We start from the raw sequence: 60,948 nt of genomic DNA, 5'->3' as shown, positions 1-60,948 counted from the left end.
GTTTGTGTTGCAGAAAGTATAGAACGTGTTGAATGACATTTCAATAACAGCTGTCTTCCTGGTTCTTTTCAAAGTACAGCTATATTCTTTATTGATTTGTATAGCTATAGCTGTGGTATAGTTATTCATGAGGCCTGCAGATCATGCCTGTAGCATGTTGATAACAATTACTAATCATGCATTAACTCTTCACAAGTCATTTACATCTACCATTTATGCATGAAAAAACACTACATCTAAGAACTTTGAAGCTGACAGGCTAATCCTTTTCACCACTGACTTGTATCTCAAATTTTAAAGGGCAGTATAATCCACAAAGGAAATGATGCTGGCACTAAATGTGTTTAGCCAATTAATTACACAGTCATCCAGTTTTATTGAAACAGAGGGGTTAAATGTGAGCATACGGGTTAAATGTGGATGCGTACAAATAAGCATCTTTCGATTTAATTATTTCCAAATAACTTTCCAAAAGATTATCTTACAGGTAGAAAATGAGCCTGAGTATTTTTAAAGAAAGGTTTAGTTGGTCTTTTAACACTATTACATGATTGCGTACAAAATTATTTTAAGGTACCGTGCTGACTGTGGGTGTTATAAGGTGCAAGAAGAGTTTAAAGTTACTTCAATGTCACTAGTAAAATACTCCCACACAAGGAGAGATGTTTCAGATGAGAGAACACTTTTTTTGACAGTTAAGATATTTCTCAGGCTGATTAAGCTGTCCATAGGAATATGCAGAACTTCACATAGCAATATCATTAATACTGGGTCCTAGGCTTACTTGCACAACAACAGAAACTATGAATTTAATCACTTTGGAGACTGTTCTTTAGGTTGAAACCTCTATAAGAATTTTCACCCACCGATATCAGCAGTGCAAATCTTATTGGCTTTGGTGACCTGGGATTAAACTTTAATCTCTTTGGCAATGACATTAGAGAACTGTAGAATCAACTACTATTCACATACACCTCCCTCTTTGGTCTTTCCATACAATATATGGAGATCTGTATTCTAATATGGATACCCCTGCTTTCTATATTAATCAATCCTTTCAAGGATTACAGGACATGTACTCTGTTCTGTTGGTTTTTTTCTCAGCTTTGGGGTCATTGCTACAATACTTTCATTTTAGCAATAAGAGAGTGGCAGGAAAAAAGCTTGAAGTCATACACACAGCTTGGCAGTGCTTTGCACGTGGAGATCTGTCAGAAAAGGCATAGCTATATAGGAAATGCAAATAATAAAACGTGTAAGCCTGCAAGGAACATATGTTTGGGGCAACTTGTATGATCCCAATTTTCTGTATATCCATGACAGCAATAAGACATGTGGCTGCTTCCTGTGAAGTACAGGCTTTATTAATATGATTATGTCTATTATGATCAATATATGACATTGCTGTTTTGACAAGTTATTTTGTATCAGATACATAAAGCCTTATATAGCCCAGGCTTATTACACTTACCAGTTTGAAGGGGCACATGTTCCTAATCATTTTCTCATTTAATTTTAATAAATGAGACACTTCATTGTACATGCAGCTCTCTCAAAAGTCTTCATTCTCAAGCCTCCACCAAGGCATAACAGTCTGAATTTGCCAGCATTCAGATCGACCCTGTAAGGATCATCTGTCACACTCAGTATCCGTAAAGGAGAGAGAGATGAGGGAATTGGAACATTAGGGTGGACAGACTATAATTTTCTTCATCTCTTTGTTATTTTGTTCGCTGCTGGGGTTTGCTACTTTAAATTTCTGTATTTCAAAATGGAATGAAAATCACTAGTCTTTTCAAAAGGAAGGAAATCGGGTACCTTCAACAGTTCTGGTCATTGGTACCAGAAGGGAGAAACCTTTTATACCATATACCTGTTTTGTCCCCATTTCCTGCAATGACCTGAGGATACATACCTCTTTACAATAGTAGAAAAGGAAGGAAGAACGAAGAGCTTTCAGGATCCTTTAGAAACTGGTCTTTCTTAGGAGCCCTGTAAACCTCTACAGCTTCTGGATGATCACTAAAGCCATCAAGATGGGACAGGTGATTGAAATCAAACCAACCTGTAACTACAAAGGTTGCAGAACATAAAATCCTTTTTAAAATTATGTTTTCTAATTGTGTGAATTAAATCAACTCAATTTATAAGAAAACCTAGTTTGGTGAGCATTGAAACTAATGAAACCTGATTTCCAATCCATGTGGGTCTTGTGGCTGCCTGGCTTTTTAGCTGAATTAATCTGAAAGCTAAGGCATGGGTTCTTCTGTTAATAGAAATTTAAAAATACATATTCACTTTCCTGAAGAAAAGCTTGGTAAAGGCTTTAATAAAATTTTGTCAGCTATTCAACATTGGAAGTTCTGTTTTTCAGTCATAATTCCTCCTCCAGTAAAGCAGATACTGTATGAATTAAATATGTTTGTGTTTAAAGAATTTATAATAGCTGTCTCCCAGGTGGGTTTTCTGATGTCTAGTAATCACTTATGCCATTCTGCTTGCTTTCTCACTTTTTTTCCTTCTGCAGGAACATTAGCCCAATCTGTCTTCCCAGACAGCTGTCTTTACAAAACACACAGGACTTAATATCTCTGAGCTCTCTGCTTTTTTTGGTTTGTTTTTGTTGTTGTTTTTTTAAAGTGGTATCAATCAGTTGAAAAAAACCAAAAGTTTGCAACAAGCTGTTTGAAACATGCACACATACAGAGTGTTATTACACAAAACTCATTACCTTAAGAAAGTAGACTAAAAAGAGCAATAAAACCAAAGAAATTCTATCCTATACAGGTACAAAGTATCTTTTGTGTGACTGAAAAGCAGAGGGGGACTGCTGGACCTTCAGATCTCCACGTTCCACTACTGCAAACTAAAGAAAGGACCGATGCCCCTGGGCTGATCACTAGGAAAAGTTTTGTTGTATTTTGCATATGGTTTACACAACTATTTCCTAGTGATCAGGATAATGTCTAAGATCAGGAATTCCTGGGAATTATTCCTGAATCAGAGAAATGAACATGGTTAGATGTTCTCAGCAGTGGAGACAGCAGCAGCTACAAGCAGAGGAAAGACAGCCAAGTGCACCCCTGCACTCTGAAATACAATGAATGCTGAGACAGAAGTGGGTCTGCCCTTGTACATTCATTTACTAGTAAAACTTCCATTTTATTCACTTGTTTCTCTTCAGTAGGATCTCTGAAATACAAAACATCACCAAAACCAATCAGCAGAACGCAGCCCATTACTCGTGATCAACCGGCTTGCTGGTACAAGGCTTGTAGAGGAGGCTTTTTTTCCCCAGTCCTTCCCATTTGGGCATTGCTAGGTCAGCTGGTGCTGCAGTAGGACATCTGAATGGCGCGCGGGCTGTCCTTCAATGTCCTGCACGCATGACAGCAAGTGCCGAGTGAGGGGGTGGCGTGAGCAGCGAGATTATTCTGTCCCTGCCAGCCTGCCAAGAAGGTGCTGCCAGGTAAGAGAGCAGCTGTCTGTGACCTTGGCCAGCTTTTACATGGTGAGAGGCAGGAGGAGAGGCCTTCTCCCACAGACCCTTCATTGCCAGCGCTTGCTAGAGAGCTGACACCTATTCCATTTCAGTGCATGAAAAAAAATCAAGGCTTATTGAAATATTTCTTGTAGAGTTTGATATAATTTGTGAGGTGTAAGACACCTAAAGATACACCTAGAGATACTAAAGATATCTTACCAAAGCAGTTCCCTTTTCTTGACTTTGTCACATATATCTCGCTTTTATTAGTCATAGAAAGATATTAGCTGTATGATCTTATTGAATGTGAACCTGAGGGGTGGATGGAATTCATTTCTATTTTATGCATTGTCCTGTTGAGTTACCGCAAATATTCATCACAACCATAGCCGCATCAGGAGGCGCTTGCAAATGCCAGTGGATTTGAGAGAGCCCAAAGGAGGCGATTAGGTGCTTTGCGTACGAGAGGAGGCAACAAGCAGCCGGGCTCAGCGGCTGCGGGAAGCAGCGTGCAGAAAGCGGAGCCTGCTGCGGCTGCAGTAGCTCAAGCTGCTGGTGCCGACAGTCATTTGTTCCTTTTGTTCGTTTATGCCAGTCCTTCTAGAACAACTACAGCATCCTGGTTTCTATTCCTGACAGAAAGTTCAGAATGGTTTTGGAAAAATAAGCTTACCTTCTTGCAGACAGTGTTATGGGAAGCCTCTGGGCTTTGCTTTCTGTTTCAGGAAACAAATTCACTTTGTTAAGTTCCTGTGTTTGAGCTGGAAAACCCTGTCCTGAGAGACCTGTCGCCTTAAACTGACCCCCGGTAGTAGATTTTTGCATCCACATGCATGTATGCGTACGCGTGTGCGTGCGGACACACACACGCGCGCGCACACACACGTGTGTGTGTTTATCTATGGCAGCAGCAAATTCTGAAGGGCGTGGGGCTATGTTCAGAGCATGTCCATAAGTCGGTTAGGAGAGGAACGTTGCTCAGAAGGTGGAGCTGAGGGTACCCGACATTTGGGCGCTACAGAATCAACACACCGCTTGCTGCCTGCCATGGCGCGTGGGCCAGGTCGCCTGCTCGCTCGCTTCTCGTTCACCAAAGCAGAGGCGACCTCCTTCACTTTTGACCTGCCATTTTATAGCCCGAACCCCAACAGCGCTTCACCATGAAGCCCGATGAGGGTTACGGGACGGCGCAGAAAGCGTCCACCCGTGTCGTACACTTTATCTGACCCCCATCGCCGGCGGCGGGAGGGCCGGGGCGGGGAGGGGGGGGCCGGGGTGGGGGTCCCCCACCCCGGCCCCCCCCTCCCCGCCCCGGCCCTCCCGCCGCCGGCGTCGCCGTTCTCCCAGTGCCCATGTGCGGTCGGGCGGGCGGGACATGCTCACTGGGCGAGGACCGCGCCGAGGCTACCGCACATGCTCACTGGCCGCGGAAAAAGAGCACCGTGGGAGGTAAGGAGTCGCTCCGGCCGCCGGAGGAGCCGCGCTTTCGTTCCGTAGAGGGCCGTGAGATGGCTCGCCGCCGTTTGCCCGGTCGCCACAGGCTTTAATCGCGGTGTGTGTGGGGGCGTGTGGTGGGGAGGGTGGGTGCAAGGGTCCGGCCCGGGAGCTCCGTTCCTGCCGGGCGGCAGCCACCGAGGCCCCGTCAGCACCCAGGCCAGCGGCGGTGGCGGCGGGGCCCGGCCGCGGCGGTGGGGCCGGGGCGGGAGGCGGCGGCGGGGCTCGGGGGGGCTCGGGGGGGGCGGGAAGCGGGCCGTGTGGGGGAGCCCCGCTCGTTTTCTCCTCACGCTCTCCCCGCCGTACGCCGGCAGCGCTCGGCAGCACGGAGGCCGCTCCCTCCCCGGTGCTGTGGCCGGTGGGAGGCCTCCGACCGGGCCGGGGAGGCGAGGAGGCCGGGCGAGGGGTAGGGGACGGCGGGGGCAGCTCGGCGACCGTCACCGGCGCGGACGGGGGTGTGTGTGTGGGGGTGTCTGCGGTTCCCGGGGGGGGCTGAAGCATCTCGGTGGCTCCCGGAGGTGGAGGGAGGGAGAGAGAGGCAGCCACTGCTCCTTGAGAGGAATTAAAAAACAAAATATGAAGGAAAGTGGAGAATGCAGCTGGTGCTGAGGCATCTGCGAGGTTCCCGCTGGCCCAGGGACGCGCCTGGGAATTATCTGTGGGATGGGAAACAAATGGAAAATGCCTGGGGTGTCGCGCGGCTGCGACTGGGGGCAGGTGGGGCCGAATCTGGCCGAACACAAACTCAGCTCCTGGCCTTTGGGGTACGCACTTTTGCATGTGAGAAGTTAGAATATTAAACTGAACACGATGAATATTATTGTGGGTTGCGTTTAGTCATCTTTGCAAGGCCCTTTCAGTGCTGGCTCCGCAGCGAGAACGCTTCCTGCAAAATAGTCGTTTGTGTTTAAATTCTGTGCATAAAATTAAATTTGCAAGCCTTTCTCATAACTAGCATTATGAGATAGCATGATTGCTATTTTATCTGTGCAAGGTCATAGAGGGCTTGCAGTTCCCTGCCTCGTTAGATGACTGGTTGGTCACATTTAACCGAATTTAATGCAGTTGATACATGACCTTTTTTGGTGAGGAATTCTGTTCCAAGTTTCTGTGGATTTTGAGTTAGACAGCCTTTGAAGGACATCGTGTTTACTTCTTAAACACACTGGAGCAAACTTGCACTTAAATCTGTTCCTCACTGCCAATCTCTTAACTTTGGGAAGCTCCCTGACTCTCAGAAAATTGCCTAAGTTGCTTGCATATAAGAGGTACAGCTCAACAGACTCTCTCTCCCAAGGCAACTAAGCTGAAACTTTTGAAAACAAAACCCAAACCCATTTTTTTACTTTTTGTAGGTATGTGTTCCCATTTGCCATATCTAGCCCTTTTAACATTAACTTCTTTCTTTTCTTTTGGCACAGACCAAAGGTTTCTCTGAAGCTTAATCTTCAAGATGAAGTTCTTACTAGCAGTTTTCTTTTTCGTCTCGTTCTCCTTATGGGTTGAAGAAGTCTATTCCAAAGAGAAGTCTTCAAAGAAAGGAAAGGGGAAGAAGAAGCAATATCTATGTCCCTCGTATGTTCCTTGTTTCTTTTATGCTTTTGTATAATGGCGGTCCTGCCCTATTTTTAACAGTGGAAATTATGTGACAATTGAAGTAGAAGGTGATGCTTTCTGCTGAAAGAATGGGTTTTGGGGTGGGAATGGGAAGAAGAGGGTTTGACCAGCATCATAGCTAAGTTCTGTCATTAAGTGTGTTTCTTCTGCAGCAGGTCCTCTGTTTTAATGAAAGGAAAAATCTAAGCCATAGTAAATCGTTTCCTTCTTTGTGGGGGTTTCCAACCCAGTGTCTTGCTATTAATGGGACATGTAATGTAGTCCCATAGTGCTATGCTGTCTAGCGTCGTGTTGCAGGTGTACTGAGAAAAACAAGGAGGATGCAAAACTGTTGTACTGAAATTCAGTTTCTGGTTAGCTTAGTTCTGTAAGAGAAGGCTTGTCCTACACATATTCTTATTGCATGTTGAATAGAACTAAAGTCTTCAGCATGTTCTGTCAAAGATTTACAGTACTATAACATTTATGGAGGTGGATTGATTGTTGCTACAAAGCATGCCCTTATGGAATAATGTCTCTGTAAAGATACAAAAATTAAAATCTGTGATTGCCCAGTTGAATACAGAGAATGTATTCTGGATACCTATGATTACTTGATGTTAAAAATACTCCCTCTTTATAATGCCTGTCGCATTTTAGGTTGTGATCCATAGGTCATTGCAGAAGTTTTATTTGTGAGCACCTTTTTTGTCATTTTCTTGGCTAGTCTTGCTCATCTCTTTAGTGTTATGGTGTAAATATCTGAGGAGAAGATTGATGGAATATAGTAAGTTGCCAATAAGTGTAGAAAAGCGCTGTGTCTGAAATGATCAAATTGTTTAGACAAATTTAAACACATTTATTCTTTGGCCGTAAAAGAAGATGACTGGAAGATGAGACTGGCCATTCAACATTAATAGACTTTTTCCATGCTAAAAAAAAAAAAAAAAAAAAAAAAAAAAAAAAAGGAATAACAAGACAGAAGCAATGTTTGAATAATACTTTTTAAAGTTTGAACTCTATTTAAATATTGACAGTGATGTTTATTTGTAACCCAAACTTTTTAGAAAGTTTATACGTATGGTGAGTGCTTTCATTCTTTTTTTATATCAAGCCTAAAAAATGAGATGTATCCTTGGATTTGAATACTGTAAGAGGCAAGTCTCAAATGTGATCATGACTCATCTGAAATGACTCCTACCTATTCTGTCCCATTTGAATAGTTATGTTGAGCTCTGAATGGAACTTTTGGTCTGAGCTACCATGAAGTTTTGTAGCAAGGGGAGAAGTGTCATAGTTCCCAGGACAGGCGTCAGCAGGGAAGTCCTGCGAAAGTGACTTACACAGCTGGGAACTGAATCCAGATTTTCCATCGTCTCACTGAAGCAGACAGCATTTCCCCGTTCTTGACTTGGTCTTAATTAGAATTCAAAACGTTGATCTAATTTTATCTTGATAAGTGGGTGGATTTTTTCTTTGTTTTTCTCTTAAGCACAGTATTTCTTGGTACCCTGTTCTTTTTGATATCAGTTGACGTTACAACCATTAATTATGATGTCATTTGCCACCAATATACTTGAAAAGCATTGAATAAATGCTATAATTTTTGAAGTGATACTTTTACATTCCAGCCAGTTGAAGCTTTCTGCAAAAATACTAGCGGAATCCAGTCTTTGTCTGATGTATCACATGTGCAGTGTTTCTAGGTAGAATTAGTTGTTGTAGCGTAAGCCCTGTTGGATTTTCTGAATAATGAACAAGTTGTCTATATCTTACTTGGCTGAGGTTCAGAGCTTGAGAGACAACCACTTGTAATAGCAGGGCTGCAGGACTGCTGTTTTTGTGGCTGGCACCTAGAAGACCTCTCACGTGAATGAGCAATGAAAGTCAGTTCTGTCTTGCAGAGAAATTATCTAATGCTCTTTTAACTCAGGCTACTGATGGTAAACCTTCATTCATCAGCATTTTTTTCATAATCATTCACAAAACCTCTTGACTTGGTGACGCTCTGCATTATAAAAAAGGCTGAGTACTCTTAATAATCTTTTTCCTGTGGAAAAAAAGTAAGGAATCTTCCCTCAGAAGCAAACCAAAACACAATGCAGTGGAGTGGGAATTAACTGACACCATAAGGGTTGACCAAAAAGAGTCTTGAAGTGGTTGAATGAAAAATTTACTAGTAAAGCACAAAAGAAATATTTTAGAAGAATGCCTTGTACCTTTTCTAAAGAAAAAAAGCAGGATTTTGCATCATGTATAAAATTGAATGGTACAAATTCCTAATGAAAACATACACTTATAAGTTAAAATCTTAATTTACCTTTAATTTACATCGGTTACTGGTCCAATAAAATTAAAACTTGATTATAATGAATTATTGCTTTTTGTTTCCTTACAACATGTGAAAGCTAAATTTTACCTCCTCAGGAGAACAAAACCCCATACTAGTAATTATATAAGGAACAGTCTTCTCTTTACAAGCTTTATAATGAAATTCAAAGGTATGCAAATAATTTTCCAGGAAAGATTTATACTGAATCTGATGTTACTGCCTGAGTTCCTTACTTTGATGTTAAGAAATGGATGGTTATAAGACTGGTTTGGGACTTTAGCATGAATTTGTTTGTATGAAAATGGAGCATACTTGAACTTTTCCTTTTATGGCTCTCCAGAATACAAGCCTTTTGCCAAATGTGCCCCTCTGGCATGAAGTTAACTACTATTAGAACAAGCTGGAAACAAACTGATTAGAAACCCAATAAAAAGTTCATTATTGTCTCATAAGCAGATACTTGCTTCCTTCAATTAGGAAAGCGATTTTGTATCTTAGAACAAAACCTCTTACTTGTGATTATTCATAATGCTGTACTTCTCAGTGCATTGTTTGATAGTGGCTTGATTGGCCATCTGATTTTCATTTATTTCTGAAACTGTTTTTCCCAGCTTTTTTATCAAGGGTTTTCATGAAGCTGATGCTTAATCATTTGGTTCTTATTTGATGTAATGTTTGCTTAGAACAGATGTAAGATTTTACATCTTACATTTAGATCATTTTTCTTCTTACCTCAGACTTTCCAAATGAAACACAGAGTAATTATACTTGTTTCTGATTCCTGATTGTTTGCTGATTAACAAAGAAATTGATATATTAGGGCTAAAATCCTATAACATGTAGTTTTGCAGCATAAATCTGAGAAGCTGGCTTCCACAGATGCATAGTGCAATAAAATATAAAGCTTTAGTGTAACAAAAGTCTTGCCTTTTGTCTCCATGGAAAATATATTAAAAAAAAAAGGAAACAGGAACAGGTCCACCTCTTCAAGAAAAAAAATTAAAAAAATTTGTGGATCACAGTCTTCTGTTAATAAAGCTTATTTTGAAATTCACTATACTGAATACAGATGATTTCAGTATAGCTACAGATGGATTTAGTCACTTGATCTCTTTCTTGATCATAGACTACCCATCAGCTGTATTACCTCTGTTACTTCTTACTAACTTCATAATACCTCATAACACCTGTTTCTGGTAAATATGCTGGACACTTTGCTGTGACTTTTTTTCTAAGAGTACTGCTGAAAAATATTTTTCCTTTTGTTAAGTCATGATAAGTACTTCAGGTTTTTTATGAAGTTTGAGCTTCTGCTGTTATCCCCACAATACTTAGTAGCCCAGAAGGTCTCTGCTCAAAGCTACTTGCAAGATCTCTAGACAAATGAAATTGTAAGGGAAGGGAAGTTTAGTTATGGCAGTGTTAGAGAAGGCATAGAGTGTCAAATAGCAGCTAACAAAATCAGTTACAACTGTGCTCCTAATCACACCTATCCCTGTTAATTACAGTTTTAGTATGACTCAGCTGTTCACTTGCACGATGTTCGTTTCTGAAGATCCCACAGCGTCTCTAATACTGTGGCAATGCTAAGAGTATAACATCACTAAATCTCATTCTTTTATCTGGATAGCAAGACTGTGCTTTTAAAATAGCATCCCTCCTCACCTTTATGTGTTTTTCCACATGGAGATTTATGTCCATGTAGATGATTAAGTAAATTCTCTATGATACCTATAGAGACTTTTTTACCCATAAAGCAGGAGTAGAAATCATATTTTGGCTTGTATTCAATAAAGCATATCAGCTACTTCAAAAACTGTGAAATGGCCCTCTAAGCCCTCCAGAAAACATGGCTTGTGCCATCTGCCAGGGCAGAAGCTTAGAAAGGTCACAGATGCCAAGGTTCAATAAACAGCTTCTTTTAAAAAATAACAGCAAAAGACAGTGGAATTGGGGAAAAAAAGCCTTTGATGTGTTTACAACATAGAGTTGTATGAAAGTCTGTCCTAAAATTTCTCTTGGTTAACTGTCAGCTTCTGACATGCTCTTCCCACAAAGGCTAAAGAAGTTCAAAGTGTGTCTTGTATCTTGGATCCTCTCCACCTTCCCACAGACCTTTTTTAAATTATATCAAGCATGTGGGTATACATGGTCTTTCTATCAGTAATATGTGATCATCCCCTGAACGTCAATGGTGGGCAAGTGGAGTCATCTTTGTCTTCATTCCCATCTTGTAGAAGACACTGTTGATATGTTTGTGAACATTCTCATTTGTAGGTATGATGGGAGGGTTGATACAGTTTGTGGGAGAAGAAGAAATGAAGTTGAAAGACAAACCTGAATTTGATTCTGGAGGCAGTTACATCTCACAGTCATTCTGAAGATAAGTACATTGCAGAGCCTGGGTCTGGTTCCTATAAAAATTCTTTTCCCCCATAGTAACAGCAGTTGGTCAATGGTTTAATTATTCTGTAGCATGTAACTATCATGGAAAGCTGTGATCCTGGACAGATAGGGCCACATTCCAGGAGGTTTGGGAATTTGTATTCACAGTCGATAAATGCGCTGGGGAGTAAAAGATAAAGCTATATAAGCAAAACCCAAGTTATTTTGTAAAACAGTAATTAAGCATGGTAGGCTGGTTGTTGTTCAGTAATCCTCTCAGCGAGCAGTGTTTACTCCATTCTGAACACTATAGTGATTGAGATGCTACAATTGTGTGGTAAAGTTACAGACTTTGTATTTCATATACAACCTCAAGACTGAGAAAATACTTGGATCTGCTGGTTAAATTACACCTCCTAAACCTAAGTACAAGGAAAACCATAGGCCTAAATTCTGTTCTCAGGTCCACTAAATGGATCTTATATTGGGTGTATCTCCACTTACACTTTCTACTTATATATACCACCATACAAGGTGGTTGGCTTTTACTAAGATCCATGCATTGTCTCAGTACTTACCTCATTTGGAAGAAAGACTGGGACAAGGAACTGATGTGGAAAAATTATTTTTAAAAAGTCTGTGGTTCTGCTTAGACATCTGGATGCTCATCGTGTTTCATATCTGCATGCAGTATCAGGATACAGCAAGACGCCCATTATGCACAAAGGTCGCTTAGGTGGTAACTTCAGCAGGATGCAGACGTGCCTAGGATAGGAGCAAACTAGCTAATTTTAAGAAAAGGAAGCATTGCTGTGAGCTTGCTGTGAGCAGTACTAGTCAGGCTGGATGAAGTACCATACTAACCTGGTTCTACTGGTTTGGGGACTATCATCTCTGTGGCAGGCAGATGAATCAGCTTGCTTTTCTCAAGTTTAGGGAATAACAAGGCACTTCAGATTACCATATAAACACCCGTTAAGGTGTCCAACCCTGGCAATCCTGAGTGTGAAACCAAAGCTGGACTTAGAGGTTTAGACAAGGACTGAACTAGTGACACTAACTGAGTTATTCACACCATGCAATGTCAGGAAGGTTGCTTACATGCCCACATTAGGAGACTGTGTTATTTGGTCTATCTACAATAGGAGATGAAAGATGAGTTATTTCACCTCTGCAATTCAGGGTTCACAATTCGAGGTGCCCAGTCTGGGTTTCTGTTTCAACTTCTGCTATGAAGGAACCTTTCTCTTTGTTCACCACAGTGGATTACCTCCAAATTTAGGTACTGAGGTTACATATCTAATTTTAGGTGTTCAGCTGTCAGCTGCATTTGTGAGGACACATAAACAGTTATTCAGAGTTCCATAGTTTTAATGTAATTTGAGTGATACTACTTTGCTTTGGAGGCATTGTAATTATCCTCCCTAGTAATGGAGATGTCACCCGGTACGGTTTGAAAACGTAGCTATTAGGCATACTAGAGATCACAGACGTCACTCAGAAGAATTAGATAGTATCTCTTTGATTTGTATTAACCTGGTTTTGTGCTTTGAGTTATTGCACTGCAAAAATCAAATGCCTGCAAATCAGAACACTGATTGTTTATATCAGAGAAATAGCACTTAACGATATATGGTGAGATGACAGGTACTGTGTTTCCCAAAACTTATTTTTATCATTCTCAGATATACATTGCCATGTTTTATGACTAAAATGTCAGTTTCCATCACATAGATTAGATAAACTGTGCTAGAATCTATTGTTTCAGCGTCATATAGGAAATTTTGCTGGAGATAACAGAACAGTGTGAGTTGGAGTATGTATTTTTATCTGTCAGACAGTAATCTAAAACTATGCAGGCAAAGCTTGATGCTAGATTATCCAAGCTATGTGCTCTAAGCAAACACCAACAATAGAATAAGCATGCTACCTGACAGTCTGGACTGCAGCGTGTTATGAAATGGTGTGTGAATACATCCCTGTGACATGCCTTTTTTTTTTTTTCCTGATTGTCATGCCATAAGTAAAAAGTATATTCATGTTTTCATCTAAAATTAGAGATTCTTCAGCATAATGGGATCTTGATCTTAAGACTAGGGATCAGAGCAGTAGGTGAATGAATACAACAGCGAAGGTTCTCCTTCCCACTTGTGCAGAATATCATTTATATTCTTTTCCCCAGTCATCCTTCTGTAGCACTGTGTGTGATAAGGACTTGTAACTTCAGTGAGCTCTGAGACTAAATGTCATGACAACCCATAGACATATAATGTCTTCTGACACATTTGCTTAACACAAATGTAACGAAGCTATATAAATTTCAAACCAAGTGTAATATATGCTTCCTTTTGCCATGCATATCTGCTTATCTAAACTTGTGGATTTTGATTAGTGAATTATGAAAATAATTATCCATTGCCATCAGCTGAAAATGTTAATCATGTTCTTCAAAGCAGTGATAAAATGTGTAGACCTGCAGTGGAAGAGGAGATGGACACCTTACTGTATGTCCTGTGAAATACAGTATTTAAAGTCATTCTTTTATTTGTCAGTAATACTAGAATTAACCTCCCAAACACCAGAGAGAGGTTAGTCGTATCACACACAGTATCGCGCTGAAAGACTAACTGTATTTGTTTTCTTTCTGGCTTTTGAGGACACTCTTTGTAGAAGTGAGAACACTTTTGAGAATACTGTTTGTTTTTTCTTTCTTCGCAGAAAAAGAGAAATCATTCTTTGGCTTTGTTTTTTGTTTCTTTTTTTTTTTTCCAAAATTTTTGGGGGGGCAAAATTCTTGTTAAGGCAAGAATTATTACTATTACTTGCTTTTAAATTCCCTTTATAGCAAATGTGAGACTTCTGTTGCCTTACCCTTTGGTATTTACCATATCTTGCTTAGAACTCATCAATTACCGTGAAGAATGCTACTGCATTTCCACTTAATGCTTTCCAGCAGCTCCGCATATATTCAACGCAAGTTGAAATAAATGTATTAAAATTACAACACAGACTGCAACTGGTGGAAATCTAAGGGAAATCTTAGGCTAGTTATCAGCTTTTCAGAAATGTGAAAATTGTAGGTTGAATAAGAAAAATTGGTAAGTAACTTCTCAACTGGTGTGAGTGTTGTTATAAGGGAGTCAGACAGCATTCAGCAAATTGAAGTACAGCTTCTTTTAGGAAGGGAGATCTCAGCTCAAATTCTTTTTCTCTTATGTAGTCTATGGATTTGCCTATTGTTAATTCATTCCAGAACAGCCAATTAAGCAGGGGTGGCTTTAGGTAAATATCTTTGTGGCATGAATAGTCCCAACCTGTTCTCCAAGCATTGAACCCATCCCATTCACAGTTTTGTTAAGTCATTCTGCTCATCTGTCACTTTGAAAGTGGCATAACCTCTTAACTCACCAAAAGCTACACATATTGATTTGCAGGTGAAATTTAGGGATTTTGATCAGCAAGGCTCTCTGAAGGAAATCCAGTCCTTGTGACGGCGTTTAGTCGCATGAGTGCTATTCAACGATGGCAGTTCAATGACAGCATGCTGTAAAAGACCACAGTGAAAAATATAACTGGCACTCAGCAGAGCTTTTTTCCAGTAGCTATTCTAACCAATTCATTCAAAGTCACCTTTAAAAAATACCAATTACTGACTCTCTGTGCTGCTTCTACCAACTCAGAACAGCCAATGCTGTTGTATTTCACTTGGTTCTTATATAAATGAGGATAAATGTGTGTGCATTACACTTGTATGAGTTAAAACACTACCCAAAAACTTGCGGAAGATGTGATCATGATGTTCTTTACTGGAAAGCAGTACTGCTGCCCGTTCTTCCCATCACTGTCTTCCCAGTGCAGTAAATCTCCTTTGCCTAATTCATGGATCACCTTTGAATGAACAGCATGAGCAGATATCTGTATTAACATATTTCTGCAGTACAACTCAGATCTCACAAAACTACCACCTTATTCCTTGTACTTGAAGAGACAAATAAACCTGTCATCTCTATTTGGCTTTCTTTTGCTGTTTGATGCTCACTCATTTAATTTCTTAGACTTTTTTCCTCTTTTCCTCTTTGCATTTTAGAAGCATCTGTATTTAATTTATGTGTCCATGTTATCCCGTGTGGTTCTGATTACCATCATCACTATTTAATGAACTTCTTTGTATAATCCACAGCAGAAATTAAAAAAAAAAAAAGGATTTACTTTTGTTCATTAGTTGCTTGGTTTTGTCTTGATATTTCATTAATACTGGCCATATATGATTTAGAAAGAAATCCTATTGCCTGTGTTAAGGAGACCGTCCTTTTATATAGTTTCTGTAGGCATCCGATGTAGATATTTTAGATGTTCAGATGTGTGACTTGCAAGGAAGCAATGCCATGAACCTTTTTGTATCAGATATAATAGTGTACAGAGTGTTTGCCTGCCTTTTTAATAGTTAAATGAACATTCTTTTCTGTCTTGTTCCTGCTACAAAATGGAAAATAATCTTAACATTTAACTTTATGTTTTCCTATTGTCCAATTAGTGGTAACTGCAAGAAAAGCATACAAAGCTGGTTTATGATTTTTCTGTAGCAACCTGTTCATTGGTAAAGGTCATTGCTGAAAACTGAACACAAATTTCAAAATTACAGAAATAGAATAGAATAGAATAGAATAGAATATTTCACTTGGAAGGGATCTACAATGATCATCTAGTCCAACTGCCGGACCAATTCAGGAAATAAATTAGTTCTTTTGCATAATGATCCAAATCGAAGTCAAATATAAAAAGCTATAAACACAACCCCAGGAGAATTGTTTGAAGGTGAATTTATCAATTATTCAAAGGGGTTAGAATACCTATTGCTATTTAATCACTCTAATATTAAATTAGCAGAGGTTTATTGTCCACGGAATAAGGACATACTAGTGGAATTTCACATACATTACTAAAAGTAAAAAATTTCTTGTGTTATTAGTGGACCATTTATCTCTGGATAAGTTCTGACAGAAAAAGTAGTTCACCTGTGTGGTTGTTAAATACCACAGAGGATTTAGTGCATTTGCAAGAGATGGTTGGGGAATTATGTACTGCAGCCACTGTACAATTTTTTCTCGTCCTGTATGTTATAGTTTAAACTATACTCATGGATACACACTTTTTGGTAGCTGTATCTCTGGGTAGCCTTCAGAATTCATACTAATCCTGCTAATGACTGGTGGGTAGTCCGAAATTTCAAGGAGGGCTGGGTGGTTATTTACCATTGTAGCTGACTTTAGATATACTTTTCTCCTTCATGTATAACGTCAAGCAAATATGAGCAAATAGTTGAACAGATGTGCAGCTTTAGGTTTCAGAAATAATCTTGAATACAATAGGGAAAACAGAAAACTGATTATTTTGTTTCTGAAGGATAAAATGCTCAAAGGGTATCAAGGAGACTAGAGAATAGAATGCAGTTATGTTTTCATAAATGGTTGACATGTTTTTAATAATAGGTAACTCCTTCATAGTTCTATTTATAAATATTTTAGCTGTTAAATGTTAACTGAGGATATTAAATCTCATTGTGAAGGCATAAGTGCTACCAAGGCAGCAGATCTTGTTCATTTGCTCCTGTTTCCCTTATGGTTTGAGTTAAATCAGTTGATTTTAAAGGTGGGTTATTCATAAAAGCTCTGCAAGGGCTAGGATTTGGTCTCATCTCTGGTCTTCAATCAAATAGTGATATCATGCAATGGTGACAGTTATTAATTAATTAATTTATTTCCCAGTCGTCAATAAGGAAGATGCTACTATAATTGGACATCTTAAAATCAGGAGGTCTGATACATTCATACAACTCTTTTTTTTAAACTGGCCAAAAGCCTTTTGGAGAGTTAATATTTTCTTCAGTAAATGTTTGGATAATGCAGAAGTCCCAGAGGACATGAAGGAAACTGAAGGATGAGAAGAAAACTAGCAGTGAACCAAGGTGTTATAAAGAATAACCCATAGGTCTGTCAGGCTGACATTGATATAGGAAAGAATAATGAAAAAAAGAAATTAAGCAAGGTAAAGGAGGCAATGACAGCTGATACTGATTATGGAAAACATTCGAGAAATAAACTGGATAATTTTTTAAAATATTTTCATACATTTGTTTGCTAGAGGTAAGTGTTGATGCATATGACTTATGCCTCTGTAGGGTGTTTGTCTTATTTTTATATGGCATTTTGGTTACTAAATTATAATGACAGAAAGTCAGCAGAGTAGTTGTCATAAAAAGGATGGAAAAGTGATTACAAGACAGGATTCAAAATCGGAAAACACCGCTGAACAGGTTCTACAGACAGCATACAAGTTCATTTACATGACATTATCAGCCTGCTAGGTGCTGAAAGTACATGGCGTGGGGACTTATGCACCCTTATTTCTTTTTATTACACTCAGTTTCATCTTACTCTTGTAGCTACATTTACGTGTCCCAGGTTCTTTTTAATTTTAGCGATGGTTTTAACTCACAGCACAATAACAGCAAGGTAAATGGAGATGTTTAAATTCCCCCTGCAAAATCAGAGGAGAGTCCAAGGCCTCGTTTTCCATAAAAATGCTTTTATTAGCACTTGACAAGGAGATTATGCAATGGCTCCAGCTCTCGGTGGAATAGCTGGCGCTGGCATGCGAGAGCAGGAGACTGCCAAAAGCCTCTGCATGGTTTGGCACCGATGAAGTGGCTGTCAGTTTACTTATGTTCCTAATCTGACAGTCACTAAAAATAGTCCAGGTGGCTGCTTTCTACTGATGAAGAAATCATGTCCTTCTGGATATTTATGTTAGGAGGGAAGGGAACAATTAGTGAATTGCAGTTTATTTACTTCCAAGTTTAACAGTTAAAGCTATATAGGAGAGCTTTCATGTTTGTTATAGTTTCTTGAAAAATACTGAACCATCACAAGGAAAAGAAGGCTATCCAGTGTGGAAGGTGAAATACCAAACCTGTTTTGCTCGTGAAATGGCATTTATGGCATGACTTTAAAATGACTTAAGTTTAAGCACACAGTTATTTCTGTCTTAATAGTAACTAATGCACTATTTTTTTTTACAGCCAACAATCAGCTGAAGACCTTGCAAGAGTACCTGTTAATTCTACCAGCAATATCTTGAATAGGCTATTGCTCAGTTATGATCCCAGGATAAGGCCTAATTTCAAAGGTTGGTCAGATATTTCAGCCTTTTTTTTAATCTTTAGAATTTAACGTTTGCTCTTTTCACACCTAGAAAATTTATATAGGGATAATATTCACAACCTACATTTCTGTATTGTATTTTTTTTAAAATGGAAATTTCCCTAGATAGTGTGAAACTGCAGAAGGTACTTAACCTTTTGAGCTGAAAGGTAATATGTTAGGATTTCATGATCATAATAGTATGTGATGCTTTATTATCATTATTATTATTATTACTACTATTAATTTATAAAAGGTTTTTTTAAAAACAGAATTAGATTTTATAGAATAAGTTTTTAAAATGTCTTTTTATCCCTACATTTTAGTTAGACTTTAGTGGTATCTCCACTTTACAGTATTTTAAAACATCAAAATTCTCTATAGACATCCTTTAAGATGACTTTATAAAATTAGGATCAGCAATATCACTATTTGGAAACCATACAGTTATTAAATCCTTTAAAGATATCTTAGTAATACAGCTTACACACTTTGGGGTTTCAAATAGGTAATGAATTTAAACACTTTCTCTAAATTTAAAACATCTCCCTGGTAGTCAGATGTAGGAATCTTCCAGGTAGGCAAATGTGATTTCCTTACATATGCAGAAAAGGTTGGAATACATATTCTCTGCAAAACCTCTAACAACTCATACAGCTCTAAGTTACACTTCTCAGGAATTAGATTATCTCCCTGCTGGAAAAAGACATAGACAATTTTATTGCATTACAGACACTGCAGTTTACATACATCAGTTCTTTCATTTTAAAACTTACATTTAATTAAATGTACATTAAGAGATATTTTAACTTGCATATCAATAGTTTGAGAAATTTGGAAATCTATAATCTTTATTGTGCTTTTGAAGAGATCATTTTCAGATGTTCTGTTTCGCTGAGTTTTAGAAATGTATTAAACTCAGTTCTCAGCAATTTTCCTGTTTCTTTCTGATTTTCTGTAGAATCATATTTATATGTTTTCAGCACTGAGCCTTGTCACAAAGAATAAATGTCCAGCCTCTGTTCTACCTGTTCTTCAGCATGATCAGCTTGTAATCACAAAGCATGTTGCAGATTGCTTTATATTTTTGATAACCCTGCTGGCAGTCTGGTAGGAATGAAGACGGAAGGAAAAGGGAGGACATGTAACGTTAACTCACAGGAAGGTGGAAGAAAAAGAACATTTTCTGACAAGTGGTTTGCCCATGTTGAAATGTTCCTCACACATGAGTGACTTTCTTGGATGGCACTTCCTATTCAAAACTGGAAGAGATGGTACACTCTTGGCTACTAGTGTTGTGGTGGGTGCTGTGTCACACACATCAGGCATTAAACAAAGTATTATGCTTATTGCATAACCAAAAGCATCACACTTAACTGGTCTGATTTAAAAAAACCCAACAAAACACAAACTGATATAACTGAAAAAAAGTGAAATTTATCTTAGTGATTTTCTGGTCAACCAAGAGAATGATTTTGAATTTATGTAAAATATACACCAAAATATTTTATGCAGATGAGCAAACTATAAGATGAGTCATATATTACTTTGTACTGTATTTACTTTGTGAAAATAGTCTTCATATATTCTTACATTTCTTTTGTTGCTGAAAATAGGAAGAAACCACTAAATTAAGTACTCGTAACAGTGAGATCAGATACATGCATCTAATGTACATACAGACACTCAACATATAGGTGCTAAATAAAACTAGTGGACCATAATTAGTTGTCACAACCATCAGGCCACTTCTCCTTGCTTCGTGATAACTCTCTGTTAACACCAGATTAAATGACTGCCAGTCAGTTCCCGCAGGGTGACAGAGGGCGAATGTAGCAGCTGTTACCCCATCCCTCTTCAACTACAGGAATCCTGGCTGTGGAAAAGAGGAAAAAATACAGGCCATCTTGATAACTTCACAGCTGCTGGCTTCTAGAAGTTTTTCTTGGCAAGTTAGTAACCACTGTAAAATAGAGCAGCTTTCCAACTCTCTTGCACCAAGGCGAGATAGCTATGAAAGCTGCATGCAGCAATTTTTATCTGCCTGTATTCATACTTTACAGTTATGTACTTGACTTGCACAAAGAAGTATCCTCTTACAATATAAGTAAACGTCTCATCATAAATCATAAACAGGTAAATTGGGATGATAGATCATCATCATGACCTTGGCAGTTAAAAGTGTCTGCTGCTAGAAATGTGAATTACCTCTATCCATTAAACCATGTGTGAAAGTAACTGGACTGTGCATTCTGTGATAACAGAAAATCATGGAATTCAAAAATTATTCAAATTTGTCATCTGTGAAATGCTTTAAGCTTAGCACTTTGGACTAAGGATTTTTTTTTTTTCTGTTTTCTTATCACTAGGTTGAAAAGAGTTTTTTCTATTGGCTTTCAATGGAAGTAGATAAAACCACAGCTTTTGAAAACTGTTGTATACTAACTTGAAAAGATAGAGTTGTATGACCCTATAAAAAAAATTTTCACATTGTGATACCATTATAAAGGAGCTTTAAATGAAAGATAATGTACCTTTACCGGTTTGTGCAGTTCACTAGAAATCTTTTTTTTTTTTTTTTAAAGGAATTCCAGTCGATGTTGCAGTCAACATCTTCATTAACAGCTTTGGGTCAATTCAAGAGACAACTATGGTAAGACTGAAAGGAAATTAATATAGCACACACGGAGATTTTATTTTTAAATTAAATTTCAGGCTGAGCATTATGAACTACAAAGTAGAAATTATTGTTATGATTGTGGACACTGAGAACTGAGTTAATGAGGTTAGTGATAGACTGACTGCGCTTTATGCCATAAACCTATTGATCTATTTCACTCTATATTTGTCCACAGATTGTTAGAGCTTTTAGAATCTGATGTATATGAAAGCAAATCCATGGTTTCTAAGATGCAAGAATTACACTTGTTTCCATAATTTATTAAATTCAGGGGAAGAACATATTTGGTCGCATGAATTAAGTAATCTTCCTGAGAGTTAATATATAGGTTGCTTGGTGTATTACTAAAGAAAATACTAGGACTTTATATGAGGGAAAAAGAAAATACATGCATAAGGCTGAAGCATACAGGTTCTCTGTTTTGTGTAGACCTGAGGATAGGAGTAAATTGTGGAGGAATAGAAGGAGAAGGACTAAAGGAGTAAACCATCAATGACCATACTCTTACTCCTGTTTATTTAATGTGTGAGAGAGATAAACTGAGGAGTGAGGTTTTTAAAAATGTGTTTCCAGTTCAGTCAGAAAATGTCAACATGTCAATAACAGCACCAAATAATCCTCATTACAATTTTGACTTTTTTTGTTTCTTTAGGAAATAAAATCTATTTCAAAATAAGAAGTCATTTCAGCAAAGCCTTTCCAATATTTTGGCACTTGATGATTTTTTTTCTCAATAGCATTTCCAATAAATACTATCAAAAATATTGCCAAAAAAATGACATGGAATTGTTGAAGATGTTCTGACCCGATCAGGGTTTTTCTTTTGTGTAAAAAAGAGGGGAGTACACCATGTCTCACCAGTATGTGGGAAGCCACAGCCGGGGCATGCACTCAGAGTGGGAGTTCTGACACGCTCCCTGAGCATCCCATTTAGAAATAACTTTGGTGATCTGCTGCATCCAAAGCATTTAGGCAGTTTGCAAAATCAGGCTGCTTTTTTCAGTGCTTTGACTAAAGCAGCATTCCTATTCTTAATGCCACAGAAGCAATAAACCATAATACAGCTAATAAATAATAAAACACCTTTTGTTGGTGGTGAAAGTAAGTACCCACTTAAAATTCAGAACCAGCTTACATGATACCCTAATGACATTTCAGTAGGACTGCGGAGCTGCTCAAAGTTAAACATATGTGATGGCTGAAACAGCTTTTGAACAGCTTGGCCAGAAATTTCTGTGTTATTAAGTAGGAGTGAATAAAGATTTAGATTTGATTGCAAATGATAGTTGGTGAACTAATGGCATTAGTGGGAAGTGATATTAAAACAAAGAATGTAGGTATGCCGAAGATTCGCTGAGATTTATTTCCGAAAACAGAAGGGGGACTGAAGTTTAAAGAGGGGCAGGGAGGAAGAGCAGGAAAGTAGGAGTAAGATAACTGTCTAAGATGGCAGGTATGTTAGGCCAGATGGCCCTTTCAAGTTTCTGAAGTTTATTGCATGCTCTTAAAAGTGACTTTTACAGAGCCTTTTTTACAATTCACTCAGATCCAAATAGTAACAAAACATGAATGTAAGGAGTGTGGTTCCCCCCCCAGATTAAATATGCTCTCTGCAGCAATGGATGTATGCCTGTCCGTGAATTCCTGATATGGTCACTCACAAATTTACTAGGATGTTCTGTAAGATAAGTCATGGTCTCCTCCATATTTCAGAACTTCAGACACCATCCTTGCTTTAATTTATGCTTTTATTTAGATTTCTACATCGAGCCAATCACCATGATAGCTAAGCATGTTTATGTGAAGCGTGGATTACTTCTTGGTTGCCTTAATGTATCACAGGAAGCGCTGACAAAAGAAATGGTCAATCTGTTCTTCCACATAGCAGTTGGGAAACTATTCCTGCTGCAGCGGGTGTTGGGTCCTATGGACATTCAGGAACTACTGCCCTCTTGGGGATAGGCTGGTACTTGTCTTCAGATGGTCTGGGTAATGCATAAGATAGTAGAAGTCCCTTAAAGTAGGAAAAAACTGTTACGTCCAGAATCACAGCAAAAGTGTTTCCTGGAGCTGAGGCACTAAGTCTGTGAAGGACCAAAGGGGCCTCTTGCATTCAGAAAGGAGAGATATTTGCAGGCAGTGACAGAACTGCTGAAAAAGGTTGGTCAGTGCTGGAGAAGAGAGTGGCTGTCTGCATCTCTACTGTCTCAGGTGTTTGTGTGAATTACAAGACATATTGATTTTTTGGCTGTTTCTAAAGTTACCAGAAGCTACTAAACTGGTTGGAGTGATATCATTACTGGTACCAAAATCTGTGAAATAATATATTTCTAAGTATTTCAGTTGATGAAGTATCATGATGATTCTTGGCTCTGGTGCCACTTCTGGCTGTAATGGCTGAATTCATAGGTTTTTGCAAAACCTACATGGAGGTAAAGCATCCTGTTTTAGCCATGCTAAAGGGACGATTCCTTCTTTTGGGTGATGGAACGATGGGGAAAAATAACCATGGGTGCCAGGTGATTGGCAGTGAGGTGGTGGTAGAGGGCCCAACAAACAAATGTGTAGAGTGCCAATGAGAAAAGGCCATTTGGCATGCTGATCTCCTTTTGTTCAGAAGGATGTTAAAAGAGATGCAGAAGGAAATATCTTCAACAAGATGTCCTGTATCCCACTCTTAGACCCTTCTCTGAAATAGCCAACTCTGGGCTTAATGTCTGGAACTTCTAACTAGTCAACAGGATCCCACAGTGTCCCTCATCTTGACATCATGGTGGCTGGTTCTGATGGTTCCTCATGTATTTCAGGAATCCCACAAAATTATTTTCAATTATTTTTGCTTTCTGTCCTTCTGGTCCCATGACGATTGCATTCTTAGCTCTGCAGTTGGCTCATCCTCAACAGGAAAGAGTAGAGATTACCTCCCACTGAGGTAGAGTCTACTTAGTTTTAAAAGAGAAGGGATTTTCTTTATAGAAAAGCATTGACAGATTTAAAGTAATATTGGTTTGAAGTAAGATAGGACCCATATTGTGGATCCTATGCCCAGAAGCCTGTATTGCTTTAATCAAGTCCTTGTGAAGAAACTGAAGGGCAAATGTTTGCTCTGTGTCTAGAAAGGGTAGTGTTCATATTGTGTTGCTGAATACTCAAGAGAATTATGACTTTTTCTCACACGTATCAAACAAGTTACCTGGAAAAACTAAACAAAAAATTAGTTAACTACAGAGAGAATAAGAATTTGTACAGGTAAAATGGAGAAGAGCTTATACCAGGGTGGGTACCTTCCAGTAAGCTCCCTTTGTTTTGAATCTTGTCACTTGTTTCCTTCTAGCCCATTAGACTCCTTGTCTACGATCCTCATGCTAACTCCGCTTCTGATTTTGCAGATGTTTTTTTAGACTGCAGATTTGCGGGATAATGTGGTGATTATGTCACATTTAGAAACTGTTCTAGACGGATGACCAGTCAAGGATTCCTAGGGAAAGATGCTTTCTGGTATAAATACCTATAGGGCTATAATATTTTAGCTGTGCTGATAATCTGTCTACAGAATCTGTATTCAAGGTTTGTACTTGCAGCGTAACCTTTCTTCACTGACTCAAATGGCAAAACACCACTTCCTCCTTCTTCACTTAGAAACCTTGCAGAAATGTCTTTTTAGTATTTATGTATATAAAGGAAAATTCGGTTTCCTTGTTTTAATCTGAAAGATGCCATTTTCTACTTTATTAAAAGACAGTGCTATTATGCTTCTTTTCTTTGTATGAGTGCAGTTCATGTAGAAAAAACCTTTCATGATCTTCTGTGTGCTCCAGTTTGCAGAGAGTGATGTATTGGCTATGCCTGGTTTCTGGCCTGAGGAGTTTTTCTGGCCACATGCCCACTGTTTCGTAGGTTTCATTTGAAATATTTCCTAGAATGCCTTCCCTTCTAACCTCCCTGAGAACAACTTGCCTTCTGTTGGAGTTTCATGGGAAAACAAAGCCCTGTAGAATCCTTCTGTGATTCTTTTTACCTGCCAGGTTCCTCCTAGCTCTAATGCTGATAAATATCTCTTTCACCCCCTGCCCCTAGTTTCAAGCTTTTTAATTGCTGTTATGGGTTTGTGTGGTGGGGTTTGGGTAGCAGGGGAGGTGCTGCAGGGCCGGATCCTGTGAGAAGCTGGTAGAAGCTTCCCCGGCTCCCAGTGAGACCCACCTCTGGCCAGGCCGAGCCCATCAGTGACGGTGGTAGCGCCTCTGGGAGAACAGATTTAGGAAGGGGAACCTGCAGTGAGTGGGGGGATTGGAACGTGAGAGGAACCCCTCTGCAGACACCGAGGTCAGTGAGGAAGGAGGGGAGGAGGAGCGCCGGAGGAGGGGGTGCTCCTGCAGCCCTGGTGAGACGGCAGGCTGTGTCCCCCCCTGCAGCCCATGGAGGGGAGCAGGGGAGCAGGTGCCCACCTGCAGCCCGGGGAGAGAGGAGCCCATGCTGGAGCAGGGGGATGCCCCCCGAGATGGCCGGGACTCCATGGGAAAGGCCACACTGGAGCAGTCTGTGCCTGAAGATCCGTGGCCAGCGGAAAGAACCCATGCCAGGGAATTTGGTGAAGGACTGAAGCCAGTGGGAGGGACCCCAGACTGGAGCAGGGGAAGAGTGAGGAGTCCTCCCCCTGAGGAGGAAGGAGCAGCAGAGACAAGGTGTGATGAACTGACCCCAACCCCCATTCCCCGTCCCCCTGCACCGCTGGGGAGGAGGAGGTAGAGAGAAACGGGAGTGGGGTTGAGCCAGGAAGGAGGGACAGGTGGGATGAAGGTGTTTTAAGATTTGGTTTTACTTCCCATTATCCTTGTTTTGATGGGATTGGTAGTAAATTAAATTGGTTTTGTTTTTTCTACAAGTTGAGTCTGGTTTTTGCCTGTGACCGTAAGTGGTGAGTGATCCCTCCCTGTCCTTGTCTTGACTATCGAGCTTTTCTTTATATTTTCTCCTCATCCTACCCAGGCTGGAGTGGGAGGAGTGAGCGAGCAGCTTTGTGGTGCTTTGTTACCAGCTGGGCTTAAACCACGACAATTGCTATTTGACTCTCCTTTATTATAAAATGCTGATCATTCTGCAATATTTAAAGAATGTTTGTAAAATGTATAGGAGGAAGACCATGTGCTTCATGCAGACCACTTCTTCAACCCCTGTTGAACCTAACTGTAGTGCACATACTGAATCTTAAAATTCATTGCCAAAATTTGAGAGGACTGGTTGCAGACTTCTTTCAAAATAGATTTTTACCAGATCATAATCTATACTGCTACCAGATGCCGTAATAGTTCATATTCTTCTAAGAAGAGCCCTTCTGCACATCATTGTCTGGCTAACCACAGTTTTGTATCCTGACATCTCTGTGTTTCCTTCTATGTTTTCTGTATTGCCTCAAGTATGTGGTGGCCTTCCTCTCCAAGTACTCCCTGTCATAAGTTTCTAGTCATTTAGGTAGGTCTGAACCTACCTATTTTAGGTTAATGGGAATTTTCTTCCATTGACTTAAATGGGAACAGAATCAAGTTCTTAAAATGTCACAACATCCTGTTGTTTGGTATATTTAAGTTCATTTGTAATAGAGCAAGGAAGGAAATAAAATAGCATCCACCTGATCTTACTGCCAATTCTTATTTTGCCAGTGCATTCTGCTTTTCAGTGATATAAACATCTCCTTCTGAATGGTTAAGCTGAAGGCAAGTGGTAGACACTGCTTATCATTTGCCTATGGCTTTGAGAAGGCATCTTATTTTGTTAAAACTAGGGTAGTACACTTGTTTATGGGGAAATTAATTTTGGTGTAATGAATAGTGTAATGCTTGTGAGCATGAACAGTATGCAGTATTTATCTCATATGGTTTAAAGTAATTGTTTTCACTGAGATAAGAAGTGCATATGGAATGGGAACTTCAGCAAGAAGCAAGTAAAGTAAATTTTCAATTATATACGTATAATTGAAAAAATGCTTTCTGAGATAATGACCTGAATTCCCTCCTGTTCTGAAGCTTCTCTATGAGAGCCTTCCAGTACAAAGTCACTTCATGTTAACTATTATTTTATACTTCTTCTTTACTTTGACAAGATAATATAGGTCTTTGTATAAATCAGAGTCAGACTACATATTTTTTCAAAAACAAACTGCCAGCCAGTAACATCTCTCAGAACTATGCATATTAATAAATATCGCCTCAGTTCTTTCTACTTAGTTTTGATGCTTTGTTTTTCCTTACAACGCAGTAAAGGAAAATATTACACAGTATAGCATAATAAAGAAATACCTGGGCTAATCTGACTGGTGGACTGGATGTGGGAAAGTGGGCACCGTATTCCAATTAATGGGATAAATCAACAGGGTAAATTATTCTGCATGAGGTCTTAGCCAAGTGAACTACTTCTTGTTGGAGTTAGCATGACTTTCTCAACATGGCATTTGCTTTGGGCTGTAACTGTATACATTGCAGTACAACAGAAGACAACTCACATTGTATCAACAGAAAAATGTGTTAGAAAGAGGGCACTAATGTGTAAAATAAACAACTTTATAAAATCGGATTGTTATGCAGAATACATTGACAAACGAAAAATATGGTGAGAACTCACTGATTTCTAGGATTTTGCTGTAATTGTAAAGCACTAGCAGTGTTTTCACTGCTTTAAAAGACGCAGCCTTTATCTCAGGATGCTTGGTACCTAATAGACAATTATGAAGAAACAAAACACACCATAGAAGACAACTAGGATGACTGGAGATAGAAGTTATCTTACATATAGAATTTTGGTTTATTTGTGTTGGTTTTTTTTTTTACTTTATTTCGACAATACCTTTGTTCTTTTTCTGTATGTGATCTGCCTAGTTTACATATACATAAAAAAGAGGCACTGACTTAAATGGAAATGTAAAAAGCAAAAAGACTTAGAGGTAAGACTGAAAAATCATAACTGACATACCGGGTCAGATTTTTCCTTTGGATGCACACAGCTTTCACTAAGGACGGAACACATGCGGGTATCGTTTTGCCCTGAGACACATGCTACTCCAATTCCCAAAGGCAAAATTAGGTTCTCAGTGAGCATGGCTCTACTACTGTCCATCCTTAAGCAAGAGTCCTGCTGAATCCAGAAGGAAGTTTCTTCTGTGTAAAGCCTTGATTTTGTCTCTTTGAGACCTGTTCTGTTTCTGCTTTCATACAGGCTAACTCAGTACTTGTGTCGCAAGCTGGCATCAGTTTTCCTGTTACCAAAATAATCCCAAATAACTGTTACAGGGTCTGAGGCTGTATTCTGGGTGTGTAGTGTAAAATCTATTATCTACCTGGACTGTTTTTGGCTTTTATAGTGTAATATTTTGCCATCAGTGTGCCACTTAACGAAATGGAGAATAAGCTGGAATTTACACTCACAGGATATCCTGACAGAAGTGATAACCGAGCCTGCTGCCTGCAGCAATTTAGGGTAGTTGAGCTATGGCCTCCCTCTGCCCTGCTGCATGCTTTTCTCTGCACCTAGGAAACAGGGGGCTACTATCAAGGGGATGCGAAAATGATTAGGGGGGGGGACAATTTGGTCCTTTTTTTAAAGAAAGTTACTATATTCAGAACATGAGTGAGACACCATCTACATATTTGTAGTAAAGTCTATTACCCTTAACACTTATTAATGTCATTTGAATAGTGATGACCATCTTTCTGATAGAAAAATCAGGGCATAAATTGTTGTTCTCTTCAGAGTCTGATAGAATTGTTTTCTTTCTCCGTGGGTTTTTGGCTAGAGTTTTGGCTAGTCTAATATTTATGTATTCTTCCCATCAGGATTATAGAGTCAACATCTTTCTAAGACAGAAGTGGAATGACCCCAGACTCAAACTGCCCAATGATTGGAGAGGTTCAGATACGCTGACAGTGGACCCAACTATGTTTAAATGTCTTTGGAAGCCAGACTTATTCTTTGCAAATGAAAAAAATGCTAACTTCCATGATGTCACACAAGAAAATATCCTTCTTTTTATATTTCGGGATGGGGATGTCCTAGTCAGCATGAGGTATTTTATAGATATATTACTACTCTTTTTTCAAATGACTTGATATGAGATATAATATGCTGTGTTAGACTTAGTAATGTAATACAGTTTATGACTAATATTTACATTTATATGATAGTTTGTAAACAATACTACAATAAATTAAATGTGTGTAAAGAAACCAGATGAAGATGCTTTAAAACTTGTCAGTTGATAGCAGAGCAGGTACGAGAAATTTGAAGTGTATGTACATTTTTATGTCATGTTAAGCTAACACATTAAGTAAACTAGTGTTATTGGAAGCAAAATTTAAACCCTTTTGATAATTGCTTAGATTCCTGGAAGCACAATGAAATGGATAAGATATCTGAAGTAAAGCCTTCAGCAAAACAATATAATTTGCACACCACTTGAATTTCTATGTCAGCTAAAGAAAATGATGATTACTTACTAATGATATAGGGAAAGGCAGAAATTACAAAATTTGTGAATATAAATTTTTTGTAAAAGTACTGGGACATAATCCTGAATAAGTTCTGTGCCTTACTGGATGTAGTTTTTTTCAGAAGACCCCAAAATATTGTTTAATTCCATTGGAATTAATGCATACATTTTAATGGTTTGACTTGGTTTATCGAAGGTATACACCATGCCATAAAAATAATCATCCACTGAAAATAGCAAATTAGTTGATTAAAAAGGATGTCACAGTGAATTATAGATCTGGAGAGTTAATAGACACAATGATTTGTAGAGATTAGGCTCAGTTTCCTAACAGTGAGTGAATTTTCTTCTGGTGTGAATTGCAACATATTGCCCTGATAGAGGAAAAACTGATTACCTGAATATACTGCAACTTTACCTTTAAGAGGGAATCACTTCTGAAGTTATGGTCACATGAGCTATTTCGTCCTGGACTAGAATTGGCTAGAAAAAAGAAAGAAGGTGGGAGAGTCTGGGTTCTTTTTTGCCCCTTCCAAATAAGGATGAGAAAACTCAGTCTCAAGACTTTTGCAGATACTGATCAGAAAAGAAAATATGTTGGGCAGTCAAAGCATTTGGCTTTGATTTGCTCACTCTGAAGGTCCTGGTTCTGATTTCAGTTGTTCCTGTAGCAGGTTTTGAAGTCTGTAGAAATTAATATTTCAAAATAGAAAATCACTTTCAGCTATAAAAGAAACTTCTCATTTGAAACAGCAAATGTTAAATGAAACATTGATACTTTTTTCAAATATTTTTTGAGGTTGCAGCTATTCATAAATGAGCTTATTTCAGGCAATAGGTTAGGTTAGTGAATAGTGAATATTGAGTTAATACTAATAGAAGGGTTTCTGATGGAAAAATTCTCCTCTGAAACTTCCAAATAACATAACCAAATTCAGTAAAGTTTGAAATTGATGTTGTCCTCTAAAAATATTCTGTGGATTTTAGTAATACACTATCTTCATAAATTATATGTATGCAGGTAAGATTAATTTTTTGAGGCACTGAGGTTTGGTGACATGCTACTAAGATTTTAATTTTAAAAAATATATAATTGCTATGCCTTGTATTTTTAGTTTACAGAGATATTACACATATAAACGGATCTCCAGTTATCAAAATATGTGAATGATAAAATGCATGTGAGAGAAAGCTGTTGCCTCCATAAACAGCTAAGAATTAGGAAACTGAATGTAGGAGTAAACAGCTGGTGCTTGCATGAGGGGAAGTGAGCAGTAGAGTCCCACAGAAAAATCTCTTCTGGGTCCTGTGCTGTTCAACATAAATCATCTTGAAAACTGAATTGGCAGGCACTTTTGATGATGCCAAAATATTCAGGATAGTAAAGGTAAGAGAAAACAGTGAGAATTACAAATTAATCTAATCACTAGGCAACAAGGTATGAGATGAAATTCAGTGTAAATAACTGAAAATCATGCATGTGGGAAATAATTATTTTAACTTTATATAAAAACTGATTGGTTTTGAGGTGGTTATTACCAGCTAGGAAAACAACCCTTGGGTCATAATGGCTAGTTCTCTGAAAATGTCAGCTAATGGCTCTGTGCTGGTTGAGAAGGTGAATTGAATTCTAGGAAGTATTAGGGATTAAAGAGAATGTCATGCCACTGTATAAATTCATGCTATACTTGCATCTTGAATACAAGCTGCAGTTCTGGTCTTCCCACTGCAAGAAGGCAGGCAAGTATGGTCAAAGGCATAGAACTGCATCCTTGTGAATAACAGCTAAGCAAAGCAGAACTTTTCACACTAGAAAAAACAAGACAATTGAGGTGGTAGCATAGAGGTCTCTAAATCATGAATAGCACAGAGAGAATGGATGGACATTGATTTTCCACCTTCTTTTCCAGTAAAAGAACTATGAGACAGGCTCCAGATAGATAAAAGGAGATGATCAGAGTGTGTGCAGCTTAGCTATGGCATTCCTTGCTGCAGGATGCTGTGTATGATTAAAGTTGACACGGATTCCAGAAAGCAACTGAAAGCAGAGCAGCTTCTTGGAGGCAAAAAAAATCTGTTGGGGTCCCTGTCCTGGGTTCAGCTGGGATAGAGTTAATTTTTACAGGAACCTGGGAGGTGGGGGCATAGCCGGGGCAGCTGACCTGAACTAGCCAAGGAGCTATTCCATACCATGTGACATCCTGCCCAGTATAGAAATGGGGAGCGGGCCGGGGGGTGGTCTCTGTTTTCGGTGGGGGAAGTGGCGGAGCGTCGGGTCCCGGGTGGTGAGCAGTTGCACTGTGCATCACTCTTTTTGTATACTTTTTTTCATTAGTGCCGTTGTTGTTGTTATAATCTCTTTTGTGTTTGTCCCAGTAAACTGCCTTTATCTCAACCCTCGAGGTTCCAGTTTCTTTTCCTTTTCTCTCCTCCGTCTCCTCCCCATCCCACCGGAGGGGGGCGGAGGAGTGAGCGAGCGGCTGCCTGGTCCTTTGTTACCGGCCGGGCTGAAACCACGACAGTCCCTTAAATACTGAAGCATCACTTCTGGTTTAGGAAGTCCTTGAGGTGCAACTTTTGGGAGACTGCTGGATATCTGGTGAAATATCATTTCCTGATTGCTTTAGTGTCATAGTCTTCTTCAGGAGTCTGCCGTTGGCCACTGCTGGAGGCAGGACTCTGTTCTGTATGGAACTTTGGTTTAGTTATTTTTATGACTTATATGTATTTTGTCATGTAATAGTAGTTCTCTAATTTGTGAACTACTGTGTGTTTAAAACTCTCTATAAAAATTTATTATTGGACTACCAGAGATAGCTCAATTTCAAACTGCTATTTATTATAAGTTTAATTAATTTTTTTCTGCTATTTTAGAAGCTGAAAACGAACACCTGTGATTTTTTTTCTTATTGCCATCTACTACTTACATGGCAGCTCAAACTGTTTTTAAATTCAATTTCTTTATTTTCAGATTGTCTATTACTCTGTCATGCCCTTTGGACTTGACCTTGTTTCCTATGGATACACAGCGCTGCAAGATGCAATTGGAAAGCTGTATGTAAATCAGTCTGTGCATAAAAACAGTTGCCTTCTAGGCATGCCTGAGAATCAAACAAAAAATGATCAACTGTATTGCTCATGTCAACATTATTAATGAATCTTGAAATTAATATTCACTGGTTCCTACCAATGTACTTCTCCCTATCAAAAATGTTTCTTATGGTTATGACACCATGCAGTCTATTTTTAGCTTTTGCTATCAAACATAATGACAACTGATGAGTTTTATAAAAACATTTACAATAAAGTTAATAAAATGGAAACACATATCATTTGGAAAAAAGAATCCATGGTTTTCCAGTTAGTTTTAACTTCCACAACCTGTGTTGCTTTGTAGGTTGTTGGGGTCCAATTTATCCCCTTGCACTGATGCATGGTATCATTTGAAACTCGTTTGATACAGTACCAAAGGAAAAGTATTTGATGCCAATACATTGAGAGCATTTAGTATGAAACCTTTTGAAAGTGGTTTCAGGATGTGTTGTGGATGTAGTCAGGCATCTTTCCCTTACCAATCCTTCCCTGGTCTCTAGGTGATTTGATTTTATGAAGGCACAGGCAGGTCTCACCTCTGAAGGGCTTCATGCCATGCTGGAAGTTGCAGCCAAAATGTTTCTGAAACCCATCTTCTTTCCTGCACTCCAAGTGCAAGGGTGCCTACTCAATTACAGCCTTTTCCCAACACTCTGATCCCTGGTGATCCCACTTTCATGGTAATTTTGTTTTTCTGAGTAAGGACAAGTGTGGACCAGAGAGAAGGAAGGTGGCTTGCTCCAGCCAGCTCCTGGACAAAAACTTTGTTCAGTTGGTACTCCACCAGGTCTGGTGGGGAAGGTGCTGTCAGGGAAGGGAAGACAAAAGTGTAGAAAGAGCAAGGTTAATCAAAGCTGAGCAGGGCATCCCAGTGGGGACAACAGTAATAATAATATTAATAATGTTATCAGAGCTTTACAATTTTGTCATTGATTGCCAACATTTACCCTTCGAACTGTAGTAGTTTTGCCCATCACTAATATGTACGTACATGAGCTAAAGTAAACTCTTATAGTAAACCCAAATCAGTTTGGGGTTAAACTGGAATTAGACGGTAATACTAATGGAAGTTTGCTCAAGCTTTCTCAGTCTGGGTTGCTTTACAAGCATTGCAAGGCATAGTTATTCAAGGAAGAGCTACTCATAAAAAAATTATCAGTAACTTTATTTAAACAACCTTATTGTCTCTCTCCATGCTAAATTGTCATATTCAAATTCAGGAGGAATTTGCTTCTTTGGAAAGGCAGTGTGCACTAAACTTTCTTCTTTCTACCTTTTAATTCAGTTGGCAAAAGTAAGAATGGTACCCATGACTTTCTGTCTGTCCCTCCAGTTCCAGCAATGGGCTTGCTTTCCCTGTTAGCCATTGGCAGTTTTATTCTACTTAAGTTATTTTCAACTCAATATTTTATTTCTAGTTGCTAGATTTCCAAAACAAAAAAGGCCACCAGTTTTTACTAAGCTGTTCTTGTGTCTGCAGTTATGATACCCAGTTCCCTATAGACAAAAATTTCACTGTGCAGTAATTGTTATCATAAAGGATCTTGGCAGTTTTGTGATTTGCTGTGTGTTGTAAGGGACTGAGATTGATTTTATGAATGAAGCATTAAAACATCTATTTTTTTTTTATATTATCTTCCATCATGGAGCTTTGAGACATTGTGATTTTTATAAAGTTGTGAATCTTACAGAAGTTAGCTTATAAACAATTTACCTTTTTTAGTCACAGCTGTTTTTCAAAGGTAAAAAAAATAATCTGTCTAATGCCTCCAGAAAAAAGAATAGTTCTTTAAACAATTTTCAGAGGCTTTGAATTGCAAAACGCTGCATTCCAACTCCCATCCTTTTTGTTTCCCCATCTCTGTTCCCATTTAACACACATTATCTCTGTTTGAATTAAGTTAATCCTTAATAAACAGAAGGTAGCAGAAAAATGGCATGTAAAATCATAATTATGGTTATGCATATTTAATCAATATTGCTTTATGCTTGAATATTGTGAGCTTACCTTTCACTGCCTCTCACTTGGTGGTGTTGTATGTATCATGATTTAGACACTCACATGTATGCTGAAGCCTGTCCATACTCAGGAGATCATGAAGGCACTGAACTGATTTCAGTAGGACTACACATCTAAATTCCCGGTCAAGTATTTCCCGAATGGCAATGCTTTCATGAATCAGGGTCTTTAATCTGAACAACTAAGCAGAAAGGTTGTTTTACGCAAAACCCAAGATTCATCACAGTAATTGAGTTGTTAAATTCTTTTGAAGTTACTAGGACTTGTGAGGGCTGTTAAAGCTCAGTATATTTTTTGTGCTTTTGCTGAAGTAGAGTATGAATGAATACGGAGACTTCAAAGCTGTGGAGAACAGAGCTTTGCTTGCTTTGTTTAAACAGTAAGCACTGTAACAAACACCTCTTAATCAGTGCAATATTGCTGATAATGTAATGTTCCACCCACCAAGTCCTAATTTAGGCCTACATAAAAATTAAGTTGTGGATTATTTAATTTTTGTATTTAATTCTTTGAACAGGATATAGAAAGAAAAAGAGTGAAAGAAATACAATACATGTATGCTAGATTTTCTTGCAGAGCTTACTCTGATTGAGATGGTTCTTTAAATGATTATTATTATTTTGTTCTTGTAGTTGGTTACACAACTGATGACTTACGGTTTATCTGGCAGTCTGGAGATCCTGTACAGCTAGAGAAAATTGCTCTGCCTCAGTTTGATATTAAAAAGGAGGATATCGAATATGGTAACTGTACCAAGTACTATAAAGGCACAGGTAGGTAATATAAGTAATTTCCTTGGTAAAAAACTTAAAGCTTCCTTCAATTACTGTTTATAGTTAATGGTTAATATTCCTGTTCATGCCTTGCATTTCATGGGATAAAATAGATTACTTTTAACTAACAAGTAGTTCATATAATAGTAACTATCATATGTGATTACTGCAAACTAATTCAAATGTAGAAACATCTAGGTTGAAGATGAGATTAAATGTTTGTCTTGGTTTTGCTTACATGTCTTGTGATCTTACTATCACCATTTTGTTTCTATAGTCCTAATACCCATTTATGCTTGTAAGTGTCTAACTTTTCGGAAAGGATTTTCACATAGAATTATGCCAGTTGCAGCAAAGTAGGATGATTTTGGTTTTCCGGTCCGACTTTTGTTCCAGAATTGGATAGTATTAGAGTGTAACTTCACATGCTTCACCTGCAGGTTCTTCCTTTCTCTAAGTGTTTTGGAAAGTCTGTCATTATAGAAAGCTGCTTACAATCCTCGGCCCTGTATTTATTTCATCCTATGATTATTTTCTGAGTTTGGGCACAAATTTATCCAATGATTTTTGTACTCTGGCTTCTAATGATTTATCTTTTCTACCTTGATTGATTCCTGCTTATAATTATATCCAAAGTACTCACATACTGTGGCAACCACAAGACTTTCTAGAAGAAGAGAAGTCAGCAGGGTGTATTTTAAGTGAGTGCTCTTACATCATATGAATACACCTCCCTTTAAAACTCAGTGAGGATGGCTGTGGTGCTGCAGCTTCTGAGGATCCCCTGCAAGTTTCTCACTGACTATTCAGCTGAAGTTGAGGGTCTGTTACTTGCAGTTACTTCTGAGCTAGATCCCAAGTCTGAAGAGATCTCAAGTAACCTTAGGAGATCTCAGAGTTAAAGAATTTAACTTGAAAAAGATAATGAAAATTGAAATGGGGTTTGTTTTTTAACTGCAAAATGAGGGAGTTCTTAGCCTAACTGCATAACTCAGCATCCCAGGTAATTTAACATTTGTAATAATATTAAATTAGCTCTCCTCAGGAAAATTCTGCATTTGTGAAAGCACAACTAACAATTGGCAGTGATTGCATTCAAATCTAAGTCAGGATATGGTCGAAGCTTACTTAGCAGTGAGAAAAATATTTTATTCTTTATTAAACAATGAATTTACTGGAAAAAAATAGGCTATAAAGTAGAGAAATGTTAAAGGATTGGATCTTGCAATTCCAAAATAAAAATTATACAAATGGAAAAGTTGGAATACTTACATTCTCTCTGAGGGAAAAAGGAAATACTTACTCAAGATTGCTATCTTGTTATTGAAGTTATCATGATCATTTTGAGTTTTGCCCTAAATCTAAAAATAAATATCTAAAAACTCTTTTGATATTTTAGGTATTTTTAGGAACCTTAAAGAAAAAAATCTAAGAATTGTACACTTTACCATTAAACAGGAAAGAAAATCAGTAGTGTTCCCTCAAGTTTCAGCACCTTGTGACTACAAGTTGAAATGACACTGTGCAAAATGCTCAGTAAAATGGTCACATTGTGTGTATGTGTGTATGTGATTTGAACATTGAAGAAAGAATGTGAGAGAACCATCAGAGGAGGTAGAGTGACAACATGAAGTTTTTTGAAGTTTTCCTAATTCTTTTATTGTGAATCCTTTTTGTTTAAAAATTAAGAACATCCATGCTAATCTCATAATCAAGACTGGAATTAATACTTCATTAATGTGAATGGAATATTTTAGTACTCTGAAGTATTTTTAAAGGGTGTTTTCAGTAATCAGTATTTGTTTGATTTACTTTAAATTCTTATATTGAAGGTATTTTAAAAAGCAGATTTTGCACACATAGTTAAAATTAATTCAGTTAAGGATTTTACAGGTAATCAAGAGGCAGTGTTGCATGTAGAAGATATTTTTCAAAATTATGGCCTATGTAGGAGATTCTTGCCAATTGCAAAGAACTTAATCTTTACTGCCAATTTACGTCAACTGAAGTTTTATCATACCTACCTAAGTAGAAACAAGGTCAACAAATTTGAGGTGACTTTTTTGTGACAATAAATTGAATATTTAAATTTGCAAATTGCATATTCTTTGTTTATCAATATGTATGACAGATCCAAATAGATCCTTGTGAGCTGAATGGTGAGGACAATAGATACTATTCTCTGCCTGATGAAAGATGATTCAAAGGCATACAGAATGCATTTCTGGCATAAAGCAAACAAATAATGATTTTGAAGGTCATCCTTCATTTGAAAATAAAACCTAGAAGTATCTGGAAACTCTTCAGAAATTATAGAGGGGAAATTTGTCAGACAACAGATCATTGAAGAGGATAGAATGAACTATAAAATACTGTATAGTGTCTTATACACAAGGAAATTTTTCCTTAATGTTTTATTGTTATGTTGTTTTGGTTATTGTATGCCCAAACAGCACTTTTAAGATCACTTATCATTCTATGGCACTTAACTGATAAAATATAGAAGATAAATAGATATATTTTTGACAGATTCTATCTTCTAAATCAGCTTTCCACCAACTTGATTGATAGATATAGACTGATCTGTATTTTGGAATTGTTGTAATATAACATAGAAGTGCCTTTTTGTTGTGATAGAATAGTTTATGAAGTTGTTTTTACAATCCTATTGTGTTAATATTAACATAAAAATGGCGGTTCTACTAATTGAGTGAAAATATGAACAGAATTTGTGTTCTGGTTATCGGACTTCCTGATCCATCTGTTATCTCCAGCAAAACCTCTAGTATCTGCAGCTTTATTTTTTATTGAATTCATCTTAACAGATATCTTCTGAAATGTTTGTGTGCTTTAGATCCTCTTTTAAAAGATTTGAGGCAGTATTCCTTGTTTTTAAAATTTACAGTATTTTTAGAGTCTTTTTTAAAAAGTCTCTACCAATTTTAGAAGTCACCTGTACCAGCTTTCAGTACTGGGGGAATCTCTGCTTAGTCACATTCAGATCACCTCTTTTCATTCTAAACTTTCTACGCTAATATTTCTTTATTCCATCTTTTGCACAAATTAATGCCAAGTAGGATTTTCAGATGAGCTTAAGCTAGTATGACTGCTAGACCCCATTATTTTTATCTGGACTGCATCTTGAAGCCAGCATCAAGATGGGATTCACTTTAACTGCCTGTTACTGATGTGCTGTGAAAAGGTGGAGGGTGCCTTACAGAGCACAGAGAGTACCACATGCCTGACCACACTTGGCGGTTATATAGATCTGTGTTTTGAACATTATTTTTTTCAAATTGAACTCTTTGCAATTATAAAGAAAATCAAATCCTTGAAGTTTTGCTCTTAAGTTAAATAGAAAAAAAGCCTGGAAGATAAGGATCGGAAGAGGTTGACCTGCAAAGCACATTAAACATTAATGCATTTATTTCTTTAAAGGTTATTACACTTGTGTAGAAGTAATCTTCACTTTAAGAAGACAAGTTGGATTTTACATGATGGGTGTTTATGCTCCTACACTGCTAATTGTTGTTCTGTCCTGGCTGTCATTTTGGATCAATCCTGATGCAAGTGCTGCAAGAGTCCCACTGGGTAACCTGCGTTTACGCATACCGTCACAATCCACTTTAACACCATTGAGTCATTCTCAGTTGCTTTGACAACATGACACTGGACACTGAAAGCAACTTCACTTCCATTATCTGCTCATCATTTTCACAGAAACCTTCTCATTCCTAAGTACTGTAAAATCCACCTCCACATTAAGACTTTGCTTGATAATGGTTCCAGCGTTTGTGTGATAAGCACACTGTCTCTGCTTCTCTCAACCCAGACAAATCTGATCTTATCCATGTTCGGGTGATGCTGCAGACACTGTGGCAATATGCCGTTTATAGGAAATTGAACATTTGAATAATCCGTAAGAAATCAGGATGATGGGTAAGGCTCTACATAGCTACCTCTTGGAAGAGTTTTTCTGAATTAATAGAAACAGAATGATGACTGGAAGAGAATTAGCATCCTTGTTACCTGATTGGCTTTATTTCATTAGGGGCTCAGTTCATGCAAGTACTTCAGGCTCGTGCATTCATGCTGCTCAGCACAGCGCAGTATGTGGGCCCTTCATGTATTATGAAATAGTAAGACATGGAGTTAATCCAAACAATATTATCTTGACTAATTGGATTGTACGTGGGACTCTAACTCTGGGGTGGCCAAACCTGCTGACCCCAAGAGCTCAGTGATTCTCCTATTTGGATTCCCTTCCCCATGCCATGACCTCTCCTGCCCCATGCTCTGGCCCTGCCGTGCTCCCCTTTTCCCTGGCACTCCCACCTCCCCAAGTCCATACTCTCCAAATCTTTTCCATGTCCCAGGAGGTTCAGTGCACCTGTTTCCAAGACCCCAGGGGTGCAGTTGCAGAATCCCTCCAGCCACCTACCTTCCTCAGAAGCCTCTCACCCTCACTTGGACCTCCACACCCCCACAGGACATGACTCCTGTGCAGCTTCACGTGCATGAATGTGTGTCGATAAGCACGGGAGACCCTTGGAGTCAGGACCTGCCACATCACCTTACCAGTCTGTGTCTGTGATCTGCAGAGTCTTGCAGCAGTGGGTAGCTGAAATCCCTGTTAAGAGCTAGCTGGAGCAGGAACGGTGCTGAGTTTTGTTAGGTGGAAAAGCATCCATGTACCCCCTGGCCTGAGCCCCATTACTCCCATCTCAGGTCATCTACTATGCCTCTTCCTCCTCCAGTGATACAACAAGGAAAATAAACTAAGAGCCGCAAAACCCCCACAATTTAAGAAGGATGTGAAGGTCCTTGAATACGTAGAGGGGGCAACAAAGCTAGTGAAAGGGCTGGAGGGAATGTCCTGTGAGGAGCGGCTGAGGGCTTTGGGCTTGTCTAGTTTGGAGAAAAGGAGGCTGAGGGGCGACCTCATTGCTCTCTACAGCTCTCTGAGGAGGGGATGTGGAGAGGAAGGTGCTGATCTCTTCCCCCTGGTATCCAGTGACAGGACACGTGGGAATGGTTCACAGCTGTGCCAGGGGAGGTTTAGACTGGACATTAGGAAGCATTTCTTCACTGAGAGGTGGTCAGACACTGGAACAGGGTTCCTCGAGAGGTGGTCGATGCCCCAAGTCTGTCAGTGTTCAAGAGGCATTTCCAAATGCCCTTAACAGCATGCTGTAACTTTTGGGCAGCCCCAAATTGGTCAGGCAGTTGCACTGGATGGTCGTTGTAGGTCCTTTCCAACTGAAATAGTCTATTCTATTGTAAAATCTGGATAGCCATGACTGGAGTGCTACTTCTGGCTTGTGAACCACAGTTGACTACCTTGCTCTGATTAAATGTAACAAACCCACTATTTCATTATATTTATTGTATCTTTTTTTCTAGGGGTCTATTTCAGAATACAAATCAGGTGGGGTTTTTTTTTACCTTTAAAAATATTAATAGTTACTTGGGGAGGAATCACAATCTGTATTAGTTTGATAGCAAGTAACAAATATAATTTCTTACCTTGAAAAGTAGCAAGGATTCTTTCCATAATGGGAAACATAAGACATTTTAAGAAAAGAAGTGTGGTGAAAAAGTAGCTTGCATTAAAATAAAAAGATAGACGCAAGAACTGGAAATATTTTTCATACAGTGAGCTCTGTTGTGATCAAAACCTGACCTGTATTTCCACTTTTATCATCCTGCACTTCAAATAGCCAACCAGGTGGGCTTATTAATTATATATTAGATTTATAAGAGGCATAGTGCTGATTTATGTAACATGGATGTCTTTGTGACTAAACATGCATGCTTATTTACTGTTTGTTTCATTTATTGTAAGTGTTTATTGGCTCCTTTTATGTATTAGCATTTCGGAAATAGTGCATTTTCAAAGGTACTAACCATTGGCCTGGCTATGTGACTTTTCCTGAATCCCCAGAGAAGCAAAAAAACTTAAATCTGACAATCCTTTAGTCATGAGTCAGTATTTAGTAATGCACATTGTTAACACTGTCACTGGGGTAAGAGTTATGTGTCTCCAGTTTGAAGGAGGGCAACAAACTAGCTCTTCTAGCTACATCCTTGAAGATAGTTGACCTTGAAATCTAACAAGATGAACATTTGTATGTAAAGTGAATAATATCTAATCCCACGAAAGTGTTACCAATGGCCTCTACACTCTCAATGGCTAGATACAGATCTCATCAGATGAGAAGCTACTACAGATTTACTTAATATCTTAATGCAGTCATCCCTACAGTTAAGTATAGTGGGCCACTGCTCCCCATGGCAAGGCATCTCGGAAGTTTCCCGGTGATTTAGGCATACAAGACACTTTGCAAGCCAGTAAGCAGAATATGTTTTTGTAGACTGATTAATGTTCTGGGAAGAGGATGTTTGAAGAAAAAGCCTGTGTCCATGTAGGAACTGAATAAGTTGCAAGCCCTATTTATACCTGTCTCATTTCACCCAACTAGATCATCTGGTGGTAGGGAAGTCCACAAAGGACTGGTGTCTGGACAGCTGTGGCTATGCGACACAAAGGGCGATACCACTGAATGCTTCTGTCTAATTAGATGCTTGTATTTCACCTTTTAATGAGCCTGATGGGACTGTCTTCAGTTCTTCACAGGTGGAAAGCATGCCAGCATCCATTTGAAAAATTCCTTTCTTTCCTTCACTGCCATGCGATCCCCAAAGGGAGTAAGATCTTCCCTGGAGCTGTAGGGATCTGAAGGGATAGCGGACTTCTGTGTCCCCGCAGTGGCCTGATGGCATGGAGCATTAGTCTAGAGTGCAGACGGGGGGGTACAACAGGGTAACTAAAAGCTTGGAATAGTGATCAGAGGTATATTCCCGACATACAAAGGACAGCTAGGTCTGCAGCCAGGCATGCCCCTCCCCCCACCGTCACTCCTGTCCTCAGATCTGTCTTCGTTCTAGTTATTGCATTTTATAAAATCATAACAAATGTAGGGTCTCGAAGGAAAGACATAAAGATACACGTTAAAACTGTAGTATGAAGAAGGATTGGCAAGATTATGTCTTTTAGTTTATGAAGTTTGATGAGAGAAGAGAATGTATTAGAGATACCAAATTATAAGGAAAGCAAGACAGAATATTACCTTTTTCAATAACATTAGTGAGATGAAGCCAGATATTTTTGAAGCAGTAATATAAACCAGAAAATGCTATTTTATACAGCACATAATTAATCTGTGGAATTCACTGCCAGGAGATAGCACTGAGGCCACTAAGTTTGATGGATTCAAAAACGGGAGATTTATTTATCTGGCGGCATGTGCTGGCTGAAGTGCTTTGCTGGACTGACACTTTCAGATATTATCCACATGTAACCTTAGGTAGAATTTTTAAAATAGTAGCTCGGTACAATCATGCTTTAGTCTGGGAGCTGACTAACCTTACTGAGAAGCTAAAGTTTGCCATCAAGAAGGATGCCACACTAGGGACAAAAATGCAGAGGTATTTCCTAGAAAGGCCAACTTTCCCTTTACTTTGCAAGGGTGGAAGAAGGAGCTCTGTCCCTTCTCTTTAGTGCTCCCTGAGAAGAAAAGGGGGATTTTTTTGTTTCTAAAAAAAAAAAAAAAGTAATCTTGCAGTTTAATTGTTCATTCTCTTCACTCATGTTTGAGCCTTGAGCTTTGGATTGTGTTGGGTAGGTATCTAGTGCAGCTGTTGCCAGAGGTGCAACTTACAACTCTGGTGCTACGGTCTCCAAGGCCATACCAACTCTGATCTGGCAGCAAATGGTTGCTTAATAGAGTATTTCTGTTCTTCCATCTCATTTTAGTGTTACCTTGGAAACCTAGAAGTTTCTCAAACTCTGAGAATGAACTTTTCATCCTAGGAATCCAGACAAATGGAAATTAACGGCAGGTCACCATGACCTCAATTGTTCCGCTAAAATCTTTTCAGCCAGTAGAATTTTTAAGTTATTTTTGTAAAATTAAATCCAAAATTTTAAGATCTAGTATTTTAAGCTCTACAAAGTGGTTGTACAAATGTTTTCAGCAGCAGGCATGGAAGCAATACTTGCATATTAAGATAGTAAACATTTGTAAAGTTAGTAAGAAAAAAAATTACAATATTCAAGACGCTGAGCCATATCATTGGCTGATTTGGTTATTCAGTGTAAGGGTAGAGGCTGCCATTCAGAAGTTGAGCACAGACATGTGTGGTACTTGATACAGTATACTGTTAGAGAACAAACAGCAAGCTGGGCATAGGCAGAGGTGTCCTGTATATGTTAAGAGGCAGTACAGACTTATTAGTACTTGTTATTGCAGTTCCTTATGATCCATAATTAGTGTTCATCCCCAGACAGCTGGTGTTGGTCAGTGAAAATAATTTTTTTTAAAGGGGACTATTCTATGCTCACTTTCTGTCCTTATGGGAATGTTTGTACTTGAATGCTTCCGATACAGTAGATGGAAAATAGGCCAGAGTGGACACTGAGGATTCAGCCATGTCATTCTGATCTGAGATAGCACATCTGGCCATTCTGTGTCATCCCAACGGACAAAAAAATCCAGCTTTGCAATGATACATTGATATTACACATTTTAAATAAAAAGTCATAAAATTTTGTATTTTAAAATCGTATGACTGCAATCATTTCTTTATACTTTCTTTTCAGTGTTTTAGCAGCTAGTAAATTGCCCATTTGAGATTAATACCAAATAAAGTATCATATCAATCTTATTAAAATCCAAATGGGAACAGTAGCAAAAGAATGATGTGTTATTTATGATCAACTAGAATTGAATACTTTCATAGGCCTATACAGATACTTCCAGTTTTATTAAGATTTTCACATCCTCAGTTACTTAAAATGGATCTGAAGAAAATGATCTGTCTATGAATTACAAAATTTTTCATGTTTTGGATAGCACACGCGACCAATATAAGAAATGTAACATTTTCTTTAGACACCAATTACATTTCATGAAGCCACCCACTCTAAAGATTTTTATCATTAGCGTTCACAAAACCAAAATGCAACATTCTGAACTGGGAGGTTGAACTAAGTTTTGTGCACATGACAGCCATTTCTAAAGTTAGCTTTTTCTAAATGTCCGTGCTACTATTTCCATTTCATAGGAGCCTGTGGGAAATCTTTCTTTGAGATCAGGCTTATATTTTGTCTCTTACGATGTGAGCCTTGTGTTGATGGTGACATTTGGAAGCCTTGTTAGGAGAAATACTTGTTGAAACCCAGTTTGACGTTGAGTGTGACCTTTCAGCAGTCTTTGCAGATGCGGGTGTTTTTCATGATAAGGCCTTCCTGAAACGCACTTTATCTAGAAAGCTTCCTCTAGATCCTGGAAGCTCGGATAGGGAATGTTTGTAGACCCTCAATCGCCTCAATGTTTTCATCTTCACAGTGAATTGGGAACACAGACTTTTTAATGTGCTGATACAGCTTTGTTCTTCAGCAAAATCTTTTAAGTATCATATATTTCTCTTCCATCTTCCCAGACTTAGATGCACATTGTAAGACATGTCTTTGGAAAGCCCAATTCCCAACTGTGTGATGTGTGATGGGGTAGGAAAACCACAGCAACAAATTTAGCCTCACTTACTTGTTTCTCTGTTTATAAAATGAAGGTAGTCATTATTAATAATTCATCATTAACTTCAATGTCTGCCTAAGTATTCAGTTTAACTTGTTCATTGACTGAAGGCATGTGCACTTTGTATACCTGCTGCACCGATCACATTGTGAAGTCCCATTCACTGTTACAAAACATCATTCAGTATTGTCTGTTTCAGAGGAAGAGCACAGCCAGTGTCAATAAGGGTAAGTTTTCTTTAATCAATATATTGTTTTTCTTTTTGTAGGTATTTTCTCAGTGCTCAGCTTGGCATCTGAATGTACCACTCTTGCTGCTGAGCTTCCCAAAGTGTCTTATGTGAAGGCCTTAGATGTCTGGCTGATTGTTTGCCTTCTCTTTGGGTTTGCATCCCTGGTGGAGTACGCTGTGGTTCAGGTAATGCTAAACAATCCAAAGAGAATTGAAGCCGAAAAAGCAAAGATTGCCAAGGCAGAGCAAGTGGAAGGAAAGGGTGGAAATGCTGCCAAGAAGAACACTGTGAATGGCACAGGGACTCCTGTCCACATCAGCACTTTACAGGTAGGAGCTGCGAAGCTGTGTATGCAAAATCAGCATTATCCTCTATTAGCACAATTCCAGGAATATACTGTCGTAATAGTTTTGGATAATGCTTAACCTTAGAAGTGGCCAAGGCATTAAAAACATGCTGGTAATTAATAGCTATGAGTCTGACCAATTGGTCCCTAGTGATTTGGGGTCAGATGTACTAAATGAAAAATTTGCTTTTAATATCCTAGCGCCATGGTTGCTGCTGAGCTTCAGGTAAATAAAGTAGCAAGCAGCTTTACAGTTGCTATTTTTCTCATAATAAATAGCAGCTGTCAAACTGTAACTATTCAGAGGAAAGTAGTCTTAATCAGTATTTGCTGAGAGCATACTCAAATAACACCCGTCTCATTGCTTACCCCAGGATGGCCACAGCTGCGCCGCATTGCATGTCAAGCATTTCTGAAGCCAGGGATCCAGAAGTCTTGGCATTTGTAAACAAAAGACAGGTCTGTTTGTCTGTCAAACAGTTCCTGCATTTCTTGTGTTGCCAGATAGAGTTTATGGGTAAATTGGTCAGATCTCATTATGCGGGTAAAGATGACATGTACATCTTCACTGAGGCCAAAGTTTTCCATCATGTTGCTAATTTCCTGGTGTTGTAAAACTCCCCATTTGTGCTCCAAGAGTTATCAGACATCCCAGGCCAACTGCCCTCAGTCCTGAGGGATATTTAATTGACATTTATTCTACAGAAGAAAATATGTTATGCTACAATATGTGGAATATGAATTTGGCTTATAGTTTTCAATGACTCAGCAATTTTTATGTATTAAAAAAAGCTATTAGGCCAGATCCAAGTGATAATTTTGGTAATGTACAATATGATTTTAATGTTTCTTTAAGGAGGAAGTAGTTTATGCCAGAATGGCGGAAACCCTGTCCTAGTATCAAGCTGGCATTGCCCCATAACTGATTACCCCCAGTTCAGAGGAGCTGCAGCTATCACAGAGCGGTGCACTTAACTACCATAATTCTCATCTGGTAGAAGAGTCATCTGGGAACTGTTTTGGCAGGCAACCAGGCTCAGCTTAGAGCAAACCCATGATTGCTTTGACTTGTGTCACAAGTAATTCCCCAAGCTCAGGCAACGTGGGGATTGAGTAGAAAAAGATGGCTTCACTACAGTTTTGCTTCCCCTGAACTAAATGTGATATTTTTGTGTTCGGCAATTTGCAGGTCCCAAATGTAGCCGTTTCTTGTGACAAAATAGTTGCAACAGTCCAGCAGAGCCACATAAAATCTGTTTATTTCTATTTCAAGTACTTAACAAGCGTAAGCATTCAGCTTGATCAATGACAAGATTCACAAAACACTACAGTTTTCAGTAGTGTGAACAAAACCAAATTGTTAAATTACTGACTCTCCTCAATGTGTACACCCTTTAAGGTACTTGCCATTGTCATAGCCATAAGGAGAATAAAATGTTAACTTTTATCACCTGCGCTATCCTATCATCTTTTAATAATTCTTTTTCAAGAAGGCAAGTTTGGGTGTACAGTACATTTTAAGACTTAGAGGAAGAGGAGTTGCTGTCCACCAAGATTAAGCAACATTCCCCATGAGAGAAGGTTTTTAGGATTCAGACCTCATCTGCCCTCCCCAGATCTTGAAGTGTCTCCTCTCCACAATCTTGCAATGTCAACTCCAGCATCTCATGTTTGACCTGCACTTTCCAGGGTCTTCCCAATTTGTTATCAGAGACCTTTAACATTCCAATATGTATAATTTCTGCAACAATAATCCATATTGGATTTATATGGTGTCCTGGGTATTCATAGCTTCTGATTATCTTTATGCAGAGTTACAAAACATTTGTTTACCGAGACATAGTGGAAATAACGTTTTCATTGCTGTAAAAGCTGGTCATGTGGCTGAGTGGTCTCCTCCCTTCACGGCTAGTGATCCAGCTTGTATCCAGCCACCTGCTTTGAAATATAGCTTATCTGAGGAGGGATGTCCTGGGCTGGTAATTTCTGGGAAGATCACCAAGCTGAGATAGAGAAAGGTCCCAGACTGATGAATCATTTGACATCAGGATGTGGTAGGACAGTGATGCTAGATTTTATATATTTGAATGCTATAAATCTGCATAGCTGAAAACTCCCTATCTGAACCAGCTGCCTCGTAGGACTACTTTGAAAGTTCTCAGCCCTGGAGAAGCCTGTATTAAACTCCTAAATCCGAACAGGTCTAAATCTTTCGGTAGCTCTGACTTCTAATCCAAAACTAGGCCTCCCCCACAAAATTTGGATTGCTCCCATAAAGACCTAGGAATGATCAAGTAGAGAATGCATTTGTCATATGGCAAATATGCGAGGGAGGGAAACATTAAAGAAACAGGTAATGGAAAAAAAATGTATGTTGAAAGGCATAAAAAATATGAAACAAAAAGAGTCCAGAGAGCTGTCCCAGAACTTCAGGAGCTGTTTCTCATCAGGGTCATGTAGGATTGTGTGTGAGGAGAGAGAAAATACTGTGCTAAAAGTCTGGAAAGACTTAGATGAACCAATGTATAGCTTTAGGAGAAAAGGACAACTTAGAACTATATCCCTGAAATGAGTGTGCATCATGTAGAAATGTTCAAAGATGTTCTCTTTCCACATAGGAGGTGACAGTAAGGCAAAAGTGACTGAGAGTGTAGCTGGAAATCTCACCATAGGTGAGCTTGAAACAGTGGATAGACCAGATGGGACTCAAAGGTAAAGCCAACAGGAAAGACCTGGAAGCAGAAGACTCCATGTGGGGAAAAACAGAGCTTGAATAATTGCATTTATAAGTGTTTCTCCAGCTTAAATGAAGCACTTATTTATTATGAGACATTAACTGAATGGAGCTGATACATATTTGTAAGTTATTAGAGGGGAATCAAGTTTAAAAAGAGAAATTACTTTATTTCACTTTAAAATGCCCCCAATCCCAATGCCAGGCCAGTTTGCCAGTGTTCCCCAAGCAGCAAGTTGCACTCTTGCTGCCTCTTGCAGCCATGCAGCATCGCAGCAGTGATGTCTCTGCAGGAGGTTTGGAGAAGGGGCTGGTATGTAAGGTACAGGGGGCTTGCTGGGGTGGGAAGGTCCCAGTCGTGGGAAGGATCAGGAGGAGCACAGAGAAGCACGTGGGGTGGTCAGGTATCCCTGGTTCCAGCCCTCATGGAACAACTTGTTTTCATGTGTTTGCTCCATTTGTGAAAGATAAAAATGGCATCTGGTCTGGAGACTTGGCAAGTTTAATATTAGTAAAAAACAAGCCATAACAAAAACACATGATCATACTTAAAAAGACAAGTACCTATTGTTCCTTTTTTATGACAAGAAAATGGATAAAGGAGTAAACTTCTCAGTATATCCTAAACATTAAAAGCTTGATGCTATTTGTAATTGAAGGTGAGGAGAAGAGATCCCCTGTAACAGAACCTGTAAGGGCCCACCTGGAAGTTTTCAGTGGAAGGCACTTTAGGCACTGTGTCAGCAGAGTCACTGATCATGACCGGTAAGTCACCAACAGTGACAGTGAGGATGGCAGGATGAAAACAATGCTTACAATGTGCCAATCACCCAAAGATGGAGAAAGGCTTCCATGGATGCATAGCTACTTCTCCTCTCCACCAAATCCTGGGTACTGGCTGACGTGAAAGCTGTATGTTGCCAGTATACACCAAGCCCCTGAGTCCATGCTTTATGACTCATGCCCCCTTCAACAAAAACCCTTGAAATGTCAGTGCCATTTTAATCCCTGAGGTTTAGTGATATGACTGACTGATTAAAGTCAAGTGGTCCATCTGGCAAGATCACCCTGAATCTGTAGAAAAAAAGAGAAAATTCAACATAAGCACTTCTGATGTGTTTTCTCTAGGAGCGGCAATGGCTATGCATTTACAGGCAAGAAGCCATGAGAAAGTACAGTTTGGCTCCCTTAGCTCATAGCGGCTGCAAGTAGATGCTGTTCTAAGCAGAGGAGAAAATTATACAACCTGGTGGTAACTGCTGGCAATGGCTTTTTATTGGGAACCCTCAGTAGGAGTTTGTGTGTGTTTCCTAGCAATGCAACATCATACAGTGAGAAAAACAAGCAAAAAAGAAAATGTTTTGGAGATGAATCAGTATCTTTTTGCTTTCACTGGTGGTGTGATTACAGGGAGAGATTGCATTGTTAACTATAACAACACCCCTCGATTTGAAAAGTCACATTTTCATCAAGCCCATTTATAGAAGCTGTCCCCCACAGATAATGTACTGATGACTGGAGAGAACATTTGCTAAAAGAATGGTTCTGGCGTATGATGAATAGTGCTATGCAAGTGGTGGTAAGAGCTCTAAACCCAGTTATTTTTAAAAAGAAGTAGTGCTATTGCTTGCCTTATCTTGTCGGAGCCACATCTAAGGTCTGAAACCTGGTATGGATTAGGTTAATCTCTACTGATTTATAATATACCTGACCACTGGTGGTGGCCTGTGATGTCCTGATACTCCCATGTTGTCTTTTCCCCTCGAGTGGCACTCCAGACTCAGATTTTTCTTGCAGAACCACCAGAAACCCAGTTTACATTTTATCTTGTACACAAACCCACAGGCTGCAGTCTATTTTAATAGCTCCTGACAGCATTTCAGGTACAGAGTAGGTACTTTCTGCTCTAGTGACTCACATATCCGACCTTGGAGATAATTCAGAACATGACTGTAAAAAGGCCCCAAGCAATCTGCTTTGAGCAGGGGGATGGACTAGATGATCTCCAGAGGTCCCTGCCAACCCCAGCTATGCTGTGATTCTGTGATATTTTATGTATAAATATTTTTGTGCTGTACTTTGCAAGGAATATTTTGAATGTGATAGCAAATTCCTGCTGAGCTGCACCAGAAAATATACTCAGTCTGAATACACACTAATGCTAAACAAGCATTACTTTGTTGATGATCTACATCTGTCATTATGGCAAGAGCAAGAGAAGAGCGCAAAGCAAGTGCAAGAAAGATTAATGATGGAGTTTGTTAGAAAACTCCTCTTTCATCTTGTATGGAAGACTCTTACACAACTGGCAGCACTAGTGACAGATCTGCATGCCAAAAAGAGGTTGGGTGCAACAGAAGAGATGATTTTATGGCAGAGAAGACGTGCTGTGTAGGGCAGAGAATGCTGCATTACAGTAGGGAGGCACTTCAGCCTGAGGGGCACATGCTGAGCTTGAGAGGCTGCCAGTGCTATAGCATGTTTGAAGCTTCGCTAGAAATTATGGACAATACATTTCTGCTGTCAAAAATTCTTGAATCCAAAATGATGGCATTTTATATCACACTTCATCCTGATGGATAAAAAGGACTTGATCACAAGATGAACAGTCAATTGAAAAGGATCTTTATTCTATTTGCACAAAACAAATGTAGTCGAGTCCTGGTATTTTTGGTGCTGTGAAAGGACAGATTTCACAAATTTGAAAACTATTGTTTCCTCATCTGGGTGGAAGAATTTAAACAAAAAGTAGGAATGATGCTGGTGAGCTATATAAATATATATATAGCTGTTCAAAACAGCTACAGACCAGAAAGGAAGTTATATTAATTTAAAAAAAAACCCAACAAACAGCACAATTGGAAACAAACTCCCCAAAGACTGAAAACTACCTCAGCTTCAAGCATTTTTCCTTTCTTCTCACTGGCAAGTGGAGAAGGTGATAGCAGTTAATGTAAGCTGAAATTCAGAAAGTAGATGTAGATAATAGGGGGAGGTAACAAAAGGGATATATGGTTGGCGTAACTGAGGGCAATAGGAAGTTACCTTGCATGTATAGCACAAATACAAAAACCGGTAACAAGAGTATTGGTCCAATACTAGATAGAGATGCTGTAAGTTATCAAGTATCAGCAGAAAAGGCAGAAGTGTTGCACAGATATTCTGCTCTGTGTTTGGGGAAAAGCCAGGTACATTCAATCAGATGATGAAATGGCTTTCATTGACAGTAGCTAATGAGGATGTTAAACAGTAGCTATTAAAGTTAGACATTTCACAATTGAGAATTCAGCTTAAGTTGCATCTAGGATTTTTTCAAAGAGCTGGTCCGTGAGTGCTGTTAATGTTGATTTTTTTAATAAATCCTTTAAAACTGGGAGGCTTCCAAAAGACAGCAAGAAGCTAACTTTGTGCCAGTACTTTTAAAGGCTAAGTGGCATAACATGAATAATTATAAGCCTGACATCAATCAGTGGAAAATATTGCATAGCTAACAGGAGGTTGACTAATAATTATTATTCATAAGTATTAATTATCATTAATATTATTCATAATTCAGCCCCATGTTAGCTAATAAATTTAAATGGGTCAGTGAAATTAAAGCTGATCTGTATGTTTATTGATTTAATCAAACTGAATATAATTTTTTAAAAGATTATCAATTAGCTTGACAGGAGTAATGATGTGGAGGTAAGAAACTCTTAAGAATATTTGCCTTGGCTTCATATGTCGGCCTGGTTACATCATCTGAATTATGCAAAATCAAGGTTAGATTTGTTACCATCTGTAAGTACCAGCAGTTAATCAGACTAACAATAGTCATGCCGCGTGACTGAAAACTGAAGCCAAATAAATTCGGGTTAGAAATAAGGTACATATGTTCGTGGGGAACAAGGTCATGGAAAAAATTCTGGATGTTTTTAAAGGAAAATCTAGTGTAACTAGTTTGGGCACTAAATGTGGAGAGTAAGGAGAAGCGCCAGATGCAGCAGAGGCAGCGATGGAGAGTTAGTTCCCCCTTCTGCCGGTCTGCATGCACAGGCAGCACTTCTTTGCCCATTTTCTTATCACATTACTCCCCTAACTCTGCAAACAAAGGCTTTCTGAGCCAGGTACGGCCCTGCTGCAGTGGCACGCACGCTGCAGCTCTGGAGCAGTGGCAGCAGCAGGCGCTGAGCTTGGCAGCGAGCAGTGGTCAGCTGGGGTTTTGTAAAAGGTAACAAAGGATCATCGCAAGGGGCCTTCTGCCTTTTAGGGGTCATTTTTAGGTATTTCTGAGCTGTTCATCGAAAGGCAGGTGTCCTGTCCAACATACCAAATGTAGACAAGGTGGCCCAGTCCTGGGAGAAACAGGATCTAGGTCTGGGTTTTGGGCCAAGCCCCAAGAGCCACGTCGCCTTCCCGTGCTCTCCTCAGCCCCCTCACCTCTGTGCCAGAGGGACGAGGAGCAGCTGCCTAGTTCCATCGGGGATGTGGGGAGGCCCTCCACTATTCCAGCAGCCTTCTCTTCCCAAACAGCTGCTCCCCATCCCCTGCACGGGAAAAGAGCTGGTGGAAGCACCCTGTGGGCTGGGTCTGGCCCACAGGTCACGATGATGCAGCAGGATAAGGCAAATGATACCAAATGTTTTCCAGGGACAAGTTCTGTGTCAGGATGAAGTCAAAAGGATTTAACACCTAACAGTGTTTTGCTTTCTTTACAAGTCTTCAGTGTAGTACTCTAAAATCAAGTCCTGTGGTATCATTTTCCACAGAAATGGTTCCTGTAGCCTTTGGTAAGTGTCAGAAATATTGTTATGCTTCTAGCACAGACCAAGACAGGATGACTAGAAAGCAGTTAAACTACTTCTAATATGTATTATCTCACTTTGTTTAGGGAAAGCTGTAGGTCAGCTGATTTAGATTAAAACAACACAAATATTGGAGAGTTGAAGAGATGTATGAAAAGAAATTTAAAAATATGTGTAGGCAGCAACTGCATATAGAAAATAGAAGCACCTTATATTTTTAAAGCCAGGGAAATGAAAGAAATTATTTTTAAAAGCAACACATACTTATTAAAGAAAAATTTGGGCCAGCTTGTTCTTACAAGGGAAATTGTGTCACCCTGATAAATCAGTATTCCAGCTGACACTAAACTAAACAGAGCTCTGTGTGAACATGCTGCAAACAATCCTCTGCTTATAAGGCAGAGGTGACCTAGAAGCCATTCCCTTAGTTCTCTGTCCCAGAAGTGAATGAGAACCGACTTGTAACAGCCTTTAGGGGAGCGCTCTCTAGATACTGCAGTTGGAACAGGACTATTCTGTATTGTAAATGAGAGCGCTTAGGCTACAATTAGTGTCACTGAATTTTACAGTATATCGCTGGTAGTACAAGGCATGGACTACAAGTTTGCAAATCCAAAAGGAGGCTTATAATTTCATACATGATTCTATTTCTTGTAATGGCCTTACTAAATCTTACAAGTTTTGACCATGGAAAAAATGTAATATTCCTGTGACTCTTCAGTTAACATGCACCCCAGTCCTGCAAGTTACCCTTTCATTGCACAAGTGTCTGCTTTATATCTTTATTACCTATATCATTGGGTATGATCCGATTGGAAGGAACCTCCTGGATCACTGACAGCCCCCATGTCACCCAGGGTCACATAATCGTGTTCATACGTGTCTCAGTCACCACCTTACTGTACAGTTTGCCCCTGTGTGATGGGTTGACGCTGGTTGAACACCAGGTGCCCACCAAAGCCGTTCTATCACTCCCCCATCCTCAGCTGGATAGGGGAGAGAAAATATAACAAAAGGCTCGCGGGTCGAGATAAGGACAGGAGAGATCATTCACTATTACCGTCACGGGCAAAACAGACTCAGTTTGCAAAACATACTCAATTTATTACAAATCAACGAGAGCAAGGTAATGAGAAGTAAAATGAAATCTCAGAACACCTTCCCACCACCCCTCCGTTCTTCCCGGGCACAACTACCCTCCCGGATTTCACCACCAAGCCCCCCCAGCGGCACAGGGGGACAGGGATGGGGTTTATGGTCATCACACGTTATTTTCTGCCGCTTCACCTCCTCAGGGCGAGGGCTCATCACACTCTTCCCCTGCTCCAGCGTGGGGTCCCACCCACGGGAGACAGTCCTCCACGAACTCCTCCAACGTGGGCCATTCCCACGGGCTGCAGTTCTTCACGAACTGCTCCAGCATGGGTCCATTCCACGGTGTGCAGTCCTTCAGGAGCACACTGCTCCAGCGCGGGTCCCCCACGGGGTCACAAGTCCTGCCAGAAAACCTGCTCCGTGGGCTCCTCTCTCCACAGATCCGCAGGTCCTGCCAGGAGCCTGCTCCAGCGCGGGGTTCCCACGGGGTCACAGCCTCCTTCGGGAACCCACCTGCTCTGGCGTGGGGTCCTCCACGGGCTACAGGTGGAGATCTGCTCCATTGTGGACCTCCCTGGGCTGCAGGGGGACAGCCTGCCTCACCAGGGTCTTCCCCACGGGCTGCAGGGGAATCTTCGCTCCGGCGCCTGGAGCTTCTCCTCCCCCTCCTTCTTCACTGACCTTGGTGTCCGCAGGCTTGTTTCTCTTACATGTTCTCACTCCTCACTCCGGCGGCTGTTTTTTTCTCCGTCCCAACTTTTTTTCCTTCTTAAAAATGTTATCACAGAGGCGTTACCACTATCACTGATTGGCTCGGCCTTGGCCAGCGGCGGGTCCGTCTTAGAGCCGGCTGGTATGGGCTCGCTCTCTCTCGAACACAGGGGAAGCTTCCAGCAGCTTCTTACAGAAGCCACCCCTGTAACGCCCCCCCACCCCCTGCTACCAAAACCTTGCCAAACAAAACCAATACACCCTGCTACTCCGATATTGAACACTGTCACAGGCTGTCAGCTCTTTGGTGACTGGGAAACAGTTGCAGGAAATTTGTATGTATAGTTCTGCCTTACCATCATGGAACACCTATCTGGTTTTTCTTTTTTTATAACCTGTAATCTTGATTTTGTTGTGTAACCTGCACCTCAGTTTTAGTGCATTGGTTTCAAAATTTACTGGTTTCCTGAGAAATAGAAGTCTGGCAAATCTGGGGAGGTCTGTACACTCTTTGCTGAGGGAGTAGGGCCGTGCTGCTCTTCTATCTTGCACCAGAATCAGCATTGTCAGTAATGGGACTAAAAGCCCCAGTTGAAGTTTAGGTCTCTTCCTGACTGCCGCGGTTCTTTTCATCCAGGATACCTTGTCAGCTGTCATAGAGAAGCTAATAATATTCTCCAGAATGTTTGTCATTCATCCGTAAGTTTGATACTGTATTTCACTATTAGTATTTTAGTTACAAAATGTGATGATGCAAATATCCCAAACTATCACCTTAAGACTGCAGAAAACCAGAGTTGGAGGGAGCTGAGAGTAAAATGCCCAAAGGTGTTGTGGAGGAGAGATAGGCTACTGGGAAGGAGGGACAGGCAGCTTTTGGAAGCACCAAGTTTTAGTGGATTGGTGGCTCCAGGAAGCCCTAGGGAAACTTGTGTTAATGTTGGTTCCACATGTGTATAACCTGATTTGTGAACCAGCATTTTTCCCAACTAATTCTTAGGTTGTATTTGTGAACAAAAGGCAGTTAAGTTTCATAACCAGTATTTATTATTTTTTTCTTTTTTTTTTTCTTTTTTCTTCCCCCTCCTTTACTGTATAGTCCAATTGAAATGAAACATTGGGAGAGATTTACCCAAGTCATAAAGCACAGTGCCTTGCAAGTAGTCTCCAAAACCCTTCAAGCTCCCTGAACAGTGTGGGGGTGGTCCTCCTAGAGATCTCTCGTACCTGAAATATAAACTTTATAAAGTCCAAGGAAGGGAATATAGGAACCTTCCCCCCCCTGCCCCGCAAAACACTTCAGTTTGAAGGGCACCAAATACTTTTAAATGTTCATTGTCATGCCAGTACAATTGTCTGGTCTGTAAAAGAGAATGATTCACCCAGGGTTACCCCATAGCACAGTAGTACTTGATCCTCAAGAGCACTGGCAGAGCTGTAGGAAAGACAAGTATTCAGTTGCTGGATTTAGATTTCCCAATTACACAGTTCTCCAGTGTATGGATGGGAAGTGCTGAGAACAGTGTCACATCTTTGTTTCCTTTCTTTAGAGAGGCACCAAGGACTGCAGGTACAAAGAAAGTGCCTTTTCACCATGCAAGGTGGTCACCCTAGGATGAGATACAGGATCTTGAGCTGGCTACTATGTAGAACCAGAATAGACTTTAACTGTTGCATCAAACACTGAATTTTAGGGTTAAATCTGACTATAGCTTCCAGGCCTCAGAAAAATGTAAGTAGTGAATAGCATCTGTGCTGCAGGTTCATCAGCACAGAACCAATTTCCAAAAATACTCTCTGCAGAAATATTCTCTCCCCTTCTATCATCTTAAAATGAAGGAGTCTAACTATAGCAGGTTGCACAGCATGAGGCACCTTGTGCATGAAAAATGACACAATTACGAATGTTTGGATTAGTTTATATGATTGACTGATCATCCTTAAGTACTTTATAATGCAACCATTCAGCAAATTAAGCTCAGGTAATGTATCCCTATCAACAAGTAATTTCCTATATGTTTGTTTGCGGTGTTCTCTAGCAGCTGCTTTAAGTTTGTTAATGAAATATGGTGAGTAGATCGTGATACCCCTCACTTTTTATTTCATAGGTTGGTGAGACCAGATGCAAAAAAGTTTGCACTTCGAAATCTGATCTGAGATCCAATGATTTCAGCATTGTTGGAAGCTTGCCAAGGGATTTTGAATTATCGAATTATGACTGTTATGGGAAGCCCATTGAAGTCAACAATGGGCTCGGGAAATCTCAAGCCAAGAACAACAAGAAGCCTCCTCCTCCCAAGCCTGTCATTCCATCAGCAGCAAAGAGAATCGATCTTTATGCAAGAGCACTGTTCCCTTTTTGCTTCTTGTTCTTCAACGTCATCTACTGGTCCATATATTTATGATAAAACTTTTATTTATTTTTTTCATATGTGTAAAATAAATCCCATTTCATTACCCCTTCCCAGTCATGAAGGCCACTGTATGAAATTATTTGCATTTGCAAAGCAATATGTTGCATTTTGATGCCATGCGATTGTACTGAACATATGGCATCTGAAATTTGAATGAAAGCATGACACTGCAATGTCTGTGCTCTGACCAGCGTTGTATATAAATGTACAGCATACATCCTGCTTTAGGAATATATATGAAGGACAATGCATACTACATTATAAAGCTGAATAACGCTTTTCAGTTATTAATAACATACAGAGATTTAAAGTGATTCTGACAATGAAACTGATGTGCACGTTGAGTATTATTAAAATCAGTATTCTAGTATATGTAGTATTTAACAGCTTTTCTGCTGACTTCCAGAGGAAAAAAACCAAACCCCAAACATCTTGTTCTTGTGTAATTTTAGACGGCACTGTTGAAGAAAAAGCTAAGATGTAATTCATACTATTCAGACTTTGTAAGTGAAGGCAGCATCGAATAAGCTGATCTTGTCTATGTGGAAAAATAAAGATCAGAGAATTACTAATTTTGTAAAATCAGCTCATTTGGAAAAAACCCCAGCAATTGTATCTATCAAGCAGGCACACTTAAGTGTGTGAGAATATGCTGACAATAAAACATTGGGCCAAATTTTGACTGCTGTTTCCTTAGGCGCAAACTAGATACATTATGTCAAAACCAAACAGTCCACTTTCTAGACTAAAGGCATCAGGAGTTTTGGAGAAACATCAGAAGATGCAGTTTAGTATCAGGTTAGGTTATACTTTTTTACATTACTCTGTCCTCTGGCTTATCTTCTGTAGCATCTGGCAAGCCTGCAGTACATAAGTCACCACTTTTGTTGTTGCATTGGATACATCTTACTTGATTTATCTTGTTTATCCCCTTGAAAGCTTTCAGTTTAAACAAACCGGTTGTTGTCAAGACGAAATCCCATTTTTATCACTAATTACACTGTCTTCCGTTGGCCTGTCGTAGCACAGATGACCAAAGCTAACACCTAGCCACTAGTAGAAGTGAACACATGTCCAAAGGTCTAAGGGGCTGAAACTCTTAAATATATCATGAACCCTTGTGCCTATGTGTTAATTAGTGGCTGCCCTCACCAGCTCATTGATTGGGCCGCTACATTTTGGAGAATAAGGTCCTATGCATGAAACAGTTCTGACAGGAGACTGCTCTCCATTTTCCAGAGGAAACCCTATGACATGGAGACTACCTAAACGTGATCTCCTCGGGGTGCGTAGGGCGGGACCCATGGTCTCCTGTGGGTGCCAGGGTACATCCCTTCGTAAGGGCAAGTCAGGAGGTGAGGCGCAGCCAGAAGAAAGCTGCTGGTATGTAGGCGTCTGAGTAGCGTGTGTTCCCTGGGAACACAGAGGGACTGGGCCTCCGCCCTCAAGAGCATGCCGTAGAGAAACATGCCTCTGCTTGTAAAGCTGGGGCAACACCGTTAGTTAAAATATGAAAATAAGACGGTTCTTACTAACTTGGCAATTCATAAAAGGAAATAGGGATTTTTGGCTCCTCATGGGCTAGGAAGGGACTGAATTAAATATGTGAAACCTTCCATAGTGCGGAAGCAGACACAATCCCGCTTGATGTGCTACATTTCTAGCTCATCCAGGATGCGTTGAACCAATGCAGGCCACAGGTGGACTGTTGGATCACTTGGCTGTTGCCCACCACGTGAATGTTGTCCACGTAGGATAAGCCTACAGAACCAGAAGGTCAAAAGTGGGAATATAAAAAGAGCGAAGCATGGCACGCTGGCTTCACTGGGCACCTGGTGGATCTGCACACCCCCAGGGCTCTTCCTAACCACTGCCACTATGTGACCAACAGCCTGGTTGCCACAGTTCGTGTTTGGGTTGAAGAGATCTGCTCTTCAGAACACGGCCACACGCTTTTCACCAGCTTCCTGGCCACTTTCTCGTGGAGATTTCAGGGAGCCACTTTACCAGGTGGCCGCAGTTTGTCCTTTGGATTTCTTTCTGATCCAAGGAAATGCAAGGGAAATCCCAGGTGTTACTGAGCTGTGTTGAACCGGGGTGGGGGGAAAATGATACCTTTAAGATCTAGTTCAAAGTTTCAGTATTTCTGTCTGGTGAAGGTATTTACAGAATTGTCAGAGACTCTTAAGAAGCAATAAGGATAAGTCAAAGAGAGGAGAGAAGGGAGGGGTAATTTTTATACGTACAATCAGAGTGCTATATTTGTAGACATTATTTATTCTCATACTTGTATTTTTTCTTACAATACTGGAAGGCAAGAAAATAATTACCCTGTGTCAGAAATTATATTAATTTTGGAAGATAATTTTCTTGTTAGAACTCTTATTAAATGATTTATCTGTAATTAATGTCCACATTCTATCTGTATAATCTCAATTATAGATTTTATTGTTAAATTAATCTTTGTTCCTTCTTGCTTTCCTACTTACTTGATGGCTTTTGTGTTTTATCATAAAACATTTACTCAATAATACACTGTAATTGCTTTCCAACTCACACACAGGGAAGCAAAAGGAATGTGTATTGTTAAGATAAAGGTTTTTCATTCATTACAGCACAAAAACTAAGGACAGAAGCAAAGTTTAACAGCAAATTTGGAACAAAATTTAAAATAAAACAGTATCAGCTATAAAGTATTAATTTTCTTTTTACTTACACTAGATAATATTGCAGTATTTGTATTACCTTGGAATATATTAACTTGTCCTACTGAGCAGTAATAATTGATTTATTTTATTTTTCTTCTTTCTACTAAAGGTCATTGAGAGTTTTGCATACCATATCACATTGCGGTCCTCCAGCACCCTCTAGTTGTGAAATTCTGCCTGTTGACTGATTTCCAGAATGAGGTGCAAACGTAAAACTGTATAGGCAGTATAGGATGTCACTTGATAGTGATAATATGAAGGGAAAAAAATATTAATAAATTTTAAATTAACTGGACATAAAATCGATGGACAGCTATGGAAACTTACCATGCAGTATGAATTTAGAAACGTAGAAATTACGACATTCAAGTAGTAGCAAAGGTGAGGCTCATGAAGTACACATTAGCAACGCAATTAACTAGTCATGATGTCTGAACAAACTGCATGACAGCGAAATCTGTTTCTGAGGGAGAGACCATCTGTGTTTCAGCTGACATTTACTTTAAGTTCTCCTGTTTACTGGTAGGAGAGTTACACATTCTTGTTCTACCCTTAACATAAACCTCAGAATTTTCTTGGCCCTTAAGCATCGAGGGGTAGTATCCAAATAGTTCATCCCTTTCTTTCATAGTGTTCAGGATTTTAGAACACTTTCAAACACAGCATCAGGAATTTCCATGGAGAGGAATTAATTAATTTCTTAACCGCATTCACAAATTTAAGCTATACAATAAGTAAGGATGTGACTTGAAAAGTGTATCAGCTGCTATGCGTTAATTCCCTGCTAGGA

The 60,948-nt window shown here is 39.4% G+C and overlaps 1 protein-coding gene across 5 annotated transcripts; it reads left to right on the top strand.

Annotated features, from left to right (window-relative positions):
• The first annotated feature begins 3,390 nt into the window (after positions 1 to 3,390).
• GLRB (glycine receptor beta) lies at positions 3,391 to 59,869 on the top strand. 5 transcript variants are annotated; one of them, XM_049833829.1, is made up of 10 exons: positions 3,391 to 3,469; positions 6,400 to 6,553; positions 18,370 to 18,476; positions 21,076 to 21,143; positions 28,994 to 29,223; positions 32,618 to 32,700; positions 35,392 to 35,532; positions 38,971 to 39,123; positions 45,400 to 45,692; positions 57,145 to 59,869. In XM_049833829.1, the coding sequence occupies exons 2-10, from the start codon at positions 6,432 to 6,434 to the stop codon at positions 57,439 to 57,441; spliced, it is 1,494 nt and encodes a 497-aa protein (XP_049689786.1). In that variant the 5' UTR covers positions 3,391 to 3,469; positions 6,400 to 6,431; the 3' UTR covers positions 57,442 to 59,869. The 5 variants fall into 5 exon arrangements, with proteins under 5 accessions (XP_049689786.1, XP_049689777.1, XP_049689767.1 ...); XM_049833820.1 differs by lacking the exon at positions 3,391 to 3,469 and adding an exon at positions 4,804 to 4,933; XM_049833810.1 differs by lacking the exon at positions 3,391 to 3,469 and adding an exon at positions 4,804 to 5,036 and having other exon boundaries at positions 57,145 to 59,868.
• Positions 59,870 to 60,948: the final 1,079 nt, after the last annotated feature.

The sequence above is a fragment of the Accipiter gentilis genome, chromosome 3 (genome assembly GCF_929443795.1).
Source record: "Accipiter gentilis chromosome 3, bAccGen1.1, whole genome shotgun sequence".
Taxonomy (NCBI): domain Eukaryota; kingdom Metazoa; phylum Chordata; class Aves; order Accipitriformes; family Accipitridae; genus Astur; species Astur gentilis.
This window is presented reverse-complemented; position numbering and strand designations above follow the sequence as displayed.

Excerpts from the sequence above, each read along its gene's own strand:
- GLRB (XM_049833829.1), top strand. The coding sequence starts at position 6,432 with ATGAAGTTCTTACTAGCAGTTTTCTTTTTCGTCTCGTTCTCCTTATGG. Across the intron at positions 18,477-21,075 it reads GATAAGGCCTAATTTCAAAG|GAATTCCAGTCGATGTTGCA; the intron begins GTTGGTCAGATA and ends TTTTTTTTAAAG. Across the intron at positions 35,533-38,970 it reads CAAGTACTATAAAGGCACAG|GTTATTACACTTGTGTAGAA; the intron begins GTAGGTAATATA and ends ATTTCTTTAAAG.